We start from the raw sequence: 72,089 nt of genomic DNA, 5'->3' as shown, positions 1-72,089 counted from the left end.
TACTCTCTCTCTCTCTCTGTCTCAAATAATAATTTATGAAAATATTTAAAAAAAAATACAAAATACGCTATATACACACAAAAATTGAGGGAACCCTTCCTAAAAATACTATTTATAATATGTGACTGCCAGAAAAGGTGTCGGACCCATAGAGGTCAAAATAAAAAAAAGAGAAAAAAAAGTTATGTTTTTTGGCCAAAAAATTGTCAAAATTTCACAAATTATTTTGGTACCTAAATTAAATAGGAAAAGGCTAATTGTTTTTATAGAATAAACTCATATTATCCTAGAATGGAATTATGTAAAAAGATCTGCACTAATATGTAATTTACTCTCATATCAGAAATGTTATTCTCTCTCTCTCTCTCTCTCTCTTTCTCTCTCTCTCTACAGTGTGTTATGATTTATTGACATAAGCTCATGTAATCTGTCACCAGAAAATGCAGAGACCCACCCCCTCTCGCCCCTCTTGTGTTGTAATAATCTCAAGGTCATTCCCCTTGCGTCGAACTCTCGTTACACAAACTTGGCTTCTTGCCATATAGATTGTCAGGAACCTCTAAATTATCATCAAAATCACTTTATAATTACATTAGAAGTAAGTTGATGACATCCATCCCCAGAGAATACTGCCTGCTGGCCATTGTTGATGAAAAAAAAAAAAAAAAAAAAAAAAAAAAAAAGAGAAATTGGCATTCGAAAGAAATTGGAATAAATGAAAATATAATTCTTCTCAGCCACAACCAAGGTATGCATAATGTACACTTACCACGTACCTAGAGTTTCCAACAGTATAAAACTATCCCAGAGTCAACAGTGTAGACAGGAAATCACTACTTGATAACTTTGCCTTGTATCCCACACATGTTCAATGGAAAGTGGCAGGTCAGGCATTAATCAATGCGCTGAGACTTTTCATAATGAAGTCAAGAGTAATTATCCCTTAACTGAACTATCATATTCACAATCGGTGAGAGACCAACATTCGTAAGATTACATCTCTCTCATCAGCAGCTTCTTCTTCGTCGTTGTTTTTGCCACCATGAATGCTGTAAATATTTCCGTTCTAATTGGGCAATTGGGCAAGTCCTCAAAGAAGGGATTGCACTGAAGGAAACTCCATTTGTGTTCCCGTAGGATTCATTTCTGAGTGACTTCAGTTTGAGCGACAATATTCGCTAGAAGGAGCTGCATGTATAACGGCATTTTAATGTCCAGTTGATTGTTTTGACACAAGACATTTTGTTGATCACGAAACTGAAGTTAAATTATAATAAGTTACTGGTTCTGCAAAAGAAGAAAACAGACAGTTTTTGGTGGAAGTTTATTGTTCTCCACATTGGTGACTGAGTTTATTTTGAAGGTCAGTAGATTCTCTTATAAAGAGAGAAACATATGACACTTTTGCATTTGGCTTCGTTAAGTATTTTTTATAAATTGAACGGCAAGTATGGCACTCCGACATACGTATATATTTATATATATTATATCATTGTTTGTGATGAAATAATGTCAAGAATAACTGGTTTTTAAGCCATTTTCAAAACAGCGGCAATACATTTCATTTGTATTTCAATGAAATTAACCACACTGGCTTTAAAATTCTCCTTTTAATTCCTTTCATAGCGCTACTGATGCCTGCTGGCTCAAGCATTCTATTTCATATTTGAATACATTCTCCTTTGTGCTTTTGCACTGCTCTCTCTGTCAATACAACAAAAGTACAGATAATCAGCTTTTTCAGCTGCATTTCTTAATCAGCTTTTGCAGCTGCATTTCTCTTTTTCATTCCCGCGTATTTTGATGTCATAGTTGTGCCTTTTCAATATATGACGAACGTTCGGTTCTGGTATGGTAATATATCTCACAACTAAAAAGAGATGTGAATAGATAGCCAGAGAATTTTTCTTTCGGGCACGAAAGTGAAAAAAATGATAATATTGTACAAACTTCTAATACAAGACATAAATCTGCCCCTAATTGAGAAAGGCCATCGCCTGGTTTGAGCACAAATGCTTCCAGCATCCCCTCAATCACCTCCCAGGATCAGAGTGATGAACAATGGAAGGTTTGAAGGGAAGTCTCTTTTCTTGGCAGCCTCTGTCCTCCGCTATGACTGAGGCCTCGTCCATCTTGTGGTTGTGATGACAATCTATTTTGTTAATATGCTAGTGAACTATAAGACCAGCAAGAAACTGATATCAAGAATTAAGATAGACCTTGACAAGTCAGGCTAAATGGTACTGTATCATCGAAGAAAAATATTCAATTCGGAGTACCTCAGGGATCAATTCTCGGCCCTATACTTTTCATGGTATATGTTAATGATCTCGTGAGATCAATACCTGGCGGTTTTATAGTTCAATATGCTGATGACACGCAAATACTAATAGAAGGTGACATTAAGGATATAGCCGACATGATTTGTAAGGCAGAAGACATTCTAAATAGAGCTAAAGATTACTTTTTGAGAAATGGCTTACTTCTAAATGAGAAAAAGACACAGTTTATCATTATTGGATCCAGGCAATATGTGTCAGATATTGGAGATGAGGTACATAAATTTTGTTTTAATGGAAATATAATTAAGCCAATGACGACTGTGAAAAATTTAGGTGTTCATTTCGATCGGTACATGAACTTTGACTGTCACATAGACAAAATGTATAAAAAGGTAATGGGTACTCTTATATACTTAAATAGAGTAAAAGATCATTTTGAGTCAAGTACTCGCAAGATAGTCGTCCAGTCACTAGCTTTAAGTTTTATAAAATATTGCTTAAAAGTTTGGGGATGTACTAACAAATCACAGCTACAAAGAGTACAAAAGCTGCAGAACTTTGCAGCAAGAGTGGCTGTTGGCAACGTTAGAAAGTTTGAACATGTAACTCCACATTTAAAGGAATTGGAATGGTTGAAAATAAGAGACCAGTATACTCTTGACATGTGCACTATGGTATATAAAGCTTTAAATAATAAAATTCCAGATTGGTTATACAGTTTCCCACCAGTATCCTTATTCAGTAATGTCACTACACGCCAAAGGGATGATTTGTATGTTGCAAGACATAAAACTAGTATTGGCTCACGGCAAATCAGTGTCCGAGGTCCAGTGTTGTATAATGAACAGCCACGTGAAATAAAAGAAGCTGGCTCTGTGTCTATTTTTAAGTCAAAACTAAGGAGTTTACTTTTAACAGAGTCTTAATTGTTCTTTCAATTATTAGTATTTTGTTCTTAGATTTTAATCTGGCTTATTTTTATATCTTTTACTAACTGATACTACATTGTAGTTTTTAAATCCAGGTATCCTAATTCAAAATGGGTTCTGAGTCTGTACATATTTCTAAGACTTATTTTATTGAAAATTTTATGACTATCTGATTTTTACTACATATCCTATCTTTTTAGAACTGTCTTCGTTTTGTATTGCCTGTACATATTTTTATATACTTATCTATTGATAATTTATGACTATTAGATTTCTATTTGAGGCTCATTTTACCTATGATTGTCTATTTTTATACATGGTTTCAAATAGTTCCTATGGTATTTATATTATTGCTATTTTTACTGATTTTGATATTCTTAACTTATACCAAGTTTTATGTAAGAGTTAAATTCAAAGTGTTTTATAATGATATGGCTACTTATGTAGAATACCCAATGTACAATTGGAAATAAAGGATTATTATTATCATTATTATTATTATTATTATTATTATTATTATTATTATTATTATTATTATTATTATTATTATTATTATTATTATTATCAACAAAGTCAACTTAATTTCTTCATTTCTTTGATAACATTTAAATCATTAGATGTCATGTAAGAGAGAGAGAGAGAGAGAGAGAGAGAGAGAGAGAGAGAGAGAGAGATTACTTTTGTATGACACTGAATTATTTTAGACTGAGCGTCTAAAATAATTCTGAGAACATTTCCTTTTAAAATAGGAAGAAAAATAATGTTTAAGAATCTTTTAATAATTAGTCATTCCTAAACACCATTTTTGTAACTCTATTAAAAGTCTACAAACATTAAGTCTTATAATAAACTTTGAGAGGAGTGAGGATACACGTATTTTAATTATAAAACTGCAGCAGCATTAGGACTGGAAATTATGGAAATCTTTTAGTTGGTTTGTTTTTTCCCTCAATAATGGAAGCCATTAATGCATATTAAAACGGAATTTCTTCCCCGTAATGCAAATACCTTTGAAATAAAGCATGAAAAAGTTTTGTCTGATATACTATTTTGATACGTTGCTCTCCAAAAACTAATAGAAAGTTAAAAGATTTCAGTGAGTTTTCGTTACCATATTAATGTTTATCAACTTGAAATTGAAGAAAACTCTCAGTGGAAACCAAATGACACCAAAATGGAAAATGTTTAATTTACCAGGCTAATTCTGTCGAAAATAGAATATTATTGCAGTAAAAAATTTTCATTTCATGGGTTTAAAAGATTCCTTTTAGAAGAATAGTACGTAACGCTGACGTTATTTAGCTACAGAACAAAGGCTTGCGTGTTTTATATTAGGCCCGAAGCGCCTCAGTGGCTTGATCGGTATGGTCTTGGCCTGCCACCTCAGTGGCCGCGAATTCGATTCTCGGGCATTCCATTGAGGTGTTAGAGATGAGTATTTCTGGTGATAGAAGTTCACTCTCGACGTGGTTCGGAGGTCACGTAAAGCCGTTGGTCCCGTTGCTGAATAACCCCTGGTTCCATGCAACGTTAAAACACCTTAAAAACAAAGAAACAAACAATATATCAAGCCCGAACATCTATTATATGAGGAGATAAGCTACTGGAGAAAGCCTTCAAAACTGAATTATGTGAAGGACTTGCGTTTCATTGCATCTCGTAGATCAGATCAGTTTCGATTCTGATAGCTTAGTCAGTTTAAGACTTCGATTGACCAGTTCTTGAAAGATGGAAGTTTCATATATTATATATATATATATATATATATATATATATATATATATATATATATATATATAAGCGAATACCACGGGAAAATGATAGTCAGAAATCCAAGCGCTTTCGTCTTTATTCAGACATCGTCAAGGAGCTACTAAAGTACAATTGGAGAGGAAGGCCGCAGGTACAAACAAGATCAGGAATACCAGATGGTTAATTATCAAAAGGGATATGGGTTAAGCTTTGGTGTATTTAATGGTAACCTGGACTGTGTCGACATCTCAAAATCCTTTTGTTATTTAGAAAAATTGAATCAAAACCTATGCCCTAAAGATCTTCCAGGCTGCATATATGAAATTCCTTGCAAAAAGTGTGATAAAGTCTATTACGGACAGACCGGCAAATCTCTTTCACAGCGTCTCAAGCAACATCAATATTCTGTGAAAACTGGGCAAATATCGAATGCATTATTTGTACAGATTTAGACCATCCTATTAACTGGAGTCAAGCAAGAGCCTTAGTCCCATGTAATGACACAGTTAAAAGGAATATCATTGAATCTTGTTTTATCAAATCAAATAATAGAAATGTTCTAAATTTAAGTCTTGGTTTATTTAAACTTGATGCGTTCATAAGGAAAAAAGTTGTAGATAAATATAAGCAACAAAATTAATATATTCAGTTTTTACATGTTTTGGACTGTAAAGATACTTTGTAATTTCGGTTAGGGTCAGAATCTGTTTAAGTTTGTGACCGTGTGATATCCGATAATCCTGGATTATCCCTTTTAATTTTTACCCTTTTGATAATTAACCATCTGGTATTCCTGATCTTGTTTGTACCTGAGGCCTTCCTCTCCAATTGTACTTTAGTAGCTCCTTGACGATGTCTGAATAAAGACGAAAGCGCTTGGATTTCTGACTATCATTTTCCCGTGGTATTCGCTTATTTATGAAGTCACGTGCATCTACTGTGATTTTTTAAGCATATATATATATATATATATATAATATATATATGAAGTATAAAAGTCCATACTTATGTAAGATGTGTATTCAAAAATTCTTATATTACGGGAGCTTTCGTCTATTTGATCAGTGGGCCTCATCAGCCATACTGATTTTTTTTTAAACACATCTTACACAAGTGTGAACTTTTATTACTTCAAAATATTCCAATCACGCTATGGTGATTTTATATATATATATATATATATATATATATATATATATATATATTTATATATGTGTGTGTGTGTGTCTGTGTGTGTGTGTGTGTGTGTGTTTGTGTGCGTGTGCGTATTTCTAAAAAGAATCTAGCTGATTTCCCTCAGCTGACATAATGTTTTACTGTCCTCACTCAGTGAGCTCCATCTTACAAAAGGTTATTCTTCCACTTACATTTATATATATATATATATATATATATATATTATATATATATATATATATATCTATATATATTATATATATATATATATATATATATATATATATATATATATGTTTAGGTGTGTGTATGTCATATATGCACGTATTTCTAATATCCGCAAATATCTTTTACTTTCTCGATTTCTGCAGTTGTACCTGCAAGATTTCAATCCACGTGGGAAATAAATTAAGAAGCTCTCTCTTTCTTTCTCTCTCTCTCTCCCTCTCGTGGCAGGATTCCAGTCCACACCATAGAGGGCTAACAGCAGCTGGAGATGTGGTCTGTCCACTATGTAGTACTGTGTAGTTTGGTAAAATGCCATCAGGGCGGCGTTGCTCACAGCCACATACTTCATACACCCAGGAACCATGGAAACTGAACATGTAGTATTTAGTGTGACTAATGATTTTTTGTTCATCATCTTCATAATGTTGCATTTTGCAGCATATAGTTGCAAAAATAGACACAGTTATTCTTCAAGAAAAGAGGGAATGGCATTTCACGGGTAGGCAAAACCTAGTGAGCTTCATTTGTCCATAATTTTGTGCCAGTCAGTTAAAGCCCTGCTAGAAGTAGATATGCTCTCTGTTAATTTCTTAATTTTCGGTGTGTTGTCCTGGACGTGCGGTGGCAACTTCAGTTTTGATATTGGAATTTCATTTATCCTATAGAAACCACCTAATGCAAAGTAAACAAAAAAGATACCGCTGGTTTTGAAACTGCTTAGCAACAAGTCTCGTCTTGTAGACAAGTTGATGGTGGAAGTTTTTGGTATAGGTAGGCCTGTCATTTTAATTACTCACAATGAGATAAATAAAAGATTATTTAAAGCCCATTGTTCATTTCCGCTTGACCAGTGTAGACTGTTTGCTACAAGCTCGTCATTCGTATGCTCGTGTTATGTTATCGATATAAATCGGCATGTTAATGATTCTAAATAAGAATGTGTGATGCGTCTTTGCTTACATTTGCATTCCAATACATCACTGAAGGAATAGGTTGCATCTTAATCACAGTAGACCTACGATATTGGAGACGCTGATTTCAGGCAATCGAGAGGCTCTAGTTGGGGGTTTGCTACATCTACCTAAAACCTTCGCTGGCGAGTGGTCAGGTGGAGTGAAACAGAATATGGTAAGGGTGAACCGTTTTGAGGTGCTACATAGATGTATATAGTGTATGTACGAGTATGCGTGTTTTTTATTTATTTTTTTTTTTTTAACCGTGGTCCCGTTCTCTAAGTAACTCATATCATATATATGTCAACATCTGCGCAAATTATTTTTTTTATTTTATCTTATTTTAAAAGGGTTTTATTTTTTATTTTATTTTTTATTTTCCTCTATTCATTTATTTTATCTTATTTTATTTATTTATTATTATTTTTTCTTTAGTAAATAAGCATCACGACAGTTCGCTCCACCCAACCGTATGGGACTGAACCTTGATATCCTGTGCAAGTGTATGTATGTGTGTGTGTGAATGACTAAAACTATCTGCAAGATTTTTTTGATGTGAGAAGAAAGCTTTAGGAACAATGCTAGGGGTCACGAAAGCGTCAGAAACGACTCACCAAATTAAATATCTGAAGTTTCGTATAATTATGTGGATGAGATGCTCGATTGAAAGCGTTTCTTGCACAACCCTTTCGAGAATGACACGTGACAGCGTCGGCCGTGAGAGCTGGAAGACCCAACCTACTTAGAAGCGCCTCAGTGGCGTGATCGGTATGGTCTTCACCTGCCACCTTGGTGACCGCGAGTTCGATTCTCGGGCATTTCATTGAGGTGTTAGAAATGTGTATTTCTGGTGACAGAAGTTCACTCTCGACGTGGTTCGGAAGTCACGTAAAGCCGTTGGTCCCGTTGCTGAATAACCACTGGTTCCATGCAACGTTAAAACACCATACAAACAATTAAACCAACCTACTTAAATTAGGGCCAAGAAAGGAGGCTGGAGATAAATGGAGATTTGTGGTAATCAAAAGACAGGAAAAACGTAAGCGGCAGGATTTCGCAAAGGCTCTTTGCGTCACACGGCGTTGGAGGCGATGATGATGACGATGATGAGGTATTGTGTACTGTATTTCAAATGTTTCAGAACTGGTGACGCTCTATTATAATTATATAAAAGCACACACACACACACACACACACACACACACACACACACACATATATATATATATATATATATATATATATATATATATATATATTATATATATATATATATATGGCATATGCATAGTCCCAGGGGTCTAGCTCTGTCGATATTCCTGTGGCAAAGACAGTCTGGCTCTAGAGTGGGGCCGTTTACTATGAACAGAAGTGTGTAAGAATAGTTACAGACTTCAAGTAAAAATGGAATTAATGTAAATTAAGATCGTCCACTAGATTCATATAATTAAGATCATCAGATGTATGACAAGGCGCTGATATTCGACCTCAGTGGCGCTGTTGCTTACGTTGAGTTGTACAATGTCAGGCCTGACACATGCCACACAGCATGTTATCAGTAAAAGCAAATTGAAGAATCCTTGTGTGGGGAAATGGCACAAAAGAGAAGGGGATAAAGTATGCACTGTATAAATTCTTCATCCTGTAGGACACTTCATTTGGAGATGGCCGTTAGGAAAGCAGAGGCACCATGAATCCCACGTAAGTCACACAACAACCACACGACCAAATCTGTATTCCATGAAAGCGTGATAATGGATGTTGAATAAAAGGGGACTTGATGCTGATGGCAGAGAGAGTAATGAAATCGTGATAATACTCGTACCTAAACTGAAAGTAAATCTTTAACAATTCCACGAATGAATCAATATATCGTTACGTAAATATAAATTTTACTGTCAACAAAATACTTCTATAAAACTATCACAGGGGATGTCACTGTGGTGGGTAATGCGTTTAGAAAATTTTATAGATCATGTGACAAAAGGATCAAAGGGGCTGATGATAATTAGGTAAAAGAAAGGAAGAACAGACCAAAATAAAGGTAAAGAATTAAGTGTGCCTCGGAAAACCTTTTGTCCGTGGACGTGAGACATTGCCTGGGGCAGAGCCAGGGTGTAGAGATGAGGACAGAGGCAGAAGTGGCTTGTGAATTTACATGAGATCAGCGAGGGCCTGTGTTCCACGACAGAGCCTTTTCCCGGCGGGAGATGTTCGTGTTTGGATGGAGTTGCCCGACCCTCAGAAAGTAGAGAGAGCCGTGGTACAGACTCGTAGGAGCAGCGATCCAACGCGAGTGAGTTGCACCTGGTTGCCTTCTTCAGGGAAGCAGTGCCACTTCTTTTTATAGGAGCACTGGACAATGGATATTTCCTGATGGGAGTATAGCTAATGTTGCCATGTCGTGTAGGTGCCAGTCTCCCAGCTTCACATCAATAGGACAGGTACCTGGAATGAAATTGTAATTTCCAAGTAGAAAGGGGAGGCAGAGAGGTAACAATGGTGGAAGCAATTTACTGAGAGAATCAGATTTCGGAGGATCGTTTGGGTGCTAATTCGCGACCCAGGTTCTAAGAGGGTGCGAAATTAATTGGGGTATTCAACTGACACCTTCATCCAGGAAATGGTTTTCACAGCCTCTCCTCTCGCAGAGGATTTGGGGCAGGTCGTTAAGAGGCCCTTTGGATATGCCGCCAGGTGTGAGAGAATAGGTCGAAGGAATTTTTCAGTTAATGCTCTGTTGTCCTCTGAAGGAGGACAGGAATGGTTGTTGTTGACCTCACAGTAATGTGACGATCATGTACTTCTTTTAGTTACTTTACACTTCAAGTATTTTTTATATGATTTACAACAAAATGGTAGAGCTTATGCAAGTGTCAAAGTGACGTTTGTGACAATATATGTATAATGTATGCGTGTGCACATATACATACGTACATACACAAATAGATAAATAATATATATATATATATATATATATATATATATAATATATATAATATTATATATACATAGTATATATATAATTATATCTATATATATATATATATATATTATATATATCTATATATATATATATATATATATTATATATATATATATGCATATATATTATGGTAAATCTTAATAAGCGCTCCCCCCGATTTTTAGTATAATGTGTTTATACCTTGAAAGAAGATACTAAGTATGTTCTAAGGAAGACGGAAATTAGAGGCGGTAAGTCCTATCAGTCTAGAAAACAGAACTTGATATTTGTACCTACAGAAAAAAACAAAGTCCTTCATGTTGTTGTCTCTGCCGTATCACCTATTCTAATGAGTTCCTGCTCGTTCGTTTGTGTGCTGCGGTCTCTAATTGTCATGGGCAATTCACACCTTCCGAATGACTTCACGAAAACAACTCCACCCAAGAAGTGATATCATTATAGACAATATCCAATCGTAAATAAGCACGTTTCAATTTTCTATGAAACAAACGGAAGCACAGTGTTTTCAGCCAATGACAATATTAAATGTTACCAAGTCGTTCATTTTTTGGCAAATACACCTATTTTCTCCAATTAAGCGTTACTTGCATTAGCGCCATGAGTGAATTAGCAGGACCGTCTACAAGCTCCGATTTTGTTCCCCAGGAAAGTTTCCCCACAGTGTGTGAAAATTGTTACGTGAATTATAGAAATTTCATAAACTATTATTATGGGCAAATAGAAAGGCTCGTAACTTTTGCCAAAAATCACAGTTTAATCAAGAGTGAACACATTTTCCCGACTTGTAAGGAAAAGTGCCGTCTTGACTTGAACAAAAAAGCCTTTCGGTGCGATAAAACCAAAAGAAAGAGAAAAAAGTGAAATTTTTTTCCTCAATATTTAAAAACACGTGGTTCTCCGAGTCTCACGTGGATATTGAAACTAATTTAACATTTTGCTTTATTTTTGTATCTGATTGGTTTCATAATAAGTTTGCTAGTTTTGAGCTTCATCTCAGCGATCACACCATCAATGATTGGGCTTCATTTTGTAGGGAAGTAATAGTAAATTGGGTATTTAGACGGTCTCATAAAATTGGAGTGGAGGGTAAAATATTGGAAATTGATGAATCAAAATTTGGGAAGAGGAAGTATGATGTGGGCAGAATTATAGAGGGTCAGTTGGTATTTTGGGGAATTTGTAGGGAAACTAGGGAGTTCTTTTTGGTTCCTGTTGAACAACGAAACTTTGAGAGTTTGCTTGCTGTCATTAAACAGTACATCGAACCAGGAACAACAATCATTTCCGATTGCTGGAAAGCATACGATTGCCTGGCAAACGAGGGCTACAAACATTTACAGATCAATCAGTGTAAATTTTGTTGATCCACAAACTCGTGCCCATACCAATACGATAGAGAGACGGTGGAGAGATGTCAAGAATTTAGTCCCAAAATATGGCTGACGTAAAAAACATTTTGTTGGATATTTAGCCGTTGGATATTTCAAATTGCACATTCAAGACCCCTTACGAAGGTTTCACGCCTTTGTGAAAGCTGCTGCTGAACTCTATCCTCCACTGTAAGGTAAGCTATTTCCTGTATATATTTTGATTATCATGCGAAATATGCTGGAGTATTGTCTCTCAGTTAGCCTAATGGCCACTCAAATTTTTCGGAATTGTCTTGAAGTGTACAGGGAAAGTAGTGCCCTTAAGGGGGGGTCGCAAGGAGGGCAAAGCCCTCCCGCTAGGCCTAGGTAGGGGTACTGCGCCCTAGGTTAGGTTAGGTGGTTTGTTTGGTTAGGTTGTGCCCTGGAAATCACTTTTCTCTTGCTCCCCCCCCCCCCCCCCCCCACCCAAAAACCCTGGTTCTCACTGGGGTCCCCCAAGATTGTTAGATGGGAACATGGGTGTAATTGCTTGATACCACCAATATTAATTATAAGTTTAAGCATAATCAATAAAAAATACATCGGAAAAATATATATTCTTCTGCAAACAAGAGACGGAGCTCTCCTTTAGATTTACCCGTGGGCCGACAATTCCGTGCAGGACAATTCAGCACATGACAATTCAGTTTAGCGACAATTCAGCGCATGACGATTCAGCCCAAGGACTATTCAGCGCAGAGACAATTTGGCGAAATAAAGCTAAAGCATGGAAAATTAAGAAAACAGTTATTAAATTATTTCCTTTTCTGGAGCTTAGTTTTTTACAAACATTCGCTGAGCTAAAACAAAAACAAAACAAATAAAAAGCACCATGGAGCGGATTTTAGCAGAGAAAGGTCGTGATCACATTCTATTAAATGGATTTTGCTATCGTTTAGATAGAAAACTTTGTAATGAAAAGGAGTCTTAGCGTTGTACACAAGACACATGCAGAGGTCGATTTCATGTTAATGAAAGTTCATGGGAATAAGTTATGACGCATACTCATCTGGAGTTTTTGAAACTGGAGCAAAACAACGCAGAGAAAAGGATACTGAAAATCAGAGCGGGACACGACGATTCCGGAAAAAAACAAATTATCAGAGAACAGCTAAGGCTATAAAAACGCCAGTTAGTAAATATGGGAATTGAGCAAACAAATTGGAATACTTACAAAATATATAAGCTACCTCATGAATTGCAGAAATAAATTAGTATGAATATTTTTGTACAAGAATATTTTATGGTATATCATTTCAATAAATATTTTGTCTACTTTTTAAAATTCAATATGTTACAAATAAAAAAATAATTTGATGACTATTTTCTTTGTTTCCATATTTATATTTTATTTCGCAAAATGTTTTTGTGCTGAATAGTCTTTGCCCTGAATCGTCATGTGCAGAATTGTCTCTAAGCTGAATCGTCATGCGCACAATTGTCTCTAAGCTGAATCGTCATGCGCAGAATTGTCTCTAAGCTGAATCGTCATGCGCAGAATTGTCTCTAAGCTGAATCGTCATGCGCAGAATTGTCTCTAAGCTGAATCGTCATGTGCAGAATTGTCTCTAAGCTGAATTGTCATGCGTAGAATTGTCTCTAAGCTGAATCGTCATGCGCAGAATTGTCTCTAAGCTGAATCGTCATGCGCACAATTGTCTCTAAGCTGAATCGTCATGCGCAGAATTGTCTCTAAGCTGAATTGTCATGCGCTGAATTGTCTCTAAGCTGAATTGTCCTGCGCGGAATTGTTGGTGCTCCAGATTTACCATATATATATATAAAAGTACTAGGGAAAAAGATACCATTTCAGCTCAACCTCAACACCCGACCCCTAATTCAGCTCACAGTTGATAAACCCCATAAGCTTGCCTTTATCTTAACCTCTTGTACGTTGACCATTAACGACTCCATGGGAAAACCACCAAATATTTCGCTCTAGTTCAGAAAAGAACCCCGAAATGGCTTATGAAGAACTCTTCGGGTAGGAGAACCATGGTTTCGCTCGACCCCTTGAAAATACCCAACCCCATTTTGGGTCAAGATATACTCTACGGATGAAAAAAAACACCATTTCACATAAATATGAATATGAGTGAAAAAACTCTAAGTATCTTAACCTAACCTAACCCTACCCACTGATTGAAAAATTTTTTAAGTCCCTTAACCTAACCTAACCCAACCTAATTCAGCCTAACCTAACCTAACCAAAGCCACTGAGTGAAAAAATTCTAAGTCCCCCAACATAACCTAACAGAACCTAACCTAATCTAACCTAACATAACCCAACCCACTGAGTGGGTTGCAACCTAACCTAACCTCCTGAGGGAAAAAATTCCAAGTCCCTTAACCTAACCTAACCCAACCTAATCTAATCGACAGAATGAAAAATATTCCAAGTCCATTAACCTAACTTAACCCAACCCAACCTATTGGCTCAAGATATACTCTACAGATGAAAAAAAAAAAACTATTTCTCAAGAGTATGAATTTGAACGGAAAAATCTAAGTCCCTTAACCTAACCTAACCCACATGAGTATATGAAAAATATGAATATGAGGAATAAATTCTAAGTCCCTTAACCTATCCTCCATTATGATCAGTTGTGCCTAAGTAAAGGGTCGTGTAGGACAGAAAGTTCTTGGCTTTCTCACCTTTCCATTTTCCTCTGTGATATCACCTATATATAAATATTAATATAATATAATATAATATATATATATATATAATATATCTATATATATATTATTTGGTATTCATGTATATATATATAGACACTATATATATATACTATATAATATATATATATATATATATATATATATATATACTATATTATATATAAATATATATAAAACCAGGATGTCCTCTAAGTTCTCTCAGGCTACTCACTTATATACTTTATGGCTGAGATTGTCACTACAAAGTCTTAGAGCCAGATGTAATATATGAAGTAATTCTGATGTCAATAGCTTAATGATTTCGGTCATCATGAAAATCATATCTTGCTCAGAACCTGCGCTGTATTATTTTAAGGGGGTGATATGATTTTGACATTGGTCTCTAGTCTATCTCTACTGCCTTTCTCTTGAGAGTACTGCCTCAAATCCAAAGAAAAAACAAGTTTTAATGATATAATACTTTTCCACAATACTTGAAATTGTCAGATAATGATTGGATTTATTCAATACTTTGCTCTGATTGGCAAATAATTTACCTTATTAATCTAAGCCCATTCTTCTATTATTCTTCATTTATACACTTTTTCCCCACATGCTTAGCATCACTCTAAGTCTTAACAACTCAAATATTTTTGTGGTGCTCAGCCATTTCCACTATCATGAAGAGGAGTCAAGGTTATGATAGCCGAAGACCACATTCACACTGAAGCGCACCAGTAAACATTCGCATTCAAATGGGCCGCGATTTAGCGAACATCGACCGTGAGTCAAGCTGAAAAACACATTCAGTTTCTAAATAGTGCTATTTTCGCTCTGCTCGCTGAACAATGAGGTAATGCTGACCCAATAACTTCCAAAAACCAACTCTCAAAATACACGAGGGTCTCTCTCTCTCTCTCTCTCTCTCTCTCTCTCTCTCTCTCTCTCTCTCTCTTCAAATAGGTTTATTCTTCATATTGAAATACCTATGATTCAAGTAGGTAGAAATCTTCTGTGAATGCCATTATTTAACATGAATCACTTCTTTACATATTTATCTGCAAATTTGCTTATCTACTTATTTCATTACTTAAAAATTTTACTTGTTTGCTTCCTGATTTCATCCCTTACTTGCTAGATTGCTTACAATCTTATGGCCCCCCGGCCTATTTATATTTCTATGTGTGTTTGCATATTATTTATTTGCTCGCTTATGTATTCATTTATTCATTTGCATATGTCACATATGTAGCACATCTAATCTAATTGTTGTTTATGAAATAATCACAAAAATGATTATCTTGAACATGAACGCGATCACTATGTTAAGAATGATACCAAAAGTAACATATGACTTCTAGTTTTATGCAAATTTAATTTTCAAATAAATTTCCTTAATATGACAAACACCTTTACTCTCTGGTATGGTTTACCTGCCTCTTCTTATGGCTTGATTTTATACCTTTTCTGTTTTTTTTTCTTGATGCTTTTGTCTTCCTTATCAATATTTCAGTTGCCTGTCAATTTCTAGGTTTATGTCAACTGAAAAACCTGGATACCACACACATAGTGGCGAATACCAGAGCTGAAATTAAGATTTCTTCCATTCTTTCGAGAAATGGTAAAACCAGAAGTACTATTGTTTCTGCATCTTAAAGACATTTGGTTCTATAATGCACATATAATAATTACTGAAGATTGACTTGCAGCGATAAAGACAGATAAACATATTTTTTTTTTAAATATGGTATTTATTCAGAATTTCTAATTGTTCAACCATCATGAACAGCGGTCTTTGAACTAAATGAATGTTTTCAGGAAAGGTGAAGTTCGTTAGGAGGCAATGGCAATTTTACAGGCAAGTTAATATTATCATTACTATTATCATTACTCTTTGGAATTTGAAATATTGATCAAGATTCAGACATATGACATTTTACTAAGAACAAACACTTCATGAGAATCTACATTATTGCAGCTGACAACATTAATTTGATTTACGTTCAAGTAGTTAAGATTGAACCTTCTGCACAGGATGTTCTAAGACGCTTTAAACAGTTGTCCAGGTTATTGTGCTTTGCTTCTCTTTAGTGAATTCTGTATCTGGTTCAATCTAAGACAGCTGTTCCTGTTCTAAAGACCTAAATCAATTGTACTGACCCTTTAGAATTATTTTTTACTCTTTTAATCGCATTTTTAAGTTATAAAACAGAGTGTTTGTAATAATATAGCATATTCAAAATGACCTTGGAATTAACACGAAAAATCTAGAACGCCGTTGTTTTAATTTCTCTGGAAATTAGCTTTTTATCTGTTTCCATTTAGTGAATGCACTCTTTTTCATATTCCTCCTTATAGCTTTAGTATTTCAAATAAATATAATTTGTATTAATTTGCCTTATTTTTTTTTATTTATTTATTTTTTTTTTTAACATAAGAGTCTTCTTTTTATTTTTCCTCTTTACATTCGTTCTCCTTCATATTCTCAATACCTCTTCTTTGCTACCTGTTTTGTAATTTCACTCATTTTAGCCATTCTGTCCAGATTCGATTCTGCAATAACCCCCTTCCTTTCTCGCGACAAACTTCTTGGAGCTCATCTTCTGATCTTTTTTTATCTTGTCCTTTAAAGTCCTTATAAAGTCCTTATCAGATATGTAGGGTTTACTGATAACACTAATAATAGGAAATGGTCGCTATAGCTTTAGAGTGCTTCCGAATCAGAGCGTATTGTAAAAATGGGATCTTCTGAAAAATGCTTTCCGTTTTACCATTTTCTTTACTTTTCTCCATTAGTCTACAGTGGTACCTTGACCTACGAGTTTAATTCGTTCCGTGGCCGAGCTCGCAGCTCAATTTGCTCTCACACCAAATCAATTTTCCCCATTGAAAATACTGATAATGCCTTTAATCCGTTCCAACCCTCAAAATGCCACACCATATTTTTATGTTTCATGTTATTACATAAGGAAAATACATTTCTAAATGACAAATATTTTATAAAAACATAATAGAAAGAGTATTTAAAGATATAACAAGGTTTCATACACTGTACAGGTAATGTTCAAGTTACGATAATTCGTCTTGCGATAATCCCATCTTGTAGTTGAATAAGTTAAAAAAACAGCAAGAGAAAGATGAAAGTATTATTTTGACGTTATACTCGTTGCGTAAATGTGTACCGCCATGAACAACCGAACGAGAAACAGTTTTTTTTGCTAATGACAACCGAATTGGATAAGAACAACAACTGTTTGGCTGCATTTCAACCATCATAGGATAGTAAACAATTGCCGTAATTAGGTTATTAATGACGTTTTATGTAGAATAGGACTGAGATATTTTGATGTAGTAATTTTATTCGCTATAGGTATATCAGAGATCAGCAAAGAAATATACGTTATATTCAAACCATGTTGTAGCTGAAGCTGAGAAACTGTTCAAGCTGCCAATGACTTTAATCGTGCATCGGCAACAAGGATAAAACTCCCGTAAACTTATGCCATCAAACACAACCGTAGGTAAAATTGAGAGAAAATCTTTTTAATTAAAACTACTGGACTTGAAAGAACCCATTTTTCTGTTGTTTTCACGTCGATAAAAGATAAATATCGTGAAAATAGCGATAGGAATCACGTAATATTTTTACTCAATAAACATGCCGGCAACAACATCTGTTAACGAAAAATATCATTTAGCTTACAATCACAACGAGTCATATTCAAGACATATTTCGACTTAAAAACACGTCGCATAACGAAAAATTCCCTTGTCTCATATAAGTCAGGTATTTAGATATTCGTTTATGCTAACTAGAAGTAAGAAAATTCGCTCAGAATTGAGTTAAATATGGCGAAACAAACTTGTACAGAGTTTAAGATTTAATCTTTAGCCAGTTGGAAAAGCTTCGTCAAGGGGTAAACATGAACATTGTCCAAAATACATCGAAATAAACAGACATCGGTCTAAGGGTAGATATATACGTCTAGAATGGTCTGGCTCACGAAGTCTGATTTATTGTGTAGAGGTGTGCAAGGATAATTGTAATAATAAATAAATAAATAGCACTAGTTAAATGAATAATCAGGGCCACGCAAAAATATCTGGCTTCCCCAGTAGGCCAACAAAAATTGTGGTTAGGCAGCAACTGATGGCTCAGATATCGTTTATTTGTTTATTTATTTATTTATTACCATCTATGTTAGTATTATTGCCAGCTTAGAATTTTAGTTTCGAAAAAGAAATGTCCACAGGATACACGTAAAGGATGCTTGTGATTGTATAATTAGAATAATACTTGATACAGGGTAGACTAAATAGATTGTTTGTAGTTGTAATTAGAATAATACTTACCTGGCACAGGGTATTGCTTTATTAGATTGTTTTGATTGTAAGTTAGGATATACCTTTCCTGGTCATAGGGTACACCAAATAAGAGATTTTTGTTTTTTGGCTGTAATTAGAATAATATTACTTGGCAAAGGGTATTCCAAATAGGTTGCCTTTAGTTGTAATTAGAAGCATACTTACCTGGCACAGGGTATTCCAAATAGATTGCCTCTAATTGCAATTAGAATAATATTTACCTGGCACAGGGTATTCCAAATAAATTGCTTCTAGTTGTAATTAGAATGATATTTAGCTGGCACACGTGCGCTAAATAGATTGTTTGTAGTTGTAATTAGAATAACACTTACCCGCCACAGGGATATGCTTTATAGATTGTTTGTAGTTGTAATTAGAATACTTATCTTGCACAAGGTATTCTAAATAGATTGCCGCTAGTTGTAATTGGATTAATATTTACCTGGCACAGGGTATTCCAGATAGATTGCCTTTAGTTGTAATTAGAATAATACTTACCTGGCACAGGGTATTCCAAATAGATTGCCTTTAGTTGTAATTAGAATAATACTTACCTGGCACAGGGTATTCCAAATAGATTACCTTTAGTTGTAATGAGATGCATACTTACCTGGCACAGGGTACACCAAATACATCGCTTCTAGATGTAATTAGAAGCAAACTTCCTGGCACAGGGTACACTAAATAGATTGCTTCTAGTGTTAATTAGATAAATACTTGCCTGGTACAGGGTGCACCAAATACATTGCTTCTTGTTGTAATTAGAATAATACTTACCTGGCACAGGGTACTCCAAATAGACTGACCTTAATTGTAATTAGAATACTTACCTAGCATAGGGTACACCAAAATAGATTGCTTCTTGTTGTAATTAGAAGCATATTTACCTGGCTCAGGGTACACCAAATAGATTGCTTCTAGTTGCAATTGGAATGATACTTACCTGGGAATGTGTACACCAAAAAGATTGCTGTCATTTCCTTTGCTACTTCTAGTATTACGTATTTGGTTCCTAGTTCATCAACCTTTCTGCTATATCCTTTCTCGTCTGGTATACTAAGTACTGAAGACTCCTTCCACAATCCGGTCCTCGGGTCTCCAGCTGGCTTCATCCTCCACTGTTATTGCCTAATGACTGATTTGTTTTTTGGCTTGCAAGTGAGGGATAGGCCGATGTTATTTTCTTCATGGTGTCTTGTTGATGAGGTTATCTTTTAGATCTCAATTTCTCAGCTCATTTCCCTCCAATTGTGTCTGGAGCTTCTGTACTTGTGTGGTTTTCCCTCAGCTATTCACTTTATATGTATTAGCTCTTCCTTTCTTCTTGTTGTCTACTTCTCCAACTATTCCTCCTTCACTGCAGTTGTCTGTTTTTTCCTAAGTCTCAACTTGAGATCCTCCCTCTTCTTCCACAATCCAGGATTCCATCCGTTCACATTTGGTCCTCAGGTCTCCAGCTAGCTTCTTGTCACATCGTCGTCCTCCTCTGTTATTCTTTTCTCCGTGCTTCCTTTTACCTTAGATTTCAAATCAGATGCACATGAGCTCTGAAGCCTTCAAAGATGGCTTCTAAGGATCTTGAAGCTTGCATCTATTGTCTTTGGATCCAGTGAACCTTATACCTTTGGGTGTACAGTTCATTTTTCAATCCATCTTTGTATCTTGAGTCTTCACGTCAGCATGTGAATTTCATTTCATTATTCCATTCTTGGCGAACTTCACTGGGTGGCAGGCCAGACCTGAAGCCTCAAGGATTATAAAACGACTTTGGGGTAAAGTATCCCTCAGACTTGAGCTGAATTCTTTTTATATTTCTCCTAGTCAGTTGTGCTGCTTACTGAATGCTTCCCACTTTTCAAAGAAGAGATTCCAGTAGATCTGAAGCAGCATGTTAGTGGGGGATGACCGATGCTATGGCAGAAGGTGGAGTCTAGGACTCCAGACTTCGGAGAATGAATGGGATTTGAGGGAATGGGCAGGAGCGTTCTGCCACATTTGATTTAGCATCTTTTAATTCTGGATAGTAGCCATTTCTTGAGAAGACTTAAACGTGCTGCTGGTTTGTCAGATTGCCTACGACTGGTTTGTTTGTTTTTTTTTGCCTGCAGGTCATGGTTAGGCCGATGTTCGCGTTCTTCATGGTGTCTTCTTGATGAGATTATCTTCGGGGGCCTCAATTTCTCTGCGCATTTTTCTCGAAATGCGTCCACAGCTTCCGTAATTCCGTCTCTTAGTTTTCTGTATCTCTTCGTCTTGATGTCCAGCCATGCCAGCTCCCTCTTTCCGTGGATATTAGAGCCCAAATAGCTGGAAGAGCCCCCACGCCCCAGTGCCTGCCTATAATATATAGCCTTAAATTTCATAATTCATTGAATCCCCCGGGGTCTCGTTCATCGATTTGCAGGAAGGCGTAGTAAAATAGCCGTGATCCTTTCGAAATTCTTCCGTTCGAAGTTTTGGATTTTCAACTTACTGTGGAAGTTTCCACCTGTGTCTTTTATGTTCGAGAAAAAAAAAAAAACGGAAATTCATCATTTGTCTCCAGTATATCAACTTCCTTGGCATAAGTACAAGTCAGCCGTTCTCTTTGTAAAGTTATGATGACTTGTGCAACAACAGAATATTTTCTTCTGGGGTTAACCTTGTGTTTATATCTATTTCTTATTTATTTCTGTCTATTTCTTATTTATTTATTTCTTTTAATTTACTTATATCTCATCAGATACATACTCACTGTGTGAGTGTGATATTATAGGCCTTTCACTGAACGATTTGGTACGCTTGATGTAACTTCCAATGTTGTTATCTCTCTCTCTCTCTCTCTCTCTCTCTCTCTCTCTCTCTCTCTATTGCAAAATACAGCTAGTTGTGAATTGAGAGTGACTTTCGCATTGGCAATTGGCGGCCGCACCGTTGCGAAGGAAAATTTACCCTGCAATGTAGACAAAACAGTTGTTGTCGGTGCTGTGATTTTGCTGATGTTCTTCCTCAAGATTGCAATGCAGATGTACTGAGCTTAATAATCTTTTCTTCTTTTCTTGTAAAGAAAATCAGGTGGCCGAGTTTGACATCTGTTCGGTAAACGATGCTTGCTTGGATAGAGAGAGAGAGAGAGAGAGAGAGAGAGAGAGAGAGAGAGAGAGAGAGAGAGAGAGAGAGAGAGAGAGAGAGAGAGAGAGAGAAGGATCGAGCGATTTTAAGTTCCAATAGATTGCCTACTAACACAAATACCAAGCATTTATTAAGTCGCAAACAGGGAAGAGATCCAAAAGCAGCGTAAAATTGTTTCGATCTAATCTATGGATAGATTCCCCCTGAGTGACGCAGTTACATTTTTAATAGGCCAGATTTTCAATATAGGGGAGCAGATAAAATTGGCTTTCGAAGTGAAAAATCCATTGCAGTTATATACTATCTTCGCGTTTTTAAAGCGTTTATTCGTTTTCGTAACAAAACTTGTCATCTCAATGGCTGTGTGAGTTTGTGCGGAGCATCAAAGGAAAGATCATCTGATGCTGCCAAACATTTCCTTGTGGATTCCAAATGGCGTGATTTATTCATTTGTTTGTTTTTTATTTCAAGTGTGGAAAGTTGGGACTGGGGCAAATAACCATTCGTGTCATTTCACAGAGTAATTGAGATTTATAACGGAGTAATGAGAAGAAAGCGGTAATGAAAATGATACCAATGAACGCAATTAAGTTTCTAGAAACTGGTTTTATTTCTGTACTTAACATTATTGAAAGCGAATGGTAATGGATGTTTTAACTGACCTTCAATGTAATTCACCCATGTGACTACATATTAGCAATTACTGAATTAATCACGGCCGTCGTTATTATTGTATGTCATTTGAAATCTGTTCCATCTGGAAGAGTCCACCGCGAATATCTAGGTATTTGATAATAATGCAGTGGTCCTGAATTTCCGTAAATTTATTCTGTTATTCTCTGACAGTACATGGCATAGCACCAAATAAATGAGGTTTGCCCGTTTTTTTTTTTTTTTTTTTTTTTTTTTTTTTTTTTTTTTTTTTTTTTAAGAAACTATTGAGATAACTATTTGCCTGACGTCATAACGAGGTTTCTGTTTCCTCACAGTAGCAGGTAAGACTTTTGGACCTTCGACGGATGGGCTCTTGTTTGACAGTTTTTCAGAATTTGTATTCTAACAGATGTTTCACTTGTACAACTGATCCCTGATCCCCTTTTCCTGCCGAAAGCAACCAGATTTGCTGAACATCAGCGCCAATATGAGTGAATTTACCTCTCTGTCGAATTCGCAGTTCGAGAGGTTCTTTATTCCTCACACCGTTGGACTGAGGAATGCATTTTTATCTATATTTTTTTTCGTCTTTAATAAGTGAGATCTCTTCATTCTGTATTTCCCTTTATCCTCTTACTTATGCCTAATGAACACCATAATATTCTTTGGAAGCTTGAATTTCAACTCAGTGGCTTGGTGTTGCTGTATTGACCAACACTTCTTGTTCGGCCCGTAGTTGTATGTGGCCCCTGTGAGTGTGTTCCATATGAATAGGGTTCATCTTCTGAATATAGTAATAATAATAATAATAATAATAATAATAATAATAGTAATAATAATAATAAAAAATTTACATCAGTACCCTGCAATAAGATTCCATTTAGATCGACATGTAAGGCTGTTCGTTTATATTTACCACTCAACATACCAAAACTGTTATTGTTCATATGATGAGAAGTTACACTGACACAAGCGAAGATTTCTTTGCAAAAAGAAACTTCTGGTTTTCGCGGATTGTCTCAGATCTGAGAATAAGCGAGGAAAGAGTTGCTTGTATTCAGTGTTGTTGCGTTTAATCACCTGCGTGGTATAAGGAATCTCTGATTATTTGGAAGGAAATGGTGGAAGTACTTTAACGTGAGAGGAGAGACAAGGTGTTTGGAAGGGCACAGCGGTAATGGCGTTTTCAGTTGGAAGAAAGAATATTGAAGAAGATGCTTAGTGTCTCCACCGTCCACTTAGTCAGTCACTTGAATCGAGAGTTCAGAACTGAGGATTTAAGAAAAGTTGCCTTCTCATTCATGGATGAAAAACAGTAATGAAACGAATGCAAATAATTTCCGTCGAATGACTATAAAGACACCACAGGTTGAGTTTCAAGTACAATCGTCAAAAAACAAACAAGAGCGAATGTTTCTCGAAGTAAACAAGTAATTACATAGCAGGGATATTTTTTCATAACGTTTTTCTCCATACTTGGCGGGATTCATAAATGAAATGGGATAACTATTTAATGACAAATGTATATAACATCTGGAGTTCAGTTCCTAATACATTTTCAAATCGATATGTCAATCATGGAGAACATCATCTTCAGAATAATCAGAAATCTTTTCAATCACTATGACCTCTTGTCAACTCCTTTTTGCTTGTTCGCCCTCCTGTTCAACTCCTTTCCCAACTAATCTACATTGTCAGTCCCTTCCTAATCGGATTGCAGTAGAGCTTGCCCTCCTAAAGGCTATTGACATCGGAGATGATTATCCCCACTCAGTGCTTCTCTCACTGGCGATTTCAAAATTAAAGGGGCAAGAGGTCATAGTGGTTCAAAAGTTTGATGTGAGATTTCTTGATTTTTCTGAAGATGAATGTTCCCCGTGAATGACATATCAATTTGAAAATTTACTACGAATTGAACTTCAGATGTTACGCACTTCAGTTATTAAATTCATTACACTGTGATAATAGTAATCCTGTTGGTAATACTAGTATCTTGCAAATTATTCAATTATAATTTGATATGAATTAAAACCATGTTCTCTCTACTCATATAAATCGTCAACTCTTTTGACTATGTCAGAATTTTCACTTGCTCTTATATAAAATAATATTTTATTCAGTGACAAATGCTCTCCTGGCCTGCCTTTATAAAAACGAGATCGACAAGGAATTTTTTTTACTTAGATTAATGGTGTACGATTTCATGGCACGGGTCCCCTTCAGTATCTTATCAAAGATCCGCGGACTTAATAAAGATTATTTTGAATGCATTACGATATCTTTTGAAGATTATTTCTCATTCAGTACCTTGATTTTCAATTGCACTTTTACCCAGGAGAAGTTTATAAGAAGTTGGAACTGTTATCTTCAAAGACTGCCATCCATTCAGGGACTGCAAGTCATTGTTTGAAACTAATTTTTTTGAAACTAATTATTTGATTAAAATGGTACCTTGACACAGTGTACAAGATACCTCCCGCTAATTTTTGGTAATATAGTACATCGTCGAATGGTGTTTTTAAGGGGTTTACTCCTGACTTTTAAGGCAAAGTCGCATGAGTCAGCAAAACTAATCAACACAATTGAACGCCCGCTATCCCCCATCCCTTCCCTTTCCCTCCCTCCCTCTCTCTCACTCTTTCTTTATCGCTATTTTTCACTCCCCCCAATACCTCTCTGTAATTTACAATAGGCAATAAAATACCGTTTTCCCTGGTATTCTTCAATACCAACAGATAATTGGCGAGTTCATAATAAAAAGGACAGCGAGGCTTGACGTAATGACCATAATACTGGTTAGGTTTTCCGAACGTTTTCTGTTAATAGTATCCTTGGCTTGTCAAGCCTTGGTTTAGGGAGGGATCGAGGTGAGGATGGATGGGACGGGGATAAAGGGCGTTCGAATGCATAGGTTGGCGATGCTTGGCAGCACCATGTAAGTTGAGAGTAAATACCTTAACTAACACTGTGTCTAACTACCATTTCGATCAAATAATAATTAGTTTTAAAGATATTTCAGAAAAACTATGACTCGAAGTCCCTGAAATGGATAGTAATTGCCCATCAATAAAAACAGATATTTTTCCATAACATATATATATATATAATATATATATATATATATATATATATATATATATATATATATATTATATATATATATATAATTACCCTAAGTCATTCCCTGTTGGCCATATTCAGCTGTAAAGCGTTAACTATTTAGTTCTAGATTTGTGTGATTGATTATCAGCACGTTTCTGCGATGAAGAAAGAGAGAGAGAGAGGAGAGAGAGAGAGAGAGAGAGAGAGAGAGAGAGAGAGAGAGAGAGAGAGAGAGAGAGAGAGAGAGAGAATTTCTCTTGTAATAAATCTGGAAATATTTATAAGAGGATGGGACGTAACGTCGAGAACGAAATAGAAAATCCTAAGGCCCAAAAGGCTTGATAATGATCCCCTCCTCTCCAGCTGATTAGTTAAGCAGGTTTCCTAAATGAGATTTGATGCGACAACCGCCACAGATTCAGTTTATTGAGCCGAGGAAAATACCCGTTTCTTGATTCCTTTCCATCTTGCAACTCCACTTTGAGAACCTTCATGTTCCAATTTAAGTAGGGAAACGAAAACTGAAATAAGGAGAAAATCAAGAAAAAAAGTAATGAAACAAGAATAGGTACGTATAATAATCATAACAATAATAGACAATGGTCTATCATCATTTAATTCATCTTTTCTTTATACTACATCATACGAGAACAAGAACTGCGTTGCCTGTTTTGGTTGATTCACCCCCCCCCCCCCCCCCCCCAGATACTGAAGCCTTGCCGAGGATGGGGGGCTTAGGGTTCAGCAGCTGGGCTCTGATGCCTGGTGGGAACTGCTTTCTTGCTGGGCCTTGGTGCCCAGATGTTGATCCAACTAAATGTCAGCACTTTTCCTTTTACTAAAAACATTTCATCTTTCGGCTTCCTCCCCCTATAAGGTATGGATTTTATGTTGATGACTTTTGGCTTGGTTTTGGACATGATTTAGAATTATTCTTGGGATTTGAAGAAGGGTGAGGATGGACGGCATGCCAGCTCACCCTAGAACTTAAGTACCTGACGTGGTCGAGCGAGGGGAAAGTTTAATGTCAAATCCTATCCTCAGTGCCGGGTCTGATCTCGACGGACACCATGACGCCTTAGCACTGGAGATAGGGTGTATATCTAGTAATTACCCCTAGGACGACCCTAATTAAAGGGATGACCTGAATATCTGGATGAATTGAGTTTTTTCTTTATATGGCAACCCTACCAATTTCTGCTGACGACCCTATGCTTTCTTCAAAGGACTTGTCCATGGAATCCCTCCAAAACTCTAGTATGGCTACTTTAGAGCCATATATACCAAAAACTTTACCTCAAAAGAGAGCATTTAAAAGAATAACTAAGGAAGATATTTTTTCTCCTCCAGTGTGGTCTCATTATTATCACACTCAAAATAAGCGAATAAGCAATCCCTCTAAGTGACTTGGTTATATACCGTTCACTGAAGAAAATTCTTGGCTGTGACAATCCCCGATTCTCAGTCGAAAAAAACTAAATCATCGTAAAAGTTACATCTGAACAAGAATAAATAAAACTACTTGAAACTGCAAAACTTGGAATTCACCATGTAAATGCTTATGATGAGGCCCATTATAACATTAGAATTGGAACCCTGTTGCTGGATAAACTTAGAATTGAAAGTGACACCAATGAATCTGTGTGTGAAACATTATAAGAATGATTCCTGGAAGATAAAAAAAAAATGTTAAATCACTTGTTGTTTATGAGAGAAAAAGTGCAAAAACTGGAAGAAGTCTGAAGATAAAATGGGAAACAAAAGAATAGCAATTAAAGAACATCCAAAACCTATGCAAGTCTTTGGGCTCGCCGAGATGCTTAAAATGTGGCTATTTGGAGCATATTAACCCTTAAACGCCGAGCCGGTATTTCCGAAAGTGTCTCCTGTATGCCGGCAGTGTTCGTGAGTGAGCGCCAAAGCGGAAAAAAAGTTTTTTTCAAAAATCACAGCACGCTTAATTTTCAAGATTAAGAGTTCATTTTAGGCTCCTTATTTTGTCATTGACTGAAGTTTAGTATGCAACCATCAGAAATGAAAAAAACTATCATCATCATATATAAATATTGGAATATATGACAGTGCGAAAAAAAATTTCATATATAATTGTATACAAATCGCGCTGTGAGCAAAACGGTTAAAGCTAATGAGTTAATCATCATTTCGTTGTATTGTACACTAAATTGCGATGATTTAGGTATATAACAAATAGTAAAACGATCAAAGCAACACAGAGAAAATGTTATCACAGTATGATGCATGAATTCGTAACGCACGGACGTAAAAAAAGCTGTTTTCAAAAATTCACCATAAACCGAAATATTGTGCTAGAGACTTTCCGTTTGTTGCAAAATGAAGATAATTAATTGAATATTACTAGGCCGTAAGTTTTGTAGCTTAAAATTGCAGTTTTCGACCATTTCGGTCGAGTTAAATTGGACCGAAGGTCGAATTTTTTCTGTTTATTGTTATTTATATGAAAATATTTCAAAACTGATAAAAGCTACAACCATAGGTTGTAATTTGTTGTATTCTACATGAAACTGCGCACATTTTCATATAAAAAAACTTTATGCAAAGGCTAATTTAAAATGGTGCAAACATTACGAGAATCGGACAAAAAAATTTATGATTTTTTCGGAAGAGATACCGCGCAGATGTAAGGAAAAAGTTTTTTTTCGTAAATTCACCATAAATCGAAATATTGTGCTAGAGACTTCCAATGTGTTGCAAAATAAATTTAAATGATTGAATATTACTAGAATATAATGTTTTTGCTTACAATAGCTTTTTTCGACTATCTCGGTAGATTCAAAGTTGACCAAAGGTTGAAATGTTGGCACTTATCGTTATTTATATGAAAATATTTCAAAACTGATAAAAGCTACAACCATGGGTTGTTTTTAGTTGTATTCTACATGAAATTGCGCACATTTCCATATATAAAACTTTATGTAACGGCGAATTCAAAATGGTGCAAACATTACGAAAATAGGACGAAAAAATTTCTGATTTTTTTCGGAAGTTCCGCGCGGAGGTAAGGAAAATGGTTTTTTTTCATAAATTCACCATAAATCGAAATATTGTGCTAGAGACTTCTAATTTGTTGCAAAATAAAGTTAAATGATTGAATATTACTATAATGTAAGAGTTTTATCTTACAATTGCGTTTTTCAACCATTTAGGTAGAGTCAAATTTGACCAAAGGTTGAAATGTTGGCACTTATCGTTATTTATATGAAAATATTTCAAAACTGATAAAATCTACAACCAGGAGTAGTTTTTTGCTGTATTCTACATGAAATTGTCCACATTTCAATATATAAAACTCCATGTAATGGCTAATATAAAATGGTGCAAAAATTATTTCAATGTGACGAAATAATTTCTGAGATGTATCGCTGATGCTTTTTAGTGCGAGAAGAAAGAAATTCGCGCTTGCGCGCCTGGTTAACGATTGTAAACAAAACAACAGCTTGATCCGTGAGCTCCCAGCATCCCCCAAGGCGCGTGATTCAAAAGTTTTTGCCTTGTAGGTCTATAACTATTTTCTGCGAATTTTTAAAAAAACTTTTTTTCGTCGACGTTTCGTACGTCGGTTCGGCACTCGACAGACAATTTTCGTCGACGTTTAATACGTCCAATCGGCGTTAAAGGGGTAATGATGAAGGCACAGACCATAAAAAAATGCTTTAACTGTAATGGTTCGCACCATGCTTATGTAAGGGAATGTGTATATTTCAGATATTTCCAAGAAGCCCTTACCAGATCAAGAAAATTTGGTATAACAGTTAATTAAGGAGGCTAAGGAAGACATGAAAGAAGAAGGAATGCAACTTCACCGCAAAACATTTGCAGATACGCTCAAACACCATAGCAAAATGATATCCAATGATGTCTCACAGGCTACGCAATCTCCTAACACCAGAAATCAAATAACTGTAGAGAAATCAGATAACTGTAGAGAAATCAGATAAAAACAATACTATCGAGATAAGTAAGAAGTTCAAAGTACTGACCAGCCTTGCAGTGCATGATCGTCTTGACGAACAGAGAGAGGATATCTCTGTTAACAAATGTCAAAAGAAAGAAGAAAATATATCTCAAAGGATAATCCATGATAAAAACAAACTACAAAATACTGAAGCAAATGAAGAAATACTAAAAGAACTAGATGGACCAGCAGAGAGATAGGAAAGAGACCTAGAACACACAGTGAAACATCCTCACCTAAGAACGAGAACAATCTTTATAGTCCAAATAGTAAATGTCTGAAAACTATCAGTTCAGAGGAAACCATTGTTTATACCACTGATAGTAAAGACCCTTCAGAAGATTACTCATCCGAAGTAGTTTCACAGAAATCTAAGGAACCTACAAGAAAACCAAACATTAAACAATATATAAGTCACTAGTACGAGACTATGCTATGCCACGAGATTATAGCAAAGGTGCTAGAAGCAAAATTCCTATGTACAGCAACAAAAATATTATCAAAAGTTCCAATTCAAAAACTAAAATGGACACAGTTCTTCCAGCTCAGGGTCGTAACACCGAAGAAAATAAGTAACATTCACTTCTAAAAATAATAAGGACACTCCTCATTCATATTGCAATGGAACATTCGAAGCATTAACAAAAACAAGTTAGAGTTACTTAAATTAATTGATGAATATAGCCCAATTTGTATCTGCCTCAATGAAACATTTTTACCTATTTCCTCCAGTTTTACTAATAGATTTTACACATGTTATCAACCTCACTCTGCTAATCAGCAAGGTAATATGATTCTCATTAGAAAAGATGTACCTTTCACAATATATAATCTTTCATCTGAAATAAATGCCTTAGCAGTTCAGATACAACTAGAGGAAATTATAACGATTTGCTCGGTATATCTAAGTCCAAATAATAATATAGATTTAGAAAAGTTGAATGACTTGGTCAAGAAGCTTCCCCAACCAATGCTACTTCTAGTAGATTTCAACGCAAGACATTTATCATGGCATGATATAAAATCAAACTCTAGAGGCAACATGATACTTGATTTTGTTATAGATAATCAACTCCATATATTAGATAAAGACAAACCAACTCATTTTGACCAACGAACAAAAAGTTACTCTCACATAGATTTGTCCTTGTGCTCACAAGATCTAGCAGACAAATATTTTTTGAACACTTATGATGATTTGTGTGGTAGCGATCATTTTCCTGTTTTAATTAGTATTCTAAATTTCACTGGAGAGATCTCGATTAATAAATTTAATGTCAATAAAGCCAATTGGGAAGATTTTAGTGAATGCTCGAAGAATGTTCCATTATGGGATAATAATTTGGACATAGAAACTATTCTGGTTATGTTTTTAGTTCTGGTAATTGATGCTGCAGTCATCTATACCATTTGTAGCACAAGAAAAGATTAAATGTCCAGTTCCTTTGTGGAATGAGGAGTGTAAAAAAGCAAAGAAGGCCCGTAGTGAAGCCCAAAGAAAATTTAAGAAGTCGAGAAACGATTCAGATTACATAGATTATAAAAGGTCATGTGGTGTAGCAAAACGAACATTTGATGAAGCACAAAGAAAATCTTGGAGTAACTACCTAAAATCGGTGCGCAAAGATACACCCCTAAGTAAGATATAGAAGAAAGTGCATAAAATACATTCGATCCCATGTCCCAGTTTTGAAAATTAATAGCAAACTGATATATGATTCTAAAAATGTAGCTACTTGCCAAGCAGAACATTAAAGTAATATCTCCAAAGGTTCGTCAATAAAATCTTTTCGCATCATTAAAGAAAAAGAAGAAAAAATTCCTATTAATTTTGAGACTGATCAATATTATTCATACAATCATTGCTTTACCATGGATGAACTTTTATCGGCACTGTCAAAATGCTCCAATACAGCCCCTGGTGAAGATATGATCACTTTTGAAATGTTGAAACACCTTCTCCCAAACAGTTTACAATATTTATTAAAGCTATATAACAAAATATGGATTGAAGGCGGAAAGCACTGGACCTTCCATTCTTGAAGCCAGGCAAAGATCCTTATGACACAGATAGCTACAGACCAATAGCATTAACAAGCTGTTTATGTAAATTGTTTGAGAAAATGATTAACAGCAGATTAATCTGGTATCTTGAAAAAACAGGATACTTTTCCGTTTCACAATATGGATATAGGAAACTAAGATCTACCCTAGATCCTTTAACTTTACTTGACACTGATATGGGGAAAGCATTTGCTTCAAACAGCTATGCAACAGCTATCTTCTCTGATATGGAGAAGGCCTATGACAAGACATGGAATCGTCAGATTTTAAAAGAAATGCATTATCCTGGACTGAGAGGATTTTTACCCTTAAACATAGTATAATCTTTAAAGGAAAGGACTTTTAAAGTTGAGATAAATGGTGTTTTATCTAAAGAGTATCCACAACATGAAGGAGTTCCACAAGGTAGTGTTTTGAACACCACCATTTTTATCATGGCTACAATGACATTACAAAACAGCTACCAACTAGTGTGCAGTGTTCAATATATGTAGATGATTTTGCCATTTGATCATCCACTCTGATATCTATGCAGGACAAATCACCACAAAAATCTCTCGATCTTATTGTATCGTGGACTACTGCACACGGATTCACTATATCGGCCAGTAAAATTGTAGCCATTACTTTTACAAATAAGAAAAATGTACCGAAAATGAAATTACTACTATTTGATAAACCAATTAATTTTGTTACTCATACCAAATTTTTTGGGTTGTATTTTGACCAACGAATGACTTGGAAATTTCACATTAATTACCTGCGTGAAAGCTGTAGTAAAGTACTTCATCTATTGAAGAAATTGTCACATACAAAGTGGGGCTCAGATAAGTACATTACTCTATTTACACAAGACTTTGATACTGAGTAAAATTGATTATGGGTCGCATCTATATGCTTCTGCAACTGCCAGTACATTGCAAAAATTAGATAACTTCATAATGCAGGTTTGAGATATGCTATGGGTGCATTTAAATCTACACCTGTTATTTCTCTGTATTGTGGAACAGGTCTGTGTTCACTTGATCAAAGAAGGGTCGAATATAGTTTAAACTTCTATTCACGGTCATTAAGATACCCATCGAAATTGAGTAGAATTATAAATAATACCATCATTCCAAAAAAGAATTGGACCACGATCATTTTGCTTTTTTGTTATACAACTGAAAATATACATAGAGAAATATAATATTCCACCATTAAAATTCCTGAATCATTGACCAAATTCAACACCTTTTTGGAAATGGAATAAACCTCATGTATGCCATGAGTTATTCGATTTAAAAAAAAGATGAAATTCCAAGTTACGCTGTCAAACAAATTTTCTTGGAACACTAAGAAATTCATTCAAATACTATCTCCATTTATACAGATGGCTCAAAAACTGATGCTGCTGTAGGGTTCGCAGTTATTACAGATGAAAAATATAATCATGGAAGCATGCTTATTTATAGCTCCATATATTCCACTGAATTGGCAGGAATTTCATTGGCTCTGTATAAAATCCCTAAAGCTCCCAGCAAACATTACACTATATATAGTGATTCACAAAGTGTTATTCAAGCAATAGATTCTTTTAATCATCATCACCCTGCTATTAGAGCAATACAAGAAAATATTCATTTTTTAAGCATTTGAAATATCAAGATATCCTTGTGCTGGACACTAGACCATGTTGGAATTGAAGGCAATGAAATTTCTGATAAAAATGCAAAGGAAGCAGCATTAAATGATAGAAATAAAATGTACAAAACATATTATAAGGACCCTAAAAATTATTTAAAATTTATTTTGGATAAAATCTGGGGAGACCAATGGCTATCACTTGAAAATAACAAACTTAAAGGGATAAATACCACAACAATTCCTTTTAAGAATTCATTACAGAAGCAGAGAAACCATGAGGTCGCATTGTGCAGGTTGCGTAATGGGCGCACAAGGTTAACCCATGGCTTTCTTAGGTCTAATCTGTCTCCTCCAGAATGTGATACCTGTCAAACCAGAATAACCGTGAAACACATTTTAACTGAACGCTCTAAGTATTAACATATTAGACATAAATACTTTGGATCATCTCCTGAAATGCAGGACATTCTAGGACGACTCAAATGTTTGCAAGATTTTTAAATTCTTAACAAATACAGATCTATTAAAAGATATATATATAATTGGATTAGATACAGATCTGTTAAAATATATACAAATAATTTTATTCATACACATTTGATTTAAATGTTTGTAGTAATGTTTTATCTATTTATTTATTTATTAAAACTAAATGACTTTAAAAATATCTTCTATTTAATATGGTATTTTTAACAGATTTTATCTGCATTAAGCAGCCGATTGGACGTAGTCGGAAATGGCTGTTTAAACAAATAATAATAATAATAAATAATAAAGTACATTTCTCATTCTTGTCCTTCACTTATTCACTACCACTTTTGCTACCATCCGTAACTTTGGATGTTAAAACCCGCATTTAGAGTAAAAGGCTTTTATTGTTACAGAACACTATTATTTTACTCTCAATGGAGTCCTATAATTCCTTTAACATATTGCACCATAGAATAATATATTTATTTTTATCCTTCTTACTTATACTGTAAAGGTTTGTAATTTTAAATACTGCTCATAGTCTCTGAAGAGTTAAGTGGAACTGTATATTGAGGATGTCACAGAAAAAATGTCTTCTTGTGGCTCCGTATTATAATTAGCTAGTCTGTAAATTGCGGACTTTCCCTTAATACCTTTCCATATCCTTTAAGCTTTAAGAAACACAGTCACTGTGCATTATATCATTCCTTTATTAAGCTTGAAGGAATACAGTCACTGTGCGTTATATCACTCCTTTATTAGGCTTGAAGGAACACAGTCACTGTGAGTTATATCACTCCTTTATTAAGCTTGAAGGAACACATTCACTGTGCGTTATATCACTCCTTTATTAAGCTTGAAGGAACACATTCACTGTGCGTTATATCACTCCTTTATTAAGCTTGAAGGAACACATTCACTGCGCGTTATATCACTCTTTATTAAGTTTGAAGGAACACATTCACTGTGCGTTATATCACTCCTTTATTAAGCTTGAAGGAACACATTCTCTGTGCGTTATATCACTCTTTATTAAGTTTGAAGGAACGGAACATTCACTGTGCGTTATATCACTCCATTATAAGCTTGAAGGACTTCTCGTCATATCATTCCTTTATTAAGTTTGAAGGAACACAGTCACTGTGCGTCATATCATTCCTTTATTAAGTTTGAAGGAACACAGTCACTGTGCGTCATATCATTCCTTTATTAAGTTTGAAGGAACACAGTCACTGTGCGTCAGATCATTCCTTTATTAAGTTTGAAGGAACATAGTCACTGTGCGTCGTATCATTCCTTTATTAAGTTTGAAGGAACACAGTCACTGTGCGTCATGATATATCACAGTTGAGAATAAAATTCAGATCGTTAGTATTCGAGTTGTGTAAATTCCCCTCACCGTTATTTGTAATACATATTTGTTTCATATCTTACAGAACTCCTGATAATGGGAATCGCTGTTCTGTGATCTAGATCAAGGTGATAATAATAATTATAGATAATGATAATAAAACTATTCCTTACCAGTGACTGGAAAATCCGTATGTAACTTCACATCTAAACAAACAAACCTGAAAGTAAAATAAGAAGGATAAACAGGTGATTCCCATCCTTTCCAAAGGAGTGATAATTCTAGCATCCAGTGACATTTGTACAAAATCTTACACACTAACCATAAGAATAAAATTGTTGTTATTTGAGCATAGTAAGGATATAAAAACCAAACATTAAAAAGGGAGTAACATAATTCTTAAGAACGTTAAGAGCGAAATATAATACAAGCGTCATTATTCGGGACAACATTACTGAAATTCCATATTCCTCAAAGCTTTAAAATGGAAGGACATAATGCATAAGTGACTGTGTTCCCCCAAGCTTAATAAAGGAATGATATAACGCACAGTGACTGAGTTCCTTCAAGCTCAATAAAGGAATGATTTTTTGTTAATGATAACTCTCGTCCCTCCAGTCAAGGCCAATTTTAAGAGTATTAAACTAAATTTTCAAGGAGGGAATGAGCAGGTCATTACAAAATGGCGACCATTTCCAGTCTCGTGTGAAAAGGAATTTTCATTTCCAGTCGTAGCGATCGTTAATACTGGTATCACGAAAGAAACGAACCTGAACTCCTTTTAATATTTTTTGAGCAAGTGAAAAACAAGGTTTCCCAATTCCCCACAACAGAAAAAAGGTAAATTTTATTTTCTAGTTATTGTGTAGAACTATGTAGGTATTCTAGTTATGGGTGTATAAAATCTGACTGCCATTATAGCGATAGGAAGATATTAGAACCATGCACATGTTGATAGAGTAGAGAGAGAGAAATTTAGCCTTAGCTTTTTTATGTGCCATTACATAAAGCACATGGGTATTTAGGGAGAAAATTCAAAACGAAAATAAGTGCCATATTTCGTGAATTTCAAGTGTAAATTGTCGGATCTCGTGTTGTAAAGAAATTTCGTTGTTAGGATTTTTATCGTGAATCAGAGCGCTGTTCAATGCGTCTGCGTGCACTCTCTCTCTCTCTCTCTCTCTCTCTCTCTCTCTCTCTCTCTCTCTCTCTCTCTCTCACTGGTCGCTTGCAGGTCTAAACAGGATAGAATTTAAATCCCTGGCCACGTGTCTAATCGAGCCCTATCCATTGCGCCTGTTTATGAACTATGAACAAAAGAACAGAAGGGTAAATAAGTAAAAAGAAAAAACAAAGCGTTAGCGTAAATTCATTTAACGTTAGAATAAGGGAATCAATGGTAAGCGTTTTTTTTTATTTCTGTGCAGAGAGAAATAATAAGGGCAAATACTTATTGCTTTCCACAAACACAGCCTTGCCCCCCACCCCCCCCCCCCCCCCCCCCCCCCCCCCCCCCCCCCCCCCCCCCCCCCCCCCCCCCCCCCCCCCCCCCCCCCCCCAAAAGCCCCCCCCCCCCCCCCCCCCACCCCCCCCCCCCCCCCCCCCACCCCCCCCCCCCCCCCCCCCCCCCCCCCCCCCCCCCCCCCCCCCCCCCCCCCCCCCATCCCGCCGCGCTTGTCTAACCAACCCATGTGAAGGCTAAATTCTCCAGGGATTTAAATTGGCGGAATTGGAAGGTCTTAGGTTCACAAGAAATAGCTAGGGTGAAAAGGGTATGTAGGAAATTGTGTGGAGACGGTAATTAGGCAGCGGCGAGAGAATCCTTATTGTGGTTCTTCATCTTCCCTTTAGTGTTTACAATATTAGCGTAAAAATACTAATTCTGAGCATAGCTAGATTGAAAATGTAAGATGGACCACGGATTTGCGTTGGTAAAAAAAAAAAAAAACCTATCCTCTTTCCGTCTTCGCCCTCGAGACGATAAAAAAATACCCCATATATACATTTGATTTTATCAACTGCATGGGCCACATTTTTTTCATGTTGAGTTTTCTGTGAATGCGTGGTACCAAATCCTTTATTTGTTGTTATTTACAACCCAGTTGAACTGGTATTTACAGATCCCATTACAAAGCTGTATTCACGATGAGGTGTCTGCGTTTACAAAATTCATTTGCTAAACCATGACTTTTCACGTTGAGTTTTCCTTGAATTCGTGGTAAGATTCCTTTTTTTTTATTTACACACCAGTACTTGCGTTGAGGTTTCGGCATTTATGAAATTTATTGCTAAATACATTATTGGCGTTGAGTCTTCCGCCAAACTGTAAATTACAGAGATTTTACAGCGTGAGTTTTCTGCTGCACTACGCGCCAGTAGTAACTGTATTTACAGGGATTTTACGGTCATCTTGCTAAGTACCAGCGTTGAGTATTCCGCATACCCCTGGAGACATTTGCAGTTTTGCGACTGCCTCCCATCCTATTATTCTCAGGCTAGACTACTAGCGTTTTACCATTGAGAAGATGGCCAGTAACTCAGCACTGGAGGAGGTCAGGGCCTTCACCAAAGCTGGAAGAGTCATGGGGCTGGAGGGTGCAAAACTGAGCAAAAGGGAGGAGAGAGAAGCACAAGAGAAAAGAGAAGCAGCTGAGAGGGAAGCACAAGAGAAAAAGGAAGCTGAGAGGGAAAGAAACAGCACATAAACTGGCTATGGCAATCCAGAGTGCCACACCCCCTGAGCACCCGGGAGGAGAGAGAAGCACAAGAGAAAAGAGAAGCAGCTGAGAGGGAAGCACAAGAGAAAAAGGAAGCTGAGAGGGAAAGAAACAGCACATAAACTGGCTATGGCAATCCAGAGTGCCATACCCCCTGAGCACCCTCCTTCATGCTCTCACCTCCACAGCATGGGCGCCCTCATTAGGACTTGGGACGATAGCAAACCCGACACCTGGCTCAATCATGTCAAGCAGGTGATCGAGAACTTCAATCCAATCCCTCAGGAAGTGGCCCTCCTCCTTGGCAAGCATCTCTCTGGCAAAGGACGGACTGCATTCGAGGCCCTTCCCCTGAATGAGCGATAAGATCTCGCCTCATCCGAGAGGCAATCTTTGGCGCTTACGAGTTAACCCCAGACCAGTGGAGGCAGAAATGAAGGACTATGCACAAGGAGGCTAACCAAAAGTGGATAGAGTGGGTAGCCAAGAAGACACTGGCACTCCATAGGTAGATGAAGGCTTCCAACGCAACATCTGTTGAGGAGGTCTTAGAACTCTTTCAATCAGAGGAATTTCTGACCTACGCCCCACTGATCTTGCCACCCACTTGGTGACCTATGCCCCACTGATCTTGCCACCCACTTGGTGACCTACGCCCCACTGATCTTGCCACCCACTTGGTGACCTACGCCCCACTGATCTTGCCACCCACTTGGTGACCTACGCCCCACTGATCTTGCCACCCACTTGGTGACCTACGCCCCACTGATCTTGCCACCCACTTGGTGACCTATGCCCCACTGATCTTGCCACCCACTTGGTGACCTGCACCCCACTAATTTTGCCACCCACTTGGTGGACAAGGCCCCTAAAACTATCTTGGAGTTCTGTAAATGGGCAGATGCTTATGAGACCCACCATCCCCTGCAGAGTTGTTTAAAGAAGAAAATACGCCCTGCTCTCCCTCTCACTCCTGCTGCCACCTCTCAGCCTACCCAGCGCCCCAACGTTCCTCCACGGAAACCTGTGTGTGGGCATTGCAATAAACCAGGTCACACCACTGAACAATGCCTCTCAAAGGTGGATCCTCCTCAGCAAGCTGCCGCTACTCCTCAGAATGGACTACTCCATCATCCTAATAGCAAGAATAACGGCCATGGGAACAGAAACAACAGTCCCAGGCCTAATTTTAGCAAGAGTTTCTGTTACTCATGCAAAGTGCATGGGCACACTGCTGCCTGGGCGGGATGCCCCAAGAAAGCTCCCGTTTCTGCCATTGCTATGGCAGTGACGAATCCTTCAGTTCTAGGCCCTCCCGCTCAGGGCCCCATATTTGTCACACCTCACAGAGGTTGCTATCATGCCCACCAGGTCCGAGCTTTCGACGAAACTGGTGTGCAGGTATCCATTATTCAAGAGGGTAAAATTCCTTATGGAGCTCAGGTTGATAGGCACCAATTCATCACAATAGAGAGCCTCAACCATGTCAAGATGTTCTTGCTTACTGTCTGGTTGAGAGTCAGACGACCTCACCGTTCTAAGATCTGTACCATGGCAGTAGCCACATATATTCCAGGAGGTTATGATGTCCTGCTAGGACAAGAATTTAAGTCTCCTTAAATAGCTCCAGACCGTTCCACAGGTCTCCAAGAACTACCTCTGCACAGCCAGTGCCACTTGAAGGTGCCAGGCAGTGCCAGGCTCCGTCCCCCATGGACATTGAGCCATTTTCAAATCCTCTCACTAAGCCAGGAATGGCCTTAGTGCCAGTACCAAGGCAAGACTTGAGTCTCCCTCCTGGAGCTCTAAGTCCCGGTTGATTTCCCACCGCTGGCTTGCCCTCACTACCCATGCACGTATACGTGTACATATAATTGTATATGATCATAGTATGTACACAGTATATATATATATATATATATATATATACATACGTATATACAATATATATATATATATATATATATATATATATATATATATATATATATATATACTTTTGTTTGTGCATATATATATACAATTATATGCACGTATATGTGTACATATTAATTGTATATGAATATATATGCACAAACAAAAAGTATATATATATATATATATATATATATATATATATATATACATACGTATAGACATATATATATATATATATATATATATATATATATATATATATATATATATATATATATATGTATTATATATACTTTTTTGTTTGTGCATATATATTTATATACAATTATATGTACACGTATACGTGCATATTTCATGTTATATCCATTTGTTTACAGTATTGTGTGTCATTTTCTTTAGGACTTACTAATACTTATGAAAACTTGGATGTTATTTCAAAAACTGTCACGCCGATTAGAACAATTCCGGAAGTCAATATATTATAAGGTTCATCCGATAAAGTAGGTAATAAGGAATTTGGGGAAACATTGGAGATAAATAAAAAGAATTGAAAGGCAACAACAGACGTAAGGTAATGAACACCTTTTTTATATTATTATTATTATTTTATAGTGAGAATTAGTAGTTATGCTGGCGGTTAATAATACAAAACTTGATATTATAAGGCCAATCGCAAAGGTGCCCATCAATAAAGTCATGAGGAATAAGTGCAGAGTATTGCATTCTCTCTCTCTCTCTCTCTCTCTCTCTCTCTCTCTCTCTCTCTCTCTCTCTCTCTCTCTATGAAGGGAAAGTTCATGAATTTTCTTTTTCCAAATCTTACTCACGCACCGAAATTAGTTTTGCTCCAACGACAACAATAAGGCAAAAATTACCGCAGTGAAATGCATTCCGCCGACGATATCTAAGATGTACGATAATATGGAAAAGAACGAGAGAGAGTCTCTCTTACCGTAACGCTTTGTAGAGTGTTAAAAGTCTATATCAATCCACTAAGTTCATATAAACATTTTCGAAAGGCTGACAATATCTATTTGTTTTTAATATCTTTGGTATATAAGCCTCCTCCTACGACTTCCTTTCTTGCCTAATGACAAATCCCGTTACTTTAAAAACGCAAGTGATTTCTTTTATGAAGGATAATGGGGAACATAAGACTGCCTCCAATCGGATCCCACAGAAGTCACAGAGCGGCTGGAACTCGGTCGGAGTGGAGAACATATTTTCCAATCCTGACACTAAATGACTTGGCTGTACACAGTATACACGTGCACATGAGACATTCATTCTAGTTTTATATGTATAATCCAAAGAAGACGCTAGCTATAAGGCCAATTAATGCGTCAATCTTAACACACATCCTTCCCTTTCTCAAATTACAATCGTCCAAGTGGTGGAATATGCAAACATACTCCATCTACCTGTCCAGAAAACAAACATAGCCTACCGGGATCTTAGGCGATCAACAATTACCGTTCTTCAGTATTTTCATCGCTTTAGCTTATTCACGTAAATGATAACTGGATTTCGGCTGATAATTCCTACCCTTCCTTCATCATTTCTTGAGCTAAACTCGATTAATAGTTAGCTGGTGTGTATAGATATCTAACAAGAATTTATAAGGAAGCCCGTTAAGAGTCTATGCTTATTTTAAGAGTAAAAGGGAGTCAATCCTAATTAAACAATGATGTCCAGTAAGTGTCACATGTCAGGGGTTAGCTACACAAAACTTTCAAAAGCATATACCTTCGAGAATGGACTTCATTTGCCATTAGGTGATTCTTATACAATGAATCCAAAATAAACTTTAACTATTGGCATGGTACGATCCTACTTAATTAACTAAGACAAAAACCAATATATATATATATATATATATATATATATATATATATATATATATATATATAGATATATATATCTATCTAGGACTTAAAGGGGTGCACATTTAAAGGGGATATATTTACAGGCTGATTACTCTACGAAGTCAAGAGCGCCAGTAAAGGCGTTACTTATTACGAAAACAGCTGCTTGTATCACTGGAAACACGTGTTCGGGTTCAGACACGTGCTGAGGACTTGGAGCGTGAACTTAAGGTCCCAGAGCGTCTAAGGAGAAGAAAGATCCACCTCTTACAGCAGGAATGAAGGTGATAGGATATCTGAAACGCAGTATTTGCTCTGTTGACACATGTGCGACACACAAAGGGATTGAACATGTGCAGTGATACCATTAAACATTCAGACTTGTTTAATATAAATCTTACGTTCTTAGAATTCCCTCAAAGGGCAAGAAATGACTGAATTGCTTCACAGAACGTTATTGTATTGAATGGGAGGGTGTGGAACACAGACACCGAATTGCATTATCTCCGTTAGTACATCTTCTTAGCACTGCTAATACTGGGAGGTCATTCAAGCAATGAGCATTATTCTTACTGTATTTGGCTGTTGTATTCTGCTGGTGAAGGAAGGGAACTTCGCTCAAAATCCATCAGGCAATGGTTCTGAATAAGAGGTCCTGCGTCACACGTGGGCAGGGGACAAAGGGATTGCCCCACAGATGGGAGGAGCTCTGAACTTGAGCGTTTTGGAGGGAGGCCTGACTGGGACTGAGAGCGACTTTTGTTGTTGTTGGAAGTAAGCCAGCCTTGTGCTGGCACAGGCTCTTGCTCCTAGAGGAGCCTGTAGCTGGATTATCTGTAAAGATACAAAAACAGTGCTTTTGGCATTTCTACAAGTTAGTTGTAGAAATGAAAGAGGGTGACAGGCAGGATTGCAACCCCTTTGAACCTTATGGTACCCATCAGTAGGAGAGAAAGCTTTATACTGGTGAGACTCATTCTAGTTGGAGAGTGCAGAGTAGGAAATGGAAGCGAGTTTTAGCTTGATGGAAAGGTGGTCTTAGAAAAGAAAAGGGGTGGATTGGAGTTACCCATAACATTTCAGGCACACTATATATACATATGTGTTGCATCTGAATATGGCAATATATATCAGACAAACATTAAGAAGTATAATAGTATGTATACATGTACACACCTACTCATACTTATACATATGTTCATAAGGATGTGTATAGTTCCCACTGCAAATAGTGAAATAAAGGATTTGTGCATTGTACAGATTTCTGTGGTTTTAACCATGGGAGAATTTTTTTCTCTGGGAGGTGGGTAGGACAACAGGAGATATCAATGTGTCCTTGTAGATTTGCTGTGTAATTCCTCTATTTACCTGGGAGGTGGGTGAGACATTATGAGATTCCCATGTGTCCCTATGTTACTTAGGATGTGTCTGGTGATCTGTGCCAGTGTCAGCTCATTTTCAGTCAGGTTCAAACTGAGAGACTGTCTCTGGGCAGTCTAGCAGGTAGTGCTTGAGGGGCTGGATTGCCTCTCGGTCACAGAACTGACATGACCTGCCCTCATTACCAATCACTTGTCATGTGCATAAGTATCCTAGCCTTAACCTTTGTGTGATGACTGAGAGTTTTCTGGTGGTTTGCTTTGTGATGTCATGAGGCCTGAAATTTGTGACATCCATGAATTTTGCAAATAGTGATGTCATAATTCGCTCTCTTCCTGGAGTTTGGCATAACTTTTAGCCATTTCCTTTAGGTGTGTTATGGGTGCATGCTTACTGTAGTGCAGCTGAGGGCACCTTTGGCTAGGATGTCGGCTTCTTCATTTCCTTGGATTCCCACATGGCTAGGTATCCAGTTTAGTATGACTCTCCTGCCAGCAGCGTGATGTGATTTGCTACTGATTTTCTTGCTGTTATCAGTGTCACATTTTCTTTGGGATTTGTCACCTTGATTGTGAGTATTGCTCCTTTGGAGTCGATATGCACTGTTGTGTGCCCTTCTTTCTGACTGGAATGTTCTAAGGCTTAAAATTGCCATTAGTTCCACTTTTAGTATGGAGGCATTGTTGGATAGCCTCCAGCTTCCTTCAAAGTCTTGGGCGACCACTGCTGCTGCCGTCGCCAGAGCTTCTGGGTAAACTGAGCCATCTGTGTAATGTGTTTTCAGCTGCTGTGCTCCTTATTACTTCTTCTGCTGCAGCTTTCATCTGTGCTGCTGCACAGTGCTTTGTTTGCCAGCAGTATTGTAAAGTTATACTGGATTGGGTCTTCGACCCAGGGAGGTGATTTTTGGTATCCTTCAGGTGGGACGTCCTGTGTTATGTGTTTCACTGTGTCCTACATATCCAGTTCTCTCAGGATCTGGAGTATGCTGCCTGCATATGTTTTGGGAGGATTTAGCTCTTCGTGCAGGTTTATGCACGTTTGCATTTTGTTTTTGAGTGGTCCATTCCTATTGCTTCTGATGGTTTTGCACAGAATGGCAGTATTTCTTTGGCCTATCCTGTACGTGAGAGACTGTAGTTGTGTCTTTGCCCTCAAAAGACATATTCTTGTTCACATTGGGGCTCTGAGTATAATTCTCATTGCATTGTTTTGGATGACCTCCAACCTCTGCTGTTGGTCCTTTCTGAGACTTGTCAGGACTGGTGCTGCATATTCTACTTGTGCTTTGATAGTTTGTATATAGAACCTCCTGAGCAGATGGTATGTTGCACCTTCTTGTAGAGATGTGATTCTCTTTGGAGCATTAAGTCCAATTTTTGCTTTGGCCTGGAGGAGCTGTATTTCCTTCTCAGGAGATAGTGTATCTGCAATGCAGACTCCCAGATATGTGTAGCTATCCACCCAGTCTATGATGTCTCCCTTCAGTAGAAGATTGGGTGGGTTTCCATCATGTTTTATTGCCATGGCTTTTGTCTTATTTCTGTTGATTATGAGTCCCAGTTGTGTGCATTTGTCCTCAATATTTTGCAAGGCTTCTTGCATCTTTTGGAGTTGTCTTTGAGGGCTGGAGCTGGCGATTGTGAAGTTTTATGGTATTTTCATTGTTTAGAGTTTATAACAGCCTTGAATGGCTTGTTTGTGTATTTTACCTGCCTTCCAGTTTTCTTTTGTTGGTCAGAGGTGATGTTTGACACTTGCTGTTTTTGAGTAGCAGTTAAGGTTTATCCCAGCAGCGGAGTGACATACCATTAGCAGCAGGTGTTGGCTGCTTGTCAGTGACTAAAGACATAGGGGATGGCCGCCTTTAGCAGGGTGAAATGTCGACGCACACAGCAGGTTATGGTTACCTGTTGACAGCCGTACTTTGCGGAAGATTATGTCAGTCAAATCCCTGAGGATGTGTTGGCGGCTTAAATGCGGTCATAATTACAGAGGAGACATTCTTCTGTGGCAACTATGCAGTTGTCGCATCGACTATATTGGCTGGTCATCAAGTATTTGCAGATGTTCCTGTTCCTGTGTAAGAGTACGACAATGTTACGGATGTGGTCGATGGTCATCCTCAAGGACCTTTGACTGTGGTCTCGATATTTTTTTGTGTGTGATATTATTGATTGTATTTTTGAGTGAATGATTCTCTGACCATTCAATTATTTTATAAGTAGTTATTTCAGTTTTTGATGAGCAGTGTATGGCTCATGTTCTCACGCTTTGTGTTTAGAGTTGGTAAAGTGTAGGACCCTTTTAAATCTAACTATATGTTTTATTTATGGATGGCATTAAGCAAGTGTATAGCCCTGTTAATTGGTTTAAGACATGTTTTATTTGATTCATAATTTGTTTGGCATGCATTGCTTATGGTGGTATAGGACAAGTGTATGGTCCTGGTGGACAAGTGTATGGTCCTAGTGGTGCATTTGTAAAGTTATTTATCATGTCAATTTTCATTACTGATTTCAGCCGCTGCTGTACTTTTTATTTGTATTATTTTTTTTCTTTGGCTAACTTCTTAACTCGCTTGTAAATTCTGTTAACTGACATATACAGTTATTAGTAACGATAAATAAGTTTAATAATGTAGATCATTTTTGTCTCCTTCCTCCTTGATTTGTCACTGGACTTCCTAGCCATTTCAGTCCCTGATAATTTTTTATCTTAGAAACTGAGAACTGTAAAGGATGGTTTTTCACACAATGCAAACATTGTCCGCATATATGAAGACCTCTACTCCTTGTGGCAACTATAAACAGGCTAGATTTCCCATAAGGACATTGAATAGGAAGGGACTTAGAATGCCCCCCTGTGGAGTGCCATTTTCAAGAGAGTAGTGCTCCGACATTCTACCTTGGAACACTACTCTTGCTTCTCTGTCTTGCATGTATCCTTATGTCCATGTAAGCAGGTTGCCTTTGATCCTCTTCCGGATTAGGGAGGAGAGGATGGTTGCTGCATTGGCCAGTTCATATGCCTTTTTAGGTCTAAGAAGACCACTATGGATCTTCTGCCATTTATGGCACTCATGGGTGCCTACTCCTTCCCTATAGGCATAGAGCCTATGGTGTAGGCGCCCTGCTTTCCATAGTAGTCTGTTTAGTACCATTCTTTCTGCAACTTTTTCCATACAGCTGATGAGGGATATTGGCCTATATGCGACCAGCTCCTTTGGCTTTGGGATCGGTTGTGTGTCTTGCTGTTGCCATTTCTTTGGCCTGGTGTGCTCTGTGTATGTCTTGTTTACCAGGAGGAGATATACCTGTTTGGCAGGGTTGCCCATGTGCCTCAGCATGCTGTAGGTCATTGCATCTGCTCCAAGAGCTGTATCTCTTTTCTCCTGCTGAGTGCACTATTTGGTTCTTCCATAGTGAAGGATGTGTCTGTGTCATCCGGCATGTTGCAGGCAGCATTGATTTCCCTCCACCTTGCAGGGGAAATTCATTTATTTTTTCCCTTCTTGTTTGGGGAGGGTTGTGGAATTTTGTCCTCTCTGCAAAGTTTCTAGCTATGTTGTCAGCTTCTTCTTGTGGGATGGGATGGATGCTTTGCTCTGCTCTTCCTTTTCCTGCAATTTTTGCAAGGAATCTCCAGATCTGGGCTACTGAAGTTTGTCTGCTGATGTTGGGACACCATTCATACCATGCCTGTTGTTTGATTTCTTTTCTCTCTTCAGTTGTGTTGCCTATTACCTCTCTGAGAGGTTTGTGCATCTCGTCAGATGGCTCCCGTCTGAAGAGTTTTCGGACTCTGTTAACTCTGGCATTGAGTTCTCTGACTCTTTCACAGTAGTACCATGCACCCTTGTGATCGGTCTTGGCTTGTTTGATTTTTGGCATGGACATATTTATAATAAAGAGTAATTGAGAATATAACAAGGAGTAATTGAGATACCGTTGTAAAGTGATGTGCTGTGACATTCCTAGAATGTGGGGATCATCAATTTAGCTTCTCCTTGGAAACAGTGGCCCGAAGTGACAAGCTTTGGAAATGCTGACATATCTTTCTGTCTCTATGCATGGGCGCTTGATGCAGAGGTGCCTTTTGAATCTGGTTTGAGGCTGTTTCTTGGGCGTGAACAATGTGTGTTAGTTCATGCGTGCGTGCAAGCTTCTTCCCTACATAATGAGCGTGTAAGTTACCCAAAATAGGAGATCGCTACAGAGTCGGCGAAGAGCCAAAGATGGCTTCTTTAACTGTATTTTTAGTGAAGTGTGTGAAATCTGTGTTGAATGGGTAAGCATACTTATTCTTTGGCCAAAAGTGTGGCTTGACTGTATTTTGAATATTGTTTCAAAGTTGTTCTATTTTATTTGACCTTCTTATTTTGCTTTGTATTCTTTTGTTTATAGGCGGATCTGAGACAAAGGGGAACTGATCTGATATTTAAAAATGGGAACTTAACTGATGTTCTGTGGTGTTACTATATAGACTGTGCTATGACTTTTCTAGTTTTATGACTAAACTAATGTTGGCTATTGTAGAAGAGAGATGGAGAGGGTTATCTGAGTTCAATCTTCCATTTAATCATTTTGTTAAGAACCTGATTTATTTAGCTAATGCTTTGCTCTTAAATAAATGTATTTTTGTAGTTCACGAGTCTGATTTAGTTGCCTTAGGTAATGGAGGGGGGGGGGGAGGTGTTATTGAGAGAGAGAAGAGAGAGAAGAGATAGAGAGAGGGGGGGGGTGGGGTTGTTGGAGAGAGAAAGAAAATGGATGTTATTCCAGTGCCTGCTGCACGGTTCATTGCCACCAACCTTCTAAGATTACCGAGGTTGGAACCTCGGTAGCATATTTGCTGCCTCTCTGAGTTTGCTAAGGAACTCTTCATAGAAGTTCTAAGTCATTTGCTGGATTTTCAAGGTAGTCCCTCACCCATCTTGTCATTGTGGCTTCAAATGTAGCCCAGTTTGCAAACTTGGGATTCCATCTCTCTGGTGGTGGTGGTGGTATGGGAGGCAGTTTTTTCAGCTGTAGGCCAATATCAATGGCTATGTGGTCGCTTGTGAGAGTTTCATACAGCATCCATGTTGCTTGCTCCTTTAGGGCTGAGTTTGTGAAAGTTAGATCTTGTCTTCCTCCTTGTAGATGAGTTGGCTCTCCACTATTTAGTAGGCACACCTCTGGAAATTCACATGATAACTGATGTAGATATCTACCAGTTGTGTTGGTTTGTTGTGTTGAGTTTAAACTCGGATGATGTGCATTGAAGTCTCCAGCTATTACAGTGTTTTCTTGTGTGTCAGTGTTGTGTTTGCAAGTTTGAGTTTTACACCGAGTGAGTCTACATCATCTCCACATGGAATGTTGTTTATTTTCTTTAATGGGATTGTGTTTTTAACCAGGTGATTAGCCCTCTTTTTGTGTCTGTGTATGGTGTTTTGTATACTTTGTACCCCTCAAATGAGAATTTGGCACTTTCCCTTACTAGTGCTTCTTGTAACATTATGATATCATAGTTATGTGTTTGCTTGTGTGCTTGCAGGAATGCATATTTATTATTTGCGCTTAGTATGTTCCTATGAGGGATTTTTATAGTGTTTGTATCTCTGCAATCATTTATCCTGATTGTGTTGTCACTGTTTCCTATCTCATTGTCATTTGCACTGGGTGTGCTTTGACTACCGACGCTGTGGTTGGCCCTGGCACTGGGGATGTACCTGATATTGGAACTTGGGGTGAAGCTGACACCGACTGTATTTGCAGTGCTGTTTGCACTGTTGTTGTTTAATTGTTTAGGCATGATGATGCAAAGAGTCCCACAGATGTTTTTATGCAATTGTCTACTACTTCCTTGGCAATGTCTTCTGAAAAGTTGGCTCCTGTCAACTCTGCAAACTTGCAAATTTGTACTAGCAGATTCATGAGATCTTGTGTCTGGGCGATGTATTGGTCATGTTTCAGCTCTGGGCGGACCTCGTACCTGTTGGTTTGTGGGGGAGGAGGGGAAAATGTGTTATATGGCTTTAGGGAGCCAGTGTAAGTGGAGCTGGTTTTGGGGTTTGGAGAGAGGAGGATGGATCTGGTTTCAGGGATGGGAGAGGTTAACACATAGGTGATTGTTGGAGTGGACGGTTCTGTGAAGATGATTTTCCTTCTTAGGGTGGTGTTTTGTTTTCTTGGAGTATGTGGTTGGTCTGGGTGTGGTTTGGTGTGTCGTGTTTTTCTTTTTCTGAGGCTGGTTGCGTGTATGGGTCGGTCGAAGTCCTCCGGCTGTAGCAGCATAAGACTCTGGCTTATGCTGGGTGTGTGGTTGGGTTGTTTGTGTATTCCTGGGAGCCGGTTGAGGCCCCCTAGCTGCAGCAGCATAGGACTTTGGCCTCTGCTGGGTTATAGGTCCTGCAGCTGTCTGGTGGGATCTGGTGGGTTGTGCATGTCCAGGGAGGCTCCGAGGTGCAATGCTTTTGAGCATGTTTATTTTTTGTAACCTTATTGGGCATTTCCTATTCAGGTGTGTAGTCCATGGTGGGGAAGGAGCCCCATATCCCAAGATTTAGCTTTTGTGGCTGTGGTCCTTTCTACACTACTACCACTTTTGGGGTTGGTTGAGGGTTGGTTTCCTTAGTGTGGCATCTATCAACTTTGATAACCTGTGGATGCTCTAGAATGGCTCTAGTGTCGTATTGTTGTGTAAAGTGGCATAAAATGACTTTAGTGAGTTTGCCCTCTGGATTTAGATATTGGAAATGGGTGGGTATTATTTATATATACATTTGTTTCCTTGTAGGTTAGCATTGCAAGCAGTTCTCCTTTGATGGTGGGCCTTACCTTGAACGAATTACCTTGTTTCTCCAAGTCCTCTATGAATGCATAATGGCTACTACTGGTTGGGGGAATGATCTGGTATTTTGCCTGTGAAGGGGCTGAAGGTGCTGTTGGTGCTCTTGGTTGTTTCCATTTGATATTGGTAACAAGTTGGAAGCCGTCATCCGTTCTTTCCTCGGAGGTGGCAGTGGTAGTTTCGCCTTCCTCGGAGGTGGAGGAGTCTAGTCGTGGCCTTACAGCTTCAGGTGCATTTGAAAAAGAAGATGTCGTCCTTCTCCGGTTCTCAGGTGCTGTCGTCTCTGCAGTGGTGGGTGTGGGCTGAGTCAGGGGGTCCATGGCTGCATCCGTCTATCTGTGAGAGAGAGAGAGAGAGAGAGAGAGAGAGAGAGAGAGAGATGATGTGTGTGTGTGTGTGTGTATGCTGTGTTTTAGTTTTGCCTGAAGGGCCTAGCCTCTGGTTTATAAGAGACACCAGTCTATCAGTTCCTATGCTGCTTGGGATAAAGGATTGTGAAAGTAGGAAGTTTTTGTTTCTGAGTCTTGCTTCAATCGGAGTTTTAAGACCCCAACGGCTACCGAATTTTAGGTAAGAGAGACTGTTAGTAAGTGAAGAATTATTTGGAGGGGAACAGAGACGTAAATTGAACTTTCTTATACTTTGTGAGAGAGCTCTCTCAAAGTTATAATTCTCGGTGTCGTCGTAAATTGCTGAAAATTCCGCCGAAAATCGCTGTAAACGCCGCTATTGTCGACTGGGGTGGCGCTATCGCTCACTGCCGCTAACGATCGCCAGGGGAAGGTCTCCGGAGAGACGTAGCTGCTACAAGCGTCGAGCAGCAACTGATAAGCGACTTTCTCTCGTTGACCTCTTTTATCAGCTTCGATTTGCCCTCCGGCGGATTCTGGCTTAATTTCCGTCTTTTGGTATCCGATGCCAGCTGTTTCTGTAAAGTAAGGGCAGGAAGCAAGACAAACGAAGCTAGAGAAGTGCAGATCAAAGAGAGAGAGAAAAACACGTGCCTGGCGATGGTTATTTACAAGATTTACTTTTAACTGAGTGGCAAAGTATATAATATATATATTATATTATATATATATATATATAGATATATAATTTATATATATAATATACGCATTAAGGTACAAACGTCCCGTAACATCCAATTAGCTCTACCTCGGAATCAATATATTTTCGTATATGTTAACTGAAAGGCAATTTTCTAGTTGATAATAATTTCGTCCTCCGTGGATTCGAACCTGTGGACAGACAGAGAGAAATCAGGACTTCTGTGACATTACCGACTCGGCCACTGAAATCCTGATTTCTCCTCTGACTCTCCACTGGTTTGAATCCACGGGAGGATGAAATTATTATCAACTAGAAAATTCCGCTTCGGTTAACATATATGAAAATATATTAATTCCGAGGTAGAGTGAATTAGATATTAAAGGACATTTGTAGCTCGATGTTTGTATATGAAACATGGTAATGTGATATGACTTATATTAATGGCTACGTGCTGTCATAAGCACTACAACACTACCGAGGTCGTGGTGGTTAATGCTGGCTCCAAATCAGCGAATACCTGAGCGCGAAAGGTATTTGAGGGTGAGAGACGGCATTAATTTATAGCCTCTTGTGGTGGTGGAGTGGGTAAAAGCTTCACTGACGTTCCTGGATTTGTATGGTGTCCTAGGTTCGCGCCTGGGCGCCGACAATTCTATTATCTCCTAATAAAACTCCCCTTCGGTTAAGCATATATGAAAATATATTAATTCCGAGGTAGAGTGAATTAGATATTAAAGGACATGTGTAGCTCGATGTATATATTATTATATATATATTATATAATATAATATATAATAGGATATATATATACATAATATATATATATATATATATAAATATATATATATCTATAAATATAATATATATATTATATATATATATATATATTATATATATAATATAGATTATATATAATATTATATATATATATATATAAAATTACAGAAATAAAAAATCAGTTTAAATTAAATAAGAATAAAACTAGAAGTGGATATATTATAATATATATATATATATTTATAGACTATATATATATATATATCAATATAATATATATAATCTATATATATATATAATCTATAATTTTTTTATCATATATAGATATATATAATATATTAATATAATATTATATATATATATATATATTAATAGGCGATACATATGATATATACTATATATATAGAGATATATATATATATATATATATATATATATATAATATATATATCTATATATATATATATATATATATATAATATATTATATATATATATACCATATATAAATATAGATATGACATATATATATATATATATATATAATATCTATATATATATATATATATATATAAAATAGATAAATATATATATATATAATATATATATATATATATATATATATCTATATAAAATACATAAATAATCAGTTTTTAAAATAAGAATAAAAACTAGAAGTGATATTCTATGTGAATCCGGATCGACTAGACTGGATTGGACTGGGGCCATAACGACTTCAAGAAGTTTTAGTAATGAGGGTCGGATAAACTTATCTATATACTTTAAGCCAAAATACATTGGAATGCAACGAGCTATGGCATCTAAACAGCCATTTCCGATTCCTAAAAATGATTTGGAAATTAACTTCAGACCTTAAAGCCCGCAAGGTTCAAGCTTTCAGAGCAAAAAGCTACAGGGTAAAAGCGCTAATGTGTCCATATGTATCGTTGTTCATTGAACTACCGCCATTATTCCTCATTCGTGCCCGGCTTAAGGTGTTGATTCAAGTCATTCATTAGATCAGGGTAAAAGCAACAGGTGGTTCATCCCCGGGAGAAGTCTTTGAACTGCGATTATGTTTCATGAAGATAAAGTTGGGTAATGAAGCAGCGAGAGAAGAAAGCTGCTTAGGCGATGTGGGGTCATTTATCTGGCGAGCGGCCTTTTCCTCTGGTTTTCATTTTAGGATTTTGTGGAAAAGATTTCTAGAAACCAAGGGTACCTGTCATATGAACATTCTATTTTCTGGATGTCATAAATTCAGCTGATTCGTCCTATTTGGTCGTAACTACGTACTAAACCTGCTTTACGTATGCGGAAAAAAAGGGAAATGTGCTCTCTCTCTCTCTCTCTCTCTTTAAAAACCGTTCTCATAGAGGCTGAAAAAAAACCGACAGATACCACTACTAATATCATCCAGGAACCAAAAGATCAAATTTGAATCCACTTGGGGAACCTTCCACTGTATCAGTGTCCGTCATAAACCTACACAAATCTTTCATCGATCCTAAGGACCGTCCGTTCCAACACCTTTACATTTTTTCCCCTTAGGTCTCCTTCTCCTCATCTTCCAGGCCAGTTTGAAGTTCTTGTGCTTCCCACTTTCGGCAGATGGGCTTTTTTTCCCTTCGGGATGAAGCTCCAATTTGCATTGATCTCGCCTACATCAAGAGAAGAATGCCACAAGAACGAAAACAATGGTACAACAACATTCGATTATATATATATATATATATATATATATATATATATATATATATATATATATATATATATATATATATATATATATATATATATTTTCTCTCTCTCTCGCCATTTTACTCGAAGCTGATGAGGCTTCCTTTGAATATAATTGTACAAAAGCTGCCTTTTGGTGAACCGTTTATTGGAGGCAGTAATATCATTGTGCAAGTTAATTTCTTCTCACTTTCCACCCTCTCCCTAAGGCTCCTTCGAACGGACCTTTTTGTCGTCCGACATTTCTTCCATGGCCTGAGGATAACAGGTGCACTGCTAGGAGATAATTTTTCACATTTTATTTATTTACCTTATTCATTTTTTATGTTATTTTTTATACCTTTCCAGACCAAGCATGACTGCAAAATGTAAGGTATCATTCATACTTCAAAATCATACGATAAAAGTTACCATTCATGGAAAAACAGTCTCTTTCATTTTGAAAAGGGGAAAACGTGATGAAATTTACAAGACGAAATACAAAACTAAAAGAGGCAGACAGGTTGTACGCGAAATCATTAAAAAATCATTTCTTAACGAGAAAAGGAGGATAAACATTTGCTTTGACGGTGGGAAAACAATGTCGCCTCCTGCAGGTAGAACAAATTTATTTTGGTAAAAGCTTATGTAAAAATAAAATTTTATGAAAAAAATCCTCGCCTGGGGAAAGGACGTAAAAGCCTCTGGTATTTCAAAAATTTAGAACTATTTTCTGAAGCATTTTTCCCCTCCACTTGCAACTACATATTCCGCTTCCCTCTTTCAACCTGTAAGCCCTTCACTTTTTGACCTATATAGAAATATGATATGAAGGTGAATGACATACGTAGATACACACATTATGTGTCTGCGCGTGTGTTTGTGTGTGTGTGTAAAGATAGCACAAGGATTTTCTGAGCTCCCAGTCCATATGTACGTATTAAGTTAAGAGAAATGTTTCGTCAAGATGCTTCACTTCTCTCAGATGGCGTTTGACCTAAGTCAGATCATGCAAGGTCATTTAACTGTTAGCCAAATTCATAGAGCTGATGATGTTGACGACAGTGAATTTCAAACTCTCTTGGAGAACTGGCTTGTTTGCCCTTTGAACACTGATTGCAGATGTTTGGTAGACGATGAAAGGACCCTGTGAAGTAGAACTCTGATCCCTTCTATTATTCTAGGCGTTTGCGGCAAAGGTAACAGCTACCTGTGTTCCTAATGCTGATCTTGACAGCACCGTTATGCTACTGCCAGGTGAGACGTCGGCAATCGGGTCACAGTTGCTCAATGGTGGAAAGGCAGAGCAAGGGGCTTCTGAAGACAGGTAGTTAAATAAGACTTAGTTAAGTCGAGGGGTCACCCTTCTCCCTGAGGATGGAATCACTGGATAAAAGGCTGACTGTTAGATTTATGTACAGTCCAAGGGAATCAAATGAAGACTGGGAAAGAAAGAAATAAATAATGGGAGAGGGAAGGGTAACTGAAATATACCAGAGAAGAAAGGGCCATTTCTGGATGTAAAGAATGGTAAATCTGAGGAGAGATGAAGAATGCGATCCTGTGGACATGATAATAAACGCTCTCACTCACAAACACAGAGTTGTGAAGTAAAACATAAAATTAGTTATGCAATTCCCTTACACGAGTCATTAGTATGAGTAAAATGTCAAGTAGAAAGGCAGTGTAGACAGGAGGAAGCGGCCAAAAGATAAACGAGGAACAAATGGAAGGACAGAAATAGTTGTGATCAAAAGTAGGACGAGGCCAGAATTGATGACAGCAGTTGCCGTCCTACTTCAGGTGTTACTATCTCTGGGCGTTCTCTTTTTACGGAAGTATTTTAGTTACCGCGGTGTTAGAATATTTCTTCTTTTTGCCAGTAACTGAAATATGACCCAGTTATGGACTCTGATGTAAACGATAGCAAATGTGTTTGGTTACTCGTAGAAGGTGTGAATTTGAATGTTCTTCTGGAAATAAGAGGGCTTATGTTTCTGAGAGAGAGAGAGAGAGTGAGAGAAGATAGAGAGAGAAGAAGGGAGAGAGAGAGAGAGAGACTTGGGGCATAAATCTGCAAGTGTACGCAGTCATTTATTTTTGCGCACTTAATAAATTATAACTCAAACTACGACTTTAAACCAAACACCACGAGCACATACACTTGCACCCAAGAGTATCTAACTAAAGGGAGTTGTAATTGATAAGTGCTTCTACTCCGACCACCTGTCCGAACCTAAGTCTTAAATAATTTTATTTTTTAGATAAGTGGGTCTCTTCTTTCATTATTTCCCTTTTTCTCCTTTTACTTCTTCCTAATGAACACCATAATATTCTTTGGAACTTGAATTTCAAGTCAATGCCCTTGTGGCAGCTTGTTTCATATGAATACGTTTTATCTGAGTAATAATAATAATATAATAATAATAATAATAATAATAATAATAATAATAATAATAATAATAATAATAATAATAATAATACGGACAGACTATACATAACAAGAAAGGAAGGAGGGAGAGGACTACTAAGTATAGAGGACTGCGTCAACACCGAGAACAGAGCACTGGGGTAATATCTGAAAACCAGTGAAGACGAGTGGCTAAAGAGTGCATGGGAAGAAGGACTAATAAAAGTAGACGAAGATCCAGAAATATACAGAGACAGGAGAATGACAGACAGAACAGAGGACTGGCACAACAAACCAATGCACGGACAATACATGAGACAGACTAAAGAACTAGCCAGGCGATGACACATGGCAATGGCTACAGAGAGAGCTAAAGAAGGAAACTGAAGGAATGAATAACGCGCACAAGATCAGGCCCTAAGAACCAGATATGTTCAAAGAACGATAGACGGAAATAACATCTCTCCCATATGTAGGAAGTGCAATACGAAAAATGAAAACCATAAACCACATGGCAAGCGCGAATGCCCAGCACTTGCACAGAACCAGTACAAAAAGAGGCATGATTCAGTGGCAAAAGTCCTCCACTGGAGCCTGTGCAAGAAACATCAGCTACCTTTCAATAATAAGAAAATTACTTACAAATTACGAATATAGATAACACAAAAATAAATCACCAAACTTAATAGTACTTGTGGTACTATAATCCTGCCAAATAATGATGACGAATTAATAGATAGAGATATTTTGATGGACTCGCTTAAGAAAAGATACAAAAACATTGAAGAATGTGACATCTTGATATCCCAATTTGAAGGAAACGAACTCCCTTTAACAATTAAAATATTAGGGCAGACGAGAGAGTTCAGACCATATATCCCTGAACCACTACAGTGCAAATCATGTAGTAAATATGGCCATTCAAGTAAAAATTGCAGAGAAGCTCCAAGATGTGCATGTTGCGGATCATAAAACCACACAACAAAATGGGACTGTGAAAACCCAATTTGCATAAATTGTGGTCAGAATCACCACTCCAGATCAATTGAATATGATGATCAGATAAAATTCCTCGGTCTAATACTTGATAAAAAAAACTTACATTTAAAGAACATATAGAACAACTGGCGATAAAAGTGAGAAAATCCTTAAATATAATAAAAGTAATTACGCATAATGACTGGGGTGCTGATAGAACCTCTTTGATAAAACTATATAAGGCTATTTGTCTAAGTAAACTTGATTATGCATGTCAAGTATATGGTAGTGCTTCTAAAACCCTATTAACAAAACTGGATGTCATACATAACATGGTTATTAGACTATGCACTGGAGCCTACAGAACTTCCCCCGTGGAAAGTCTGTTTGTAGAAGCAGGTCTAGATCACCTGAAAGTACGACGAAAAGAAATAGGATAAAAATATATATCTAAAATAAATAACCTTAATGATAATCCAAACACTAAATATATGAAAAACATAACAAATAATTAGGACAATAAACCAAGAGTCTCTAAACCATTGGAGAATAGATTAAAACCTGATATAGAACATCTAAAATTAGGAACAAGTAGCATATAAAAAAATTCCATATATAAGTTTGAAAGGAGAGGTGATAAAGGGTTACACATGGCCATACCAAATATTTGTTGGTAATATTCTCCATTAAAAATAAATCTGCAATATTACCAACAAATATTTGGTATGGCCATGGGTAACCCTTTATCACCTCCCCTTTCAAACTTATATATGGAATTTTTTGAGGAGACACAAAAACCATCCCGAAATCATCACCTTATCCTCTTAAAATGGTACCGATATGTCGATGATATCTTAGTAGTCTTACCTGTTGGTATCGATGTAAATGATTTACTGTCTAAATTGAATAATTTAGTGCCATCCATAAAATTCACTGTTGAAATTGAAAATAACAATGTCATCCCTTTCCTAGATGTATTAATACATAGAGAATCTTTCCAATGGAAATTCAGTATTTATAGAAAACCTACAAATAATTTAACATATGTACATTTTTATTCTGGCCACCATCTTAATATTAAAATATCAATTTTTTCTTCTATGTTCCTATGCGCTTTGCATATCACGAGTCCACAATATCTGGACCAAGAAATAGAATACATAAAAAAGATAGGAAACGATCTACGATTCTCCTACTGCCTCTATGAAAGACCTCTGTGACTCTCAGCTGTTCCTTCCGCAAAGACTGCCGTTGGCCATTTCCATCCGCAGGTGCCCTGAACACCCGAGGATGGATTTAAACATGCCCTGAACATCCAAGAATTAAGCCAGCTGTCCAGACCACATGTGAGCTACACGGAATTTGGAAAAGCCACAAGGTGATGGAACAGCTGCTACCTACCGGATAGATACAAATTAGGATTAGGGCCGAGATTATATGAAGTATCACAGATGAAGAAGAGGCCTTAGACCTTGGCTCACCATCTTAGGCAACGGTGGTCTTCTTTGAGTAGAGCACCCCTCACCCCACTTCCTTCCAATCTTCTTCAGATTACTCTACGTGTTTATTCTCTCCATGGCATTTTCCCCCTATCAACGCTACCTGAAGACCGGACGAACCCTGGCTGTAAGGTAAAGTGCAAATTTAGTGGTTCAAGGCAGTCAATCACTTCCACTTCTACTTCCGTATTTAATTTCAATTTCATTGCTAAAGTCAACTGATGATCCTTAGTTCTCTCCAAGCATCACTTCCAGTCAGTGTACTACCAGCTAACATTTACCGTGGCGCTTATGTATCATAGAAAGGTACTGAGCTATGAAAGGCATATGGCAACATTGCTCAATGAAAAACACGCAGAAAAGCTATCTTTAATGAACCTAGGGGAGGGAGTTGAACAGAAAATGGAAATAACCAGTGGAATTACGCAAGGGTCCACAGGTTCAACATCACTATTCAAATAGATGAGATATTTAATAATTATGAAAATGGAGGAAGAGAAAGGGGCAGGATTCGAAAATGAATTAATCAGGATAGGGACGCTATTTTTCGCTGATGATGGGTTAGTATTAGCAGGAAATATAGAAGATACAAAGAAAAACATAAAAATTTTAATAGATACAGGAAATAAATGTGGGCTAGAAATAAAGAGAAAAGCAGCATTATTATTTTCAATATGAAGGAAAACCTTGAGACTGAGAATATAAAAGTGCCGGATAATCTAACATATTTAGGAATAAATATAAACGATACTAGAAATTTATTTACGCTACAGAAAAAGGAAATGATGGACAAAGCACAGAAATGAGCCAACCTAACCTACTCGGTGATAGAGAAAAATTGCAACAAAGTACTTATATAAGGGACCAAATACAGTTAATTTAACAGAAAATTGCAGAAGTACAGTAGTAGTCACATTAAGGGGGGAGATTGGAGCATCTTCCATGAAAAGCAGAATTATAAGTGGAAAGATGAGTTATATAAATAATACTATAAATGGACGAAAAGAGTTATTGACGAAAATAATTATAGATATGCAAGAAAAGGAAAGAAAATGGTGGAAAACAGTTGGAAAAGTACATGCAAGAAAGTAAAATCAATTTAAGAAAACTGGAAAAAAATTCCAAAACAGAAATTAAGGACAAAACCAAATCTGGGACAGTGAAGTGGAAAGAGGACATGGAAAATAAAGTGATCATAAATATATATAAGAAGTGGAAAAGTGAAATGGAAGAAGAAATTTTTAACACTTTTGCTTCGATACTTCTTTTTAGAGCAAGAACCAACTCATTAAAGCTAAATATAATAAAGAGGCACCAGAATGGGAACTCCACTTTTTGTCTTTTTGTGTAAATATAAAATAATTAACTTTCAGCAACTATATGAAGAAAATGAAAATGAAAATCCCGTTTAAAGAAGAACATATTGAAAAAAAAGACACCTTAAATCACATGTGGAAATCTGAAAAGACAAAAAAGAATTAAAGAGCTTAACAAATAAAAAAATACCTCATACGACTAAGAGGCGCCGTTGTAAAGGCAAAGCCACGACCTACAACCATCATACTATCTCCTTGGCAGTCAGCTGCTTCATTACGTAATCATGCTGAGGCACCGGTTTTGAAAATATAATCTTATATAATAAGTTATGATATTGGTAAATATAGTAGTTAAAAAGTTACCGAGATACTCAAGGCATATGGCTGGCAACATTGCTCCATGAAAAACACGCAGAAAGAAGAGATATCCCTCCCCCACCTCGGGCAATCAGCTACTTCATGCATAATACTTCACCCCTTGAAATTACTTAACTATTCATATTGGTCTAGACATGTAAGCACTTAGTAGCCTACATGCAGTAGACCAATATAGGCTGAAAGTTAAGATTTTTGTTAGTTTAATTGAATTTTCATAGGAATCATTGCACCCTTCAGCATGCACAAATTTTGCTTTGTTGATCATATATATTTCCACTGCAAGTTGATTTGTTCTTTGCTGCTTATATACTACATATATATATTTTCTCTATGATTGTTTTGTAGTTTTGACTCAATGATTTTGAAATGTTCTTATTTAAAGTCAGGTTAGGCTAGAATACAGATGGTAAGAGTCATGTTCGGAAGTATACGCACATGGTGTGAGCAGGAAATATAGATCTTTATTTTAGTTTAGATGGTTGGGTTTGGTTAGGCTAGGGTAATTCTATGTTGAAATACGTAAGGAAAAAAAGTCATATCTGTTAATAATAGCCAACGGAAATGAGTAGCAAATTCATTCTAATTAAAGAAAACTATAACAGAAAACATAAAATTTACCTTTTAGCACAGATAATTCCTAAAGCACAAATTTACCATATCTACATATTGCAGCCTAGGTTATGCACAGGTTCTGTTGTGCAGATACTAGGATGGCAGAGCCTCTGACGACGCCGTCACCGCTCTTAATGACGCCCTGACAGGGTGAGGCCACACCAGACGCGGCGAGCATGGAGGTTGCAGGGAAGAGGTTCCCGCAGCAGTTAGAATCATTGGGTATCTTATGCGGGTGGCCACACAAGACTAGCGGGACGGCTCGACCCTCTGCAGTTGCCGCCAAGTTTAACGGTGGTGAACGGTTACGAGCGGTGATGAATTTTTTTTACCGCTCCAGGGACGCTCCAGCAACGTTCGGGCGGGTGGTTGGACCGGGCCTTAAACATGCTTTATTTTAAAATACCGCGGACGGTTCCCGGGCGTCCTTTCTCCTAAAAAACAATTTCCATTTTTCTATTATGATTATGGGCTGTGTTACTTGAATGGTTACTTCTCTATATTGATTATATTGATAACTAATGTTGTGAAGTTAGTTCCCTTATTAGGGACTTTCATTTGTAACCTAGAAGTTTAAAGCATAATATCATTGTTAAGTAACTGATATTAGCATTGAAACTTTAATGTATTAAGCAACTACCTTTATTATCTATTCAGTAACAATGTCGAGTTAATTATTCCATATCTATAATGCATACTTAAATTAGCAGTCATTTCAACACCTCTCATTTGTGTACTTTCAGACTGCGTTCAGTTTTGTTCCCAATAAAGAGTCAAGCAAATAGACCGACTTTTTATATGGTCTAAACGCTTTCCCTGGGGATGAGTTCATTACTGAATTTAAAGTGAATATTTCAAAAGGACCACAACACAAATATACCCTCCAACTTGACATGGTTATTATGCAATTAGCCACTCACAAATAAGCCTTGCCCAGCTGCATAGACTTAGTGCAGCAGTATCACTGATTCATGAAATATTCGTGGTACTTTGTACTTTCTTCATTAATGTTAACAATGAATGTACAAGCAAAACTGATTTTTCCTTGTGTTACTTTCTTTTATGTAAAGTTTACCATTGAACTTTTTTCTAAATACCGGTAAATCGTTTATTTCAACATAATGCAGCCAAATATTAATTTAGTTTTATATAGTTTGCAATTAATTCTGGTTCCTCTGTTTTTCTAAGTATCTTGAAAGAAGTAAACATATATGCTGTTAGTTTTGCAATAATAAAAAGTTAAAATCCACATTTTCTTTTCACTTCCCTTAAAGTAAAAACATTAAGGGAAGTAAAAGGAAAATATGGATTTTAACTTTTCAATATCACAAAATTTACTGCCAAAAAGGTTACTACTTCCCGAATGATAGTTCAGGAGAGATGGGTTGTCTATGGTGCGTCTTTTGTTTAGTAAGACTGACTTCTACTATTGCAAGCAAAGACTCAAAGACCTTTGGGTCATGCGTAGTATATCGTCAACTTTAACACTTAAGTTTTCTATTAAAGGCAATTTCCTATCCAACCGTGAGAATGACTTATTTGCACAGAAGTATATCTTTGACCGCTGAGAGTGATGCATGGGAGGGTGGTGTTTCTGGTGTGGCCATGTGTCGTTTTGACACTGCTCTCCCGCTCGTGTCGTGTCTGCACCTCGACGCATTTCGCGTCCGGTGTGGCCTTACCCTGACTGGTTCTAATATCCGAGAGGTTTATCTTCTTCCAGACTTCAGGAATATGCCACCGGGACCGAGCATTCCGGTCCTCCAAACCAGTCTCCAGCAGCCAGCCAATCTCGCCATCTTAATTTCCTTAGAGTAGTGAAATACATGAAATCTCGCTAAAACTCTGAGTTGACCCAATTTCATTCACTTTGAAGTAGAACTTAAGCCGCAATTTTTTTTCCTTTATGCTATGGTTCCTTAAGTAATTTTCGCCTTTAATAACTGCAATTCAGACCACACATAATAGCATACATCATACATTATATATAGTATTATATATATATATATATATATATTATAGATATATATATATATATATATGGGGTGTGTGTGTATCTATATTATATATATATATATAGTATATATATATTATAATATATAATATAGATATATAGATATTATATATGTATATAATATATATATATATAGATATAGATTATAGATTATATCATATTATATATATATATATAGATATATATAATATATTATATAAAAAATACATATATATATATCAGTATATAAGTTGGTTTGGTGTATATATATACTAAATATAGATTATATATAAATATATATATATATGATATATCTATATATATATATAATATATATATATAAATATATATATATATATATATATATATATACTATAGATACTATATATATATATATATATATATATATATAAAATGGAGTAAAAATAAATTTTCAGTACCTGACTGTGTAAGTGAAGACATGTAATGCATCTGCATATCCATACAACAAGTAACGACGATGAAAGCAGTCGTGACGAGAGAGAGAGAGAGCATCCATGTTCAACATCAGTATCACTAGCATTTGTTATTGTCGAAAATGTAGTCTTTTCATCGTTGATGTTGTTGTTGTTGTTGTTGCAGGAGTTTAGTGAGAACAAAGACAGGATTTTTGTCATACAAACTTCTCGAAATACAATGCTCGTCCGTTCCACTTTCAGCAAAAGACAGAGATTAATTACAAACTTTGTGAACCGAATTTCATAATTATAGAAAGTTTGTCTTCATACTCCTTTAGGAAAAGAAAGCAGTTTCATTCTCCGCTATGAATTTTCGCGTATTTGTGAAATTTCCCAGAGGATTATCTATTAAGAAGAGTGATTTGTGCTGCTTAGTCCTGACGACCATTTGACGTAGCTGGCATTGTTCAACTTTGAAAAGGCTTAACGAGTGCGTTGATGACGTCTCTCACTCTCTCTCTCAGTCAGGATCCTGCTTTCAGTCGTCGCTTTGTCCTGCGTTATTTAATAAGTAAGTCGATACCGCAGATTTCTAGACACAGCATCACAGAGCATAAACTCGACCGCTTTGCGAAGCATTATAACCGATGTGATTTCCCGAGGATGTTATAAAAGGCAATATCTATTGGCAGTCTCAAGGAATCAGGTCTGCAGATATTTCGAGGCTGAAGACGAAGTACCAAATTCTAAAGATGACTGGTGTCCACTAAACTTATAAGTGGAATATCAATAATGTCAAATTATGATGGCGAATAAATAATTGCATACCTTTCGCATTCTCTTCGGTAAGTCTTACTTATACAGTCATAATTATTCGTCTCTTCTCGTGGTTTAGAAAATACGGTGAGAGAATGAGACGATTTGTCGCATGTCGACTTTCCAATTTAGATTTAATCCTCCATTTTTTTAGGAGCGAATACGTTTGAAGTTGTCAGAAATGTCAATGTAATAGCTAATTGTCAGAATGACAAATCAGTATTCTTTACCATATGATTTTCATTTAGGAAATATAAAGGAAAAATTGTACTTTACAGGAACATCAGTCACTATTAAAATCTCATTTTTGTAATTCGAATTACATTAAATTCGCGTTAATATGAATATTAAACTTGATTTACCTAATACAATGATAATGGAAAATAGAGCATGAGCGCCATGTAATTATGCTGAATACTTCAGGGAGCAGCAATATTGGCCAGTTATAACAAAAAATTCGGTGATGGGTCAGACAGAAGCCAAGAACAAACATCTCTTATGTAAGTGTTTGGAAATTCGAGTCAATAATGATCAAAAACTATGGACTGAAGAAGCTGTTGACCTTCCGTTAGCAGTTAGAACCATACTTGGGTTGAAATCAACAAGTGTTAAGCACCGAATCTTTGAAATTGTTAACAGTTTTCCAATGAGCCATTTCTCTTTTTATAACGAGAAGGTAAATGTAAGATATTATCTAAAGCATGACTTCTGTTTGGCTGAAAGAAGTGCAACAAACTCTCTCTCTCTCTCTTTTGTGACGAGGTGGTAAAAGCTTAGTATAATCTAGAGCATTGTTTCATTTTGGCTGTAAGTAGACAGCTCTAAATTCTATATCAAGCTCTCTCTCTCTCTCTCTCGCTTTTATTATCATCGACATTTCTCCTGCTTTTCTTGGTTTCTGGTTTCAGATAATGGAAGGGTGCTTCCCCTCACTTCTGTCCATTGGCGTTGATTCATGATAACACGTCCAGAATCTTGTCATCCAATCATTCATTTTATTCTCTCGAGTTCGTTAAATCACTTAAGATTTTTTGTGCCGCTTTTTGCCATATTGATAGAAAATAGTTTCTGTTAATTTTTTTAATATCATTTTTATAAATCAGTCGAATATTTAGTCTCCTTAAACAGCCTTGATCATAGATGCTTTCTAAATAGTTGGGACCAAAATATTCCACAGTCATAGAGAGGACATCAGGTTAGGAAACCTGATGATTCCGAGTCAATCTTTTGCAAGGTCCACGAGGTCAGTGAACTCGCCAGCGCCATCAGGATAATAGTGTCAGGTCGTAAATCATAGTGAAGTACCATTAGACTAATATTGTACTAACCCTTTGTTACATGTTACATAGCCTTCAAACTATGAATAAAGAACTATAACAAAATCAGGTAGGTAACGTAGCAAGTTTTTATCTCGGGTATAAGATTCCTCACACGAGAAAATTGAATTAGGAAGCAGATCCAAGTGCAAGGTGTCCCTTCGGCCCCTATCTGCAACCCCTTTCGTTCCTTTTACTGTACCTCCCTTCATATTATCCTTCTTCCATCTTGCTATCCACCCTCTGCTAACAATTATTTTATAGGCAATTGCTTTGAGTTTTTTCCTCCTGTTACGCCTTTGTAACCTTTTTACTCTCAATCTCTCCCTCGGCGCTGAATGACCTCATAGGTCCTAGCGCTTGGGCTTTTACCTAAAGTCTCTATTCCACTCCATTTCAGTTGTAATGGATTTTTTTTTAAGGAAATGACCTGGAAATTGGGAGGAATGACTTAAAGTTATGTGAATGATAAATGGGAAATAAATAAAGTATTAAGTCATTAAATGCAAATAGGTATATGTGAATATGCGATGCAGAGTCAGGAATCATTTTTATAATGGGTTAATCTCTATGTCCAAAATAACCAAATAAGTTTATAACCCTGTTATATAACGAGGAGAGTCCTGGACCCCTTTAGTTATAAAGGCGTTTGAAAGCTGTATTCTGTCAGTCAACAAAACCAACAGCTCATAAAAAAAAATAATGCAGACCAGTATTCAATTAATCTTGGCATACCAAAATTATCATAAACGATTTTAATTTTGGATTTATTTTTCTTTCTTTATTTATTTATTCGTTTATTTATTTATTTTTTTTTTTACAAAAATTTGTGCATTTTTTTTGGCTCAAAATGGAACGTTCTTTTGAGTCAGCGTGTGGTCTCGAGTCACATGAAAATTGATATATTTGTTAATGATTGAAAAAGGTTATGCGTTAAATGAATTAGCATCATAGTCAATCATATTTAATTGGCTGCATGGATACAGACATCCTCTATCACATTCTGCCTCTTTAAGTATCAACTTCAATGTCCCAAGTTTATTCGCCTCGTGAAAACTATATGATTTCTTCATGAAGATGACGCCAAGCTGTGCTCTTTTCATTCAGAGGAGGAGTTACTGCTATCGTCTTTATCAACGGATCAGAGGCATCCCTGTTTTCATTGGTGTCTTAATGACAGTTTCGTTAAAAGCTATATAAGCTCGTGTTCTAATTTCAACGCTGTCATTTACTTACGTTTTATCTGTATGTTAATTAATTGTTTTTTTTTTAATAAATGACCTCTTTTTTTTTTTTCCTGTATTTCCTATTTTTGTATCATATGTTACTCCTTTCAAATGAAACCTCATGTTCTGCGGAAGCTTCAATTTCAAGTCGGTGACCCTTATGGGTTTCTTTCATACGCATAGGGTTCATAATAATAATAATAATAATAATAATAATAATAATAATAATAATAACAATAAATAATAATAATAATATCCTCCTCAACCATATTTCCTGGAAGATTGAATAATAATAATAATAATAATAATAATAATAATAATAATAATAATAATAACAATAATAATAATAATAATATCCTCTCACCATATTCTTTGGAAGATTGAATTTCCAGTAGGTGGCCCTATGGGCTTGTTCCGTAAGCATAAGATTCATCTACTGAATAATAATAATAATAATAATAATAATAATAATAATAATAATAATAATAATAATAATAATAATAATAATAATAATAATAATAATATCCTCACCTCTTGACAACGAGTACAAAAAGACAAGGACTCTGTTCAGAAAAGTGGTGAAGTCATGACATTTCTGTGATTTCTCAAGAACTAAAATTAGGTTTCCCGTGGGAGTCTTCATGTAAAAAGCAATTTTTCCCCACAACTTCCCGAATAATTGTTCTTCTAATACTTTTGTTCAAGAGAACATTTACAGAAATAAAGATATTTTCCTAGGAAAAACTTGAATAGGAGAATTAATACATAAAACTTCAAACACTAATGTCCAGTCTTCTTCGGTAAATAAAATACAAAAATATAGTTGGAATACTGTGTTTTAAATGGAGAATATATTATTTTATTAGAATCCAAAAATATATAGTTAGAATTGTAAGATTCAATGAAGGGTATATCTAATTAGAATCCAAAAAATATATACTTAGAATAGTAAGATTTAGATCAGGGATATATTTTATTGAAATCTTAAAGTATATATATTTATAATAGTAAGATTTAAACGAGGAATACATGTGAGACAAGCTTTGACAAAAAAAATGTATTTACGAAAAATGTCCACATTTTATTCTCGCTAAGAAGAAAAATAACAATGAAGGTGACAAACAGCCTATCACTCACAGAACACAACTTTCTTTATAACCTGACTAATTTTTTGCAGTCATTGAACACATCACAAAACATTCAAGTTCACAATGCAACAAAGACGTCAGGTTTTCTCGTAATCGTCCATTCTGAGAACCAGCACTGGAAGTCACTTGAACACGTAGCAGCATCTGCAAAGATCAATCAATGTCTCTTTTTTTTCCTTCTAATCTAAAGGCTTGTCCACACGAGTGGGCCTGATCGGCGCGCTCCGGGGTTGACGGGTAAATTCTGGCGGGCTTACCCGTGAATGTTGTCCACACGGGTGAGGCGATGGAGAGGTGGGCGTGCCCGACGATGCCATTAGTGTGTTCAGTGCGGTACGATAAACATGGTGCCTACCGCAAAGAAGATGATATTGTGTAGCATGATAATTGCATTGTGTGTGATGAAAAAGAAGATAATATGGTGCAAAGAATGGCGCAGTAAAAGAAATGTATATGGCAGCCACACAACGATACTACAGGAACTACAAGATGGCCATGAAAAAGATTTCAGAGACTATTTGAGAATGAGTGTAGCACGTTTTATACTTTACTGGGAAAGCTGGAGCCATACATTATGAAAAAAGACAAACATGAGACAGAGTAACAACAGGAGGTCGTTTGGAGGCAACGCTGAGATTTTTGGCAACAGGATGTACGTATTCGGCACTGCAGTATTCTACACGTATATCCAAGCAAAGCTTGTCACGCATAATCCCAGAAACATGTCGGGCCATATATGAGGTACTAAAGGATGACTACTTGTAGGTGAGTTAACTATTTATTGGACTGAACAGTACATTGTGTAATTATATACCCAAAGACAAGGAAATACTGGTTTACCTAGTTAGCTTGTTTACCTCCCACCTGAAGGGTCAGCTCTTCTTTGATGTCACAGGTAGACCGATCTCCCTTAACTTCTGATTTTCATTCATTCGTGCGTTCCCGTTGTCTTTCAATGACTACCTAGTCCAATAACCGTGTATTATGTCAATACATGTACTATACTGTAGTTTGCCAAAGAAAAGTAAATCGTATACGATACAAAATAAATTAGTAACACCGTCAGCATAATTTAATGACATTATTATGAAGCCTATATGTAATCAATATATACGGTATGTAGATATTTACTAACATTTGTTCCATTATGGTAACATGATAATTCTTTATGAGCAAATTATTCAACGATCATTGTAGATGAAGAAAGGCTTCCGAGTCGGCCGAGGAAAATAATTTCGTTCATTAGTTTTTGAGCATACATCTGGTTTTCACCATTCATTTCATTTAAATTATTAGAAACGACAGTTCCAAAACCAGAGAAAGTATTTTCACCTTGGGACAACGACTTTAGCTCGTAATACGCCTCTTGCAGGAGTTGGGTTTCGTCGATACTCTTCGTGTTTTTTGTTTTTTTGTTTTTTGTGGTTCTTCGATGTGAGGGTCCAGGCACAAGCGTGTCTGATTCCACAGGTTCACCAGATGGGATATCAGAAGTCCCAGGTGTAGGCTGAGCATCATCAGGAACACAATTGCCGGATCGGTAAAGATCTAGAATGAAAGACATATTGGGTTACGTATGGTTACATGCTAATAAATTACTGATTCACATATATTGATAGGGGTTCATAGCATTCATAGATAAACATAATATTGTGGGGACTAAATAAAGAAAAAATGAATAATGACTATAGGCAGTACATTATAAGAGAGAGAGAGAGAGGAGAGAGAGAGAGAGACAAGGGGTGGGGGAGGGGAGGGGGTGAGAGAGCGAGAGGGAGGGAGTAGGGGTGGGGCATAGACCAACTCCTACCTCTGTGGAAGGGAGAATGGGGTGGGGGATGGAAGCGGCCTGTGCACTGACATATCAATGACGTCACTGTTAATCGTTCGTATCCCACCCAATCATTTCGGACTTGAGCTCCATTTGTCAAGGACAAACGCCTTATTATTCATATTAGGTAATCCACTATAAGGTCGAATATTAGGGCAGGGTAGGCACAACACTGTCAACTTTTATACTTATCCACTTTTTTGCTACTAAGTTATTCCCGTAAAACGTGGCCACACGGCCTCTCAAATTCATAGGAAAAATGCATAGTATATGGGTATTTTTCTTTTTACGTTTTGACAGACCCCTACAACACCAGACGAGTGGATGCGTGTGGCACGTGGGTTCGAAACACGGTGGAACTTCCTCAACTGTATTGAAGCTATTGATGGAAAGCATATCCTAATAACGCCTCCGCAGGGCAGTGGCTCATATTACTATAATTATAAAGGTACCCACAGCATCGTACTCATGGCCATAACTGATGCCAATTGTGAGTTTCTTTATGTTGATATTGGCTGCAATGGGCGGGTGTCAGACGGGGGTGGGTGGGACAATACACATATCAGTAGTTGCATTGCCTCAGAAACAGCAGGTCGCCCTAGTGACAGAAAGTCCAAAGGAAGTGAGAGGATTCTACTTTATGTGTTTGAGGCAGACGACACCTTCCCCTTGCAACAACACCTAATGAAACCGTTCTCACACCACACCCAAAGTAATAGGGAATGCATTTATTCCTATCGGTTATCTAGGGTTCGACGTACAGTTGAGAATGTTTTTGGGATATTGGCCAACCAATTTAGAGTTTTTCTGTCAACTATAAACTTGTCCCCAAGCAAGGTTGAAATGGTGGCATTAGCATGCACTGCTTTGCATAATTTTCTCAGACGTGACCATGTCACACATTATACACCTGAAGGGTCTTTGGATTCTGAAGACATTGCAAGGTGTTACAATTATCCCTGGTGGTTGGCGTGAAACTCCCCACTTGTTATGATTGCAAAGAACAGGAGGCAATACAAGTACAGCCGGCCAAACTGTACGCCATGGATTTATGGAGTATTTCAATGATAAAGGTGCTGTGCCATGGCAATACAAAACTATACAAATCCAATAATTAGATACCATTCCATATGCCTGAAATGTATTACTTATCAGTGTCTCAGTACATTTGGTGCATACTGTAGGTTTCATGTATCACTTTTCCTTATCACAGTGTGTCAATACAGCTTCAAAAAACAAATGTAAGGATGATAGGTACTGTGTTATAAACTGTATATGCAGAGGTTTTGATTTTTAATGGGTTAATTTTTTTATTATTTCATTTACGTTGTCATTTCTATAATAATTTGTATCAAATAACATGTATTGTGTTTTGTTATAAACAGAAAATAAGAAATATGTATTACACAATAAAATGCTGTTTTGAGTTAATTTCTTTGTAAATAAACTCTACACACTTTCCGGCATGCAGCCATACTGTTTGCCAGGAAGGAAGGCAGGAGGTATTGGAATGAATGTGTTTAAATAGCTTTAGCCGGGGGGTGTGGAGGTATCAATTATCCAGTGCAACTGACCTGAGACCAGAGGTGGGGTGGGATTTCTCCCACCCCACCTCCCCTCAGCTGAGCTGCAGGTCGACCTATTTACAAAGTGAGAGCAGAGTGTCAGTTTCAAATGGACGATTTATCATTTAACGGAGTAGAGGTATAGGCCTTACCTTGGGTATAAATTATTTATTTATTTTTGTTTACAATGTGATCTATTGCTAGGGGAAGCTTAGGATGTGGTGGTAGGGGGTGCTATGGGTGTGGGGGGACAGGTTGGTATGATGGTCAAGTTTTGGTGTTTTAGTGTACAGTAGGCGTTCTCCCTTAGCAACTGGGGTGAGAGAGAGAGAGAGAGAGTTGGGGGGGGGGGGGGGGGGGGGGGGGGAGGGGGGGGGAGCGAGAGAGAGAGAGGAGAGATGAGAGACCCAAACGCGAAGTGTGGAAACGAGTGAAAGAATGAGACGGGGAGGAAAACATGTGAACATACCTTGCTATCAGATGGGTCTGCAAACGTTTTGTGTCCATCCTCGGTAATGTGGCTTCTGTCCATATTTGACACTGATGGTCTTATCGTATCACTATCAGTGAGGAATGCTGGGTCATCATAACACCATAATTTTGGGAAATAAAGATTGTCAGTCTCCTGACCTTTGCGAATCCTTCATTTCTTAAATTCACGGCTTAACTGGTTTCATAGCGTGTCTATTTTCTTTTTTAGGTTTTTATGTCATCTGTCGTAACTGCAGCACCTTGTTCCCTTATCTCAACAGCAATGGCCTTCAGTGATGGAATACTCTTGTCTCTGTTCATGTAACTCTTCAGTTTCACATTCCATAAACATGGATTTTGTCGATAAAGTTCAATCAATGTGCGTGTAACAGGTTTGGGCCAGTAAATGGCAAGTGGCTCACTGGAGGTCTCCGAATTAGACATCACAAGTTACTTTGTTGTGACCCGTGTTCCAGTGATATAGCATGTGGAAGACAAGCCTGCTATGGGCACACCATGTTAACATACGTCTGCTAGGGTCGAAGCTCAAGCCATTGGGCACCACCATGGTAATGTTACTACAAGACCCATCGGGCAATTTGACGGTTTGCCTGTCAAGTGTGCCCGTTAGAGGTGAGGTCCGCCAATCAGGCCCAGTTGTGTGGACAGGCCTTAAGCTCGAGAAATATCTAAGCTCCATCCCAGACCATCCAAA

The sequence above is a fragment of the Macrobrachium nipponense genome, chromosome 3, assembly GCF_015104395.2.
Source record: "Macrobrachium nipponense isolate FS-2020 chromosome 3, ASM1510439v2, whole genome shotgun sequence".
NCBI lineage: Eukaryota > Metazoa > Arthropoda > Malacostraca > Decapoda > Palaemonidae > Macrobrachium > Macrobrachium nipponense.
Note: the sequence above shows the minus strand (reverse complement) of the source record.